At 34.8% G+C, this 72089-nt stretch overlaps 6 protein-coding genes across 10 annotated transcripts in view; 3 read left to right on the top strand and 3 right to left on the bottom strand.

Annotated features, from left to right (window-relative positions):
• Window positions 1-7156, bottom strand: part of LOC120088360 (E3 ubiquitin-protein ligase KEG-like) — a 12351-nt gene extending 5195 nt beyond the window's left edge. The window contains exons 1-8 of one of the 2 annotated variants that reach the window (XM_039045587.1): window positions 6322-7156; window positions 4133-4501; window positions 3790-4014; window positions 2862-2987; window positions 2427-2763; window positions 2175-2332; window positions 1051-1208; window positions 82-203 (exon numbers count right to left, since the gene is read on the bottom strand). In XM_039045587.1, the coding sequence (XP_038901515.1) occupies window positions 82-203; window positions 1051-1208; window positions 2175-2332; window positions 2427-2763; window positions 2862-2987; window positions 3790-4014; window positions 4133-4501; window positions 6322-7037 (2211 nt within the window). In that variant the 5' untranslated portion in view covers window positions 7038-7156. Of the gene's footprint in view, window positions 1-81; window positions 204-1050; window positions 1209-2174; window positions 2333-2426; window positions 2764-2861; window positions 2988-3789; window positions 4015-4132; window positions 4502-4792; window positions 6291-6321 lie in introns of those variants that run through there. The other variant, XM_039045588.1, reaches the window with a different exon arrangement.
• A 22862-nt stretch (window positions 7157-30018) lies between these two features.
• Window positions 30019-44732, top strand: LOC120089362 (rhodanese-like/PpiC domain-containing protein 12, chloroplastic). Its single transcript, XM_039046802.1, has 8 exons — window positions 30019-30389; window positions 32318-32434; window positions 32738-32829; window positions 41304-41404; window positions 41506-41616; window positions 42099-42207; window positions 43443-43493; window positions 44467-44732. Exons 1-8 carry the CDS (start codon window positions 30173-30175, stop codon window positions 44545-44547), a joined length of 879 nt encoding a protein of 292 aa, XP_038902730.1. The 5' UTR covers window positions 30019-30172; the 3' UTR covers window positions 44548-44732.
• A 6524-nt stretch (window positions 44733-51256) lies between these two features.
• LOC120088682 (calcium-dependent protein kinase 2-like) lies at window positions 51257-54240 on the top strand. The gene is made up of 8 exons (XM_039046101.1): window positions 51257-52258; window positions 52368-52511; window positions 52586-52738; window positions 52899-53014; window positions 53128-53295; window positions 53375-53502; window positions 53608-53707; window positions 53800-54240. The coding sequence occupies exons 1-8, from the start codon at window positions 51556-51558 to the stop codon at window positions 53890-53892; spliced, it is 1605 nt and encodes a 534-aa protein (XP_038902029.1). The 5' UTR covers window positions 51257-51555; the 3' UTR covers window positions 53893-54240.
• A 2636-nt stretch (window positions 54241-56876) lies between these two features.
• LOC120089468 (splicing factor 3B subunit 6-like protein) lies at window positions 56877-58983 on the bottom strand. 2 transcript variants are annotated; one of them, XM_039046948.1, is made up of 2 exons: window positions 58513-58981; window positions 56877-57168 (listed from the first exon to the last, which is right to left on the bottom strand). In XM_039046948.1, the coding sequence occupies exon 1, from the start codon at window positions 58891-58893 to the stop codon at window positions 58516-58518; it is 378 nt and encodes a 125-aa protein (XP_038902876.1). In that variant the 5' UTR covers window positions 58894-58981; the 3' UTR covers window positions 56877-57168; window positions 58513-58515. The 2 variants fall into 2 exon arrangements, with proteins under 2 accessions (XP_038902876.1, XP_038902877.1); XM_039046949.1 differs by lacking the exon at window positions 56877-57168 and adding an exon at window positions 58188-58421 and having other exon boundaries at window positions 58513-58983.
• Window positions 58984-59725: 742 nt separating this feature from the next.
• Window positions 59726-62327, top strand: LOC120088135 (lateral signaling target protein 2 homolog). Of its 2 annotated transcripts, none has more exons than XM_039045224.1 (3): window positions 59726-59862; window positions 60720-61034; window positions 62188-62327. In XM_039045224.1, the coding sequence occupies exons 1-3, from the start codon at window positions 59845-59847 to the stop codon at window positions 62233-62235; spliced, it is 381 nt and encodes a 126-aa protein (XP_038901152.1). In that variant the 5' UTR covers window positions 59726-59844; the 3' UTR covers window positions 62236-62327. The 2 variants fall into 2 exon arrangements, with proteins under 2 accessions (XP_038901152.1, XP_038901151.1); XM_039045223.1 differs by having other exon boundaries at window positions 62185-62319.
• Window positions 62289-68027, bottom strand: LOC120088134 (dihydropyrimidinase). Of its 2 annotated transcripts, none has more exons than XM_039045221.1 (13): window positions 67813-68026; window positions 67486-67647; window positions 67284-67335; window positions 66394-66663; window positions 66066-66277; window positions 65679-65799; window positions 65025-65112; window positions 64845-64923; window positions 64472-64559; window positions 64240-64280; window positions 64094-64146; window positions 63565-63721; window positions 62289-62804 (listed from the first exon to the last, which is right to left on the bottom strand). In XM_039045221.1, exons 1-13 carry the CDS (start codon window positions 67915-67917, stop codon window positions 62613-62615), a joined length of 1620 nt encoding a protein of 539 aa, XP_038901149.1. In that variant the 5' UTR covers window positions 67918-68026; the 3' UTR covers window positions 62289-62612. The 2 variants fall into 2 exon arrangements, 1 of the variants encoding a protein (XP_038901149.1); XR_005484833.1 differs by having other exon boundaries at window positions 62667-62804; window positions 64094-64163; window positions 67813-68027.
• Window positions 68028-72089: the final 4062 nt, after the last annotated feature.

Here is a 72089-nt window from a genome sequence, read left to right as displayed (position 1 = left end):
TTTTGAGCTACCAAGTTTTGCCAGTCTCCTGCAATCATGCAATAAATTATGACAAGCAAACGAATAAAATTGTAATATCACCTTCACCAATTCTATATCGTTAGCCATGGCAGCTGTATGCAGAACTGTTCGACATTGTTGGGGATCTTGGGCTGCTGGGTCAGCTTTAGCCTTGAGCAGAACTCTAACAAGTTCTCTTCCCTCTACAGTGAATAGCAAACAAGGAAGTCAGATAGCAACAAAAGTAGGGGGGGGGGGGGGGGGGGGGGGGGGGGGGGGGGGGGGGGGGGGGGGGGAAATTGATTTGATACTAAATCTTCGTACCATAATCAAGCATTTTCAATTAGGAAATTAGCATTGGAAATGTGTCATCGCGCTTACACCATATAAAAAGCGTAAATAGAGGAAAAGGTTTACTTTTAATGAAGATTAAGCAATACTGCATGTGACTAAAACAGATTCCACTCTAACATGTGGTACAACTAGGGAATGCGCATGGTAGTCATCAGTCCAAAAGCAAACCAAGCACTCATTCGCTTACTCCAATGCCCTCCTTGTGTACTCCAGTGTCAATGGGATCATCAGTTTTTAAATCTTTTCATGAGTATCATCCTCCGTGGAACCATTCTTAGAAGGTACATCAGGGTCAAGCATCGGAATTGTGAGATAATGGAGTCATTTGTGAGTTATTATAGGGAGAAAAAAAAATTGTTTTTAAACAAGAATAAGAATAGATGTCATATGAATAGGTTGAAGATATTTGTTTATGACATTTCCGTAAACTAATAATCACATTGCATCACCACCAAACTTACAATGGTGCATGAAATTTATGTTTCTCGTGAAAAATATGATCATCAAAGAAACCCAAGGGTGTATCCAGCAGTTTTAGTAGTAAAGTTTCCGTGGTAATTTTATTTCTAGGTTAGATGAAACATAGGTGTCAGAACCACTTCTACTGTTATGCCTTGCCTCCTACGCATTGCAGAAGGAATCAGATAAGGAAAAGGCTGAAGAACATGGTTAGAGAAATCCCTGTAACCAGTTTACCTATCTCACGGTCTTTCTTAAGAGCAGCTGCCATGCATAGAGCTGTTCCTGTGGAACTTGGTATATCAATAGCTTCAGAAATCTCCTCGGGCGATGCAAGTTCAGCCCACCTCTTAACAACATCTACATTTAAAGATGTGATGCACATATGCAGAGGCCTGTTGATGATAACAATAGAAAATGTTTGGTAAACAACACACTTATATTATTATCATGGAGAATACTACAGCTTATGGGACAAGACCACTGCATATTGACCACATATCCCGAGAAGAATTCAGTAGCACAAGAAAGAATGTTAGAATTAGAATCTTTGCATTGTTCATTATTTTCAGAGGACACGGTAAGGAAGTAGCAACTAAATAATAAATATTTCATGAGATGCATCCTTACAAAAAGAGGAGTAATGCTGAAACATATATGCTTCTGGATGCTGTTTTGGTGAAAAGCACACAATTAAAGCTCCAAAACATGAATGCTAAAGTAATCCTTCAAAGCCACTTCAGTTTTCTCAATTTAAAAGGAAAATTGAGTTGATTGGAAAAGTATTTCTTTCAAGAGCTGAGCTAAGAAGGAAGGAAGGAGGGGTTGTCCCCTTGGTTTGTTGTGGACTAAAAATATATATATAATAGCTATGATTTAAAAGTTTTCCTCCGAATTTATGCAACTCAAATTTTTAGAGTTGAAAAGTTACCCAAATAATAAGTTGGAAACATTTTGCCCCTTGAGAAAATTTTGGGGCTCACCCCTGATTTTTTTTAAATACAAAACCAAACATGTCGATGAAAATAAGAAATTTATATAAGGGACAGACTTGCCAAAAAGGAAGGGGGAAGAAGAAGACAATTAAAAAAATAAAGCTTTCATTTGAGAAGAAAAAAGAAATGTTTAAAGCATCACACACATCAACTAATCTCAAGGCAGGGGGAAACTCCAGTAAAGCAACCAACCTAACCAGAGGATAGCTCAACTAGTTAATGGATATACCTCGATCAAGAGGTCAAAAGTTCAAATCCCCTCATCCCACATTTCATTGAACTCGAAGGAAGAAGAAGAAGAAGAAGAAGAAAGAGTAAAGCAAAGCAATTATAAATATTTAACAACAAAAACAGTTTCAATCTTACGTTAAGTTTTTTGAATTGAGAAACCCCATTGATTTGCAACCTCCATGCTCCATAATTACAATTGCACAATGAGTAAATTTCTTTGCAATAGCCACATGCAGTACAGATTCACCATTATCATCAACTGCATTGGGATCTGCCCCAGCTCGAAGTAGTTCCTGTAATCACCACAATAGCCTTACTGTCCGAGAGTATATATCAAAAAAGAAAACAAACAATACTTGCCTAAAAGGTGGATGTGTAACAACTTACACGCATACAATCAGGTTGCCCATAATATGCACAAACATGAGCAACAGACCGACTAAAGCCTTCCATCAACCTAAACATACCATTAGCAGATTTCCTGATAAGAGCACGCACACATTCAGCGGATCCAACAGCTAAAGCAAACACTATTGGTGGATTCCCATTTTCATCAGGGGAATCTATATCTGCATCACTATAATCCAAGATTGCATCAACCAGTTCCGGAGAACCCCTTCTGCATGCCAAATGCAAAGCAGTTTGTCCTTCAGAATTATGAGCTTCCAGCAGAGAGATGACAGAGCTGCTATTATTCCCTGACGCAGATTTGGAAAGAAGATCTCTGCAGATGTGGGTTAATGAGTTGAAGATTTCAACAGCCAGAAAAGAACCTAAAAGACTTAAGAGAATGGGAGAACCCATATGACAAAAGAGCCTAACCTGACACCGTTAACATCCCCTTCAGATACAAGTTGATGAAGATGGTTGCTTTTAACCTGAAGGATGTCCAAGACAGAGGTAGGGGATTGTTCCAGCCTATCAATATGAGGAGAACTTGCCACCTCGCTGAATTCCACCAAAGCAAATGCATCAAAATGTATCAACTTTTTTTTTGCTAGATAAGAAACTACTACACTGAAAACATGATAATAAAACATACAAAAGTGAGGACTAGGAAAGCCTTGGCCCTAGCTAAGCAAGATACAGAAGACTTTCCAATCAGCCTAAATCAAAACTATGCTCTAAGCTGTAGCTAAACCAACTATATATATATAAGTTCATACAAAGTAACAGCTACAAAAAACTATCTGATAAAACCAAAAAGAGAAGGATGTCTCCTCATCCCAAAGAACTCTTTTGTTTCTTTCCTTCCAAATTCATAGAAATGTGCCTTATGAGTACCATTATCATCAAGACCACCATAAATTTGACACAGAACAGGGGACTCTGAAGATAAATGCAGTAAAAGCCTTCATATGAAATATTTGGATTAAAAACCCACCTGAATATTTAATGTCAAGATGATGAAAAATTGTTAGAATGTGGCTAACCTTGTGAAATTTCAGACTTTTTCATGGTGTTCTCATACTAATTCTTTTTTTAATCACTATTATTGGGATGAACTCTAAGTTGGGTTTTTTTTTCCCTTTTTTGGGGTGGGAGGTGGTGAAGCTCCAGTATAATTTCCAGAAAAAAGATACAGATGTTGAGAGTGATTCAACACAGGAGAGGGTAAAGGACTAAAATAGAATTTTCAACTAGTCAAAAACAATAGGAAGGGTAATAAAATCCGCTGTGATTACATGATCAAATAATTCTGTACTACAAAAGAAGGAGAAAAGTGCTGTGACAAATCGAGGAAACTCACACGGGTCTAGTAGGAGATCGGTGAATCCCTTGTAGATGTCTAAGAAATATGGCAAGCATTGCATGGAAAGTCGGTCTTTTCAGCGGCTTGTACTGTAGGCATTCACCAATCATCTTCCATAATTCTCTGGGAATCCCAACACCTACAATACTTGCATATTGTGGAGGTAGCTTACCTTCTTTGACGACAGAACGATAAATTTCTTCTGCACTCAAACCAGCCCACCTGAAGAACCCATCTTTTATTAGCAAAGAATGCAAGTGACCATAAAATGTGGAAGAAGTAAAAAAGAATACAAATGACCATAAAATGTGAAAGAAGTAAGAACTAAAAAGCAACATACGGAGTGGAACCAGTGCACATTTCAACAAGGGCACAGCCAAAGCTCCACACATCAGATTGAGTGGATATGCCAATTCCATCATCCCTAAACAAATGCAATGGTCTTTTCAAAGGCTCCCACGCCTCTGGAGATCTATAATGCGGACTCAAAAACAGGCACTCCAAACACCAATGCTGTCTTGATGACTCGTGTTCTGGTGGAAAAATGCCCGCTCTATGACAAGGTTTTTTCAAAATCAATGGAAGCCCATAATCGGAAACCACAGCATGTCCATTTGCATCCAGGAGAAAATTGGATGGTTTCAAATTCATACACAAAACATCAGCTGCATGAAGTTCAACTACTGCACGTGCAATGTCTGCTCCAAATCTGAATTCATAAATACATATTACAAGCAAGCAGAATAGCAACAAGAAGCAAAGAGTTTTTAGAATAATCACACCTGCAAAAGTTGATATCAGAAGATCAGATATTTTCGTGAAGTAATTATTAGTCCAATTGGATTCCATCCTTTAACTTAATCCCAGAAGGAAGAAACTAAAACTCTTTAAACCAACCATAGTATCAATGTCGGGTGCTAGGGGGCTGAGGGATGACAGAAACTACATGTAAAGCACCAAAGAATGTGCAGAATAATTGTTATGTATTTAAAACCACTACCTTCTCGTTCTAACTGTGGGCCTCGGCGAGAAGATGGCTTTGGAGATTCAATTGTGAAGAATTTATGCTCTGAAAGCAAGTTACTGTGCCTAAATTATAGAGTCCCTTGGGGCCATTGGTGGTCTAACCTTACAAACCTAAGGCACTCTAAACGCTGCTTGAAAGACATCGACAGAATGCGAGACCTTATGATCCCTTGAGTGACTTGAAAAACATTATACTCTTCAAGGACATGTGGTGGGGCAATGAATCTCTCTCTTTCAAATTCCCTAGAATCTATATGATTTCCAAAAGAAAAGATCCTCGTGACGATGAAATTTAAAATATGACCTCCCTTTTTAGAATGTACGATACAAAATAAACCTCGCTGATGTGGAAACTTTGACTTGATATCCCATAAGACAAGTGGGTCTAAGCAATTCTATTAGGAACTTTAGTTACAAATCAACAGCAAAAGAGCTATCGAGTGACCTAAATTTAATCCCCTTGACTGTGATCATTTCAAGTGAATTGGGAAGGAATCTTGTCCCAAATTTTCGTGAGAAGTTTTCATTTGGAAACTTTTTGCAGTAACTATGAACAGCAGTAATAAGGTTCAAGGAAGGAATTCTAAAAGTTGTCCGTTTCTAAGTTTCCTGCTCAAAAAAGTTGTCCTTTTCTCAACCGATGTATCATGTGTAAAGACGACAGTGGAACCAAATAGTCAAGGACATTCACTCATCACCACCTGACGGCCTCCTGCTTTGGAAATACTCCAACACCACCAGTAGTCTGCATCCTTGTAAGACTAAGGCTAAAACATCGTGGTTAGTTTCATCCTAGTGTTTTTATGAACCTTGTGGCTAGAAAGAAAGAACAAAGTCTTCTTCAGAAAGAAAGAGAGAGAGATTCTTCTCTACTTTGGGGGATTGTGCGTTGATTTCATAGCTATGTCTTTGTCCCTGTTGTCTAAACCTTCTAATCATAATGACGGACTTCTCTACTTGCTGATTGGAAATTTTCTCGTGTAACTTCCTTAGCATTGGTTGAGACTTTTTCCATTTCTTGTATTTCATTTGATCAGCGAAGTTGTTTCTTATCCAAAAAAGTAATAATTGCGATTCGAACAGAGGAAAGCAATAACAATTCCATCTAATGGGACGTGTCAAGGTAACCTATCCTTGTAGCCAAATATATTCCCAGGAAAATAAAAATCCAGAACGAACACGATAGTTTTCAAATTGCGTATTGATGGCGATCTGGCAAGTGATCAAGTCTGAGCAGCTTTGTAAACAGAACACAGCAGATTTGTGCTTCTAAGGAATACAGAACTTCCCGATCCTTCACAAGCCAGAACAACGAGATGAGCACCAAATTCGCGAGTTCGGAGGGATAGAAGTTGCGGCAGCACAATACTTTTGGTGAATCTGGATATTAAACCCAAGCTTTCCCCAAGCTAAAAGAAATTATAAAGTAGAGGTCCACAAGTAAAAAAGTCCAACAAAATAAAACCAAACTCAAACACGATATAAGACGAGGAGAAGGATCACCTGAGAATTTGCTCGAGAGTGAGGCGGCCGCCACTCCGCTGCATCTCCGACTGAACCGACCCAGGGAACCAGTCCATAACAATGCAAAGATAATCCTCCACCTTCAGCACTCCAAGAAAGGAACATACATTCCTGCACCACATCGACGCACGCCTCAGCTTCTCCAGCTGCTTCTCCACCCAATCCAAATCCCCAACATTCCCCATCCTCACCCGTCTCACCACCACTCTATGCCGACATCCACCGACTCTAGACCTCAACCAAGCAAACCAAAGCTCCATTTCCTCCCTCTTCCCTCCATCGATCTTCCTCACCAACTTCAATTCATGGTCCCCAAACCCCTCTCCACACCCGTGGCAGCCGGAACTCCTCCGCCCCCGGTCAGACTCATCAACCCCATCCTCATCGGCTCCAGCATCGTCGTCATCGCTATCGCTAACCTCAGCAGAGTGAGAAACGGAGGCAGAAGAGATCATGGGTAGTATAGCGAAATTCTTGGGAAGAGAGAGCACAGAATTGCCGATGGTAGACACATGGCGGCATTTGGGACATGTGAGAGATGGTTTAGGTGGGGTTGGAGCAATAATTTGAGAGAGACAGTGTTTGCAGAAAGTATGGCCGCATTGAAGAAGAAGAGGGGCTCGAGAATCTTCGTCGTAGTGAATTCGGCAGATTGAGCAGCTAGGGATTCCGACTCGCTTCCATTTCTTCGGCATGCTGCTGCTGCTCTGGCTGGGTTTTGCTTTTGGTGAGAGAGAGATGAGAATCTAAGAGGAAAGTTTGAAGGGGGCGGAGGAAAATGAGAGGAAAAGCCGTAGCAGAAGATGGACTATGACATTATATAAGATTATTATTATTATATATAATGTATATTTTTTTTTCTTTTTTAGTTTCTTTATTATAGCCTTCCTCTTCCTACGTTTCAAACTGACCGTTTGACTTTGGCCTACCCTCCGCGGTACGTGTATGCCACGTAATCATGACCCTTTATCAAATTATTCACCCCCGTCTGATTTTCATGGGATAAGGTTTAAAATGTAGGTATTAATGAAAATTGTCTTAATTTTATAGAAGTTTTGATGAAAATATTGATAAAATAAAAATGTCGATTTCAATAGATATTTTTAGAAAAAGTATAAAAATAAAATAAATTTAATTAGTAAATAATATTTTATGATTTTCAAACAAATTAACATGTCTATTATATACATTATATTTATAGTAATGACATCTTGATGCTAATTTTTTTTGTTTTTCATAGTTTTTTTTTGTTCAATATAATGAAAATAATGATTCACTCTTCATGTCGATGTTGAATCCATGGAAACGTAGAAATATCGACGTGTAAACATAAATTTAATACCATGGATACTCTTAATTTTTTTGTCTCCTTCCCTTGTATAAATACTTTCTATCACTCTAAAATCTTTATGCTTAAATTACGAAAATAATGATGAGGAGGAGGAAATAAAAATTAATAATTATTATAATATTTTTATTGGGATTGGATTTCATTTTCTATCATATAGTCTTTGAAAGTTAAATCCATGTACTCGGAAAAATTAAAAGGATATTGTACTTTTAGAAACTATTTAGGAAAATATTGTTGTTTTCAAACTATTTGTAAAAACATTGTTGTTTTAAATAAGTCAAGGGTCGAATTTTCAACCCTAGACCTTCCTTTTTTTTAGAAAAATATTGTTGTTTTCAAACGGATTTTGTCATCTTTGACTAAATAACGAGCTAATGAATCTCTTTCTTTTTGCCGCTAACGAGCTAATCAAATTCGAGAGCGAGATTATGAGAGACAGCGAGAGTTTGAGAGAGCGAGAGTATGAGCGTGATCGAGAGCGATAGCGAGATTTTGATAGAGAGCGAGAATACCGTACAAATTTCCCTTTTTTTTCCTTTTTAATTATTACACATTCCACATTCTTCTTTCTAATCCTTTATTCTTTTCTTTAAAAAAAATCCATTTTATAAAAAAAAATTAAAAATATTTATTATTTTATTTAAACTCTAAAAAGAATAAATTAAAAATAATAATAACTTATAAAAATAAAAAATGTAAATTAAATATCTCATTTATATAAAAATAATTATAAAAATCAATGTGTCCCACAAGACGGACGTCGTCGATTTCGAGCTGGTTGTCGTCGTCAACTTCGAACTTGAGGTTGCTCGGGTTCTTCTTGATGTTGCTCTGGTACCTCTGCAGGCGCTTCATAATATAAATATTCATTATGCTCTCCACGACCCCGACCATGTCCATGCACGTATGAAGACGAAGGACCAGCCTCTGAGTTATAATGTCCTGAACCAAATGTTGGCATCATCATCATCGGACTAACATGATCAGTTTGACTCTGCGTCTGCGTCATAGGGGGCAACTCTTCCACATTATGTGCAACCTCATCAAACTCATCCTCTTCCCGAACAGGTCCTCTACGTCTAGGAGTTGGTGGAGGAACAATAGGTATATCGTACATATAATTAATTTCCTCCATATAGCTTTGGTTATACTAACATATAGCAAGAACCTGGTTCGGATCATTCGCAGCCTCACGGAGTCTACTATTGTTCGATCTCTGTGAATTTAAAACAATTAGAAAATATTTAAAATAAATTAAATTAAAAAATAGATAATATTCATTTATTTACCAGATGACCACAGCTGCTCTCAGACGAGTGACGTAACGCCTTGTGATATTATCATACCAATGAATATATTATAGAGTGACATCTGTGTCAAACTGTTCAAGAGAACCCCACTGCAATAAAACCTTGCACGATAGTGCCGTCGCACTACCAAATGTCCAACTTTTTTCGGACCAATCTCCAGTCCTTAGGTCAATATCATGCAGTACGGGTTCAGTATTACAAGGCGATGGATATCCTACTGAAAACCGAATTGTCTCATCACCTGTTCATGAAGATGCCAGTCACCAATGTGAAAACATATGAGATGACTCGTCGTCCGCCATATGTTTTGACTATTCGTACAAAAAATAGGCAAAGTATACACAATAATTTTGTACGGCTCCCAAATAACCTGAAAACACAAAATATTATATTAGAGAATATTAAAGACAAATACAATAAAAATGTGAATAAAATAATCAATTAGGTTTAGTGTAATGTACCTGTTCAGGTTGAAGCAGATCAAACATGTATCTATACTAGTTGACTACATGTGTGGTTGTCCTAGTCATACAAAATTTGTCTCTCCACCTAAATTTTTAAATTGATAATTTAGAATTTAAATTAGCTAGATCAGTGATATAAAAATTAAATTGAATTAAAACAACATACCAAGAACCTAGGCTCGTCTAACTAACTGAGCGTCATTAACATGATGTAGCTGTGGAGCCATTGTTGGAAATCGCTCCTAAGCCATAGTTGTAAAAGTATGAGAAGCCAGCTATCTCTCGAACCTCAGGTCTTGTTGCTTTACATAGTTGTCTATACAACCATGCCAAGCATGCTCCACCCCATGAATACCGCCCCGCATCATGGAGGTTAGCTAACAGTGGCAGGAACATCAAGTGAACAAAATGACTTGATTTATCTTAAAACAGAATTCCACCCATCAATTTATAGTATATATGCTCGCACATATCTTATGACGGTTTCCTCGTTTGCATCATCTGTGAGCTCACGAAATTGTGTCTAACCATATTAAAACTTAACCTTGATCCTTTAATCTTTGTCGGCAGGTGGGGTCGCACCGAGGTACAGTTGACAAAACTGCTAACCAGTCATCGTACATCACTCCGGTGACCGACTTACTATCAACAAGTAACCCCAACAACACTTATATGTCTTGTAGAGTGACAGTGCACTCTCCACAGACATATGGAATGTATGTGTCTCGGGCCTCCATCTTTCGACCAAGGTTGGATCAGATGCCAGTCCAACTGAATAATCCTAATCTGACAACTCCATAGAATCCAGATGTGCGCAGTAGCGGTAGTATTTGAGGGTGGAGCAGGATTGTGCGCTGGAGAAACTGCCTCTCGACGTCTGCCAAGATATTTCTCCAGTAGTACGATCTCGCCATACAACATATGATCGATGAATGGACTGGTCATACAAAACATCGGATCAACAGGTCCTGGGTTTAAAGACATGATCTGAAATAATATATATATATATAATAATATATAATAATATATATTATATTAAAATTGACTATAATTGAATAGTAGAAAAAAGTGTGAGGGTAAAGAATAATGTGAAACTTTATTGATTACAATAAAAAAAATTGAATATACAATAGATTATTATAAAAAAAAAAATGAATATACAATAAATTATAATTAAAAAATTAAATATACACTAAAATGAATATATAATAACAAAATTATTTATTTTTCAATCCCTAACTATCTGGAGCCCGTCTTAGTAACGAAGGACACTTCTTTCGATTATGTCCTAACTGGTTACAAAATCCACATCGTTGTCGAGTGGCTGGTTCTATTCAATCCATCCTGTTGTGATAACGTGAACTTTTCGGTCTACCAGGTTTTCTCAACAACGATGGATCAGGATGTAATACGGGCATATTAGGGTGCGTGATCCAGTAATCTTCATGCGGTACAGGTTGAAATTGAGGAGAGTAACATTCAGCATACGTTGACAGTTTGTAGTAATCCTCAATAAAATCTGTGTAGTTCATGTTAAAATGTGAACAAACGGCCATAAAATGCAAGCATGGAATGCCGAATGCTTGCCACTTGTTACATGAACAGTACCGCTCGGACCTGTTTAGCCTCAATATTTGAACGTTTCCTCCTTTGGCATTGAGACTATAATGTCCGGTCTTCACATGAAACACACCTTCATACCTACTTCATGTTTACTAGATCGTGCAACAATTTATTTATTTTGTCGTGTGCATACCTGGATTTTTACTCCACTTAATATTATAAAATATGTTTGAAATAAATTATTAATAAAAAATATATATATATAAATAATATTGCCGGGTGTATTTATCTTGACTTTCCAATGCATCCCTTATTTATTCTCTTCTTTTCTCTAAATAGTTCACGCATTTGAAGAATGTTATTTGAGCAAGAGCATTTATAGGCAACATTCGAGCTCCTTTGAGGACTCCATTTATGCACTATGATAGATTTGTCTTCATCCACCCATATCTGAATCCTCCATCATGTGCTTGAGTCCATTGCTCTAAACTAATGTTGTAAAAAAAAAAAACTCAGACAGCTTTGATTTATTCCTTTGATATCTTCAATTGCTTTGTTGAACTTTCGAATTTGAAACTGACACCCGACATGATAAACATAATTTTTCAATGAATTAAATTTATACTTTTTATTAAAGTTGCTGACGATATGTCGTAAGCAGAAACGATGGTGACATTTCGGTCTCGTCCAACCATTTGTTGGGTTGTTCACTGCTACAATTATACTAGCATGTCGATCTGAAATTAAACACACCTCTTCGTGTGTTACAATTTCTCTCAGGGTTTCAAGAACCATCCCCATGAGTCTGCGGACTCTTCATCAACAATGGCAAATGCAAGTGGAAGTAGATGGTCGTTCGAGTCAACTGATGTAGCAATCAACAGTTTTCCTCTATATTTGTCGTACAAGTGTGTACCATCTATCTGAATGATCGGCCGACATTTATTAAAAGCTTATATACAAGGACCAAATGCCCAAAATACAGAAGTTAGGATAACATGGCCTTCAGTAAGCATTTCTTTAACTCTTCACTCTACTCATGTTCCGAGATTGGTCTGTTTAACCATATATAACCACCTAGGCAACAATTTGTAAGACTCATCCCAATCACCGAATACTTTAGCCAACGCTTTTCTTTTTCCCTCCCATACCCTATGGTAAAGAACACGATATCCAAACTTTGATTTAATGTCGGACTGCAGTTGTGCCATGCTGATAGATGGTTTTTCTCTTACAGTGTCACAGAACTTCAGTGCAATCATTGATGAATCCTATTGCACGTGACTTTGACTTAATTATGAATAAAAACATGTATGTTGCTCATCATACTTAGTGATCTCGAACAAGCCATGCGATTTTTTTTTATTGCACGAAGTCTCCACTTGCAACCTTCCTCCCACTTCTTACACCGAACTGTCCAAATCATCGATGTAGATTCAACAACCTCGTATGGTGCGTGACACTTTATAGCAAAACATTTGACCACGTGTTGTAGCATTTTCTTGTCTTGACAAATCATTCCTTTATACAATTGCATATTTTCAGCGAGCAAATCAAGGGGAGAAGAGTGAGCAAAATCAAGGGCAGTGAGTCTTCAAAAATTATCGAGGGAGTGATTGAGGAAAAATGAAGAGGATGGTGGTTTAAAAGGATGTAGATCGAGTGTTGAACACTCGACCCAGGGGTTTAGGGTGGTTGAAAAGGCATTAAGTCTATGGCAGAGGGGCATGAATGCGTCAATGAATGCATGGAATCAAAGCAAGGGCAACTTAGTGATATATATGCATTTTTTCAGACTTATGGAAAGTAAATAAAGTGAAGACGATTTCCATGTGGCAGACCACGTCAGCTGATTGGTTGGCCGTTTAATCTATGTGGCAGACTCAATTTCGCTCTCGCTCACAATCTCGCTCTCTCTTACAGTCTCGCTTTCAATCTATCTCTCTCTCAATCTCGCTCTCTCCTACAATCTCGCTTTCAATCTCGCTCTCTCCTACAATCTCTCTCTCTCTTATAATCTGCTTCACCCACTTATCTTCCTTGTCGAGGGTTGAAGTTTCAACTTATGTATGCCAGAACTTCAACCTTCGACAACCTAATATACAAAATTAGCGAGATTCCCTTCTAGAGCAAGATCCTCATTACAAAATTAGCAAGATTTCCTTTTCCTTATCGAGGGTTGAAGTTTCGACTTATGTATGTCGAAACTTCAATCCTCGACAACCCTAATTTACGTATTGTTTCCATATTTTTCTCTGTTTGTCGAGTTCTCAACGTTCGACCTCTACATTAGTCGAATCCTCAACCCTCGACTTCTAGCCTCGAAATCCCAAAACAACAATATTTCTCTAATAAGTTTCAAAACAAAATATTTCTCTAATAAGTTTTGAAAACAACAATATTAATATTAAAGGTCCCATATACTCTCCACCATGATCTAATCAAAATGTTATAATCATTTTACCTAACAAATTTTCAACTTCAGTCTTATTATCCTTTAACTTTTCAAGGATTTCATACTTATGTTCCATTAGGTATAAGTAACCATGCATCGAATAATCATCTATGAAGGAGATAAAGTATTCTTACCCTCCTGTAGTTTTTACATTCATTGGACCACAAAGATATGAATGTATGAGCTCTAAGGGCTCTTTGACCTTTTCCACTAAAATGTATTTTAATCATCTTTTCTTCAAGAAAAAATTCACATGAAGGTAATGAATTACCTTCTAACTCGCCTAGAAGTTCATTTCCCAATCCTATCGAGATTTATGTGACATAATCTCAAATACCAAATATATATATTATTGTTACTTAGAGAAATTATTTGCTCTTTTGTTTGCGTATTTGCAGTTTTAAACATCTCATGATTTAAAAGTGATTCTAATTTAGTTGGTCTTAACACATATAAGTTGTTTTATAGTTTAGCTGAACAAATAGTCACACAATTTTTCATAATAAACGCTTCATTGAATGAAAAATAAATATAATAAGATTAACAATAAATAGATATAAGGTTCCTCTTAATTTTGGGAACTATATACAGATTGTCTAAAATCAAATATCTATTCATTAAAAACAATTTAGTAGCTCCAACTGCACAAGCTGAAATGGCATCTCTCGTTTCAACCCCGAGCGTCATTTCACCCTCCTCGAGCTACTGGAAGGAAGTAATTCCCTGTAAAGAAGAACAAATGTGATTAGTGTCTCCCGAATCAAGTATTCAGACATTATGGTTATTTTCCACTAAATAAGTTTATAGAACTAGTAAATCATATTACCTTTCTTCTCTTTCTTCTTCTCGGCGAGATACTTGGAGTAATTGTATTTCTAGTGACCATCCACATTGTAGTGGAAGCACTTGTCATTGTCAGTCACCTTGGCCTTGGCCTTACCTTTCTGAATAGCAAAAGTTTTCCCCTTCCCTCATTTATTTTTCTAGTTTTTTTTAGAACCAGAAGATTAGGGAATAAACTTGGTTCTAGAGGATGGACCCTCGTGGAACTTTTTGGAATGGGCAACATTTGCCTCTCATTTATCAATCCCTACATTTCATAAGAGATTGATGAGTTCGTAATGAAGGAACTCTTATCAAAGAGACCCTATGAGCGGAAGCAAGATCATTCCAAATTCATTGTGAAAAAATTACAAGAATTCACAGACATACAAACAAGGTATGCATTTTAGAATAAATTACGACATTCTTTCATAAATAAATATAAAAGGAATGAGAGACAGACCATTGAAGAACTTTTCTTCTGTTTTTCTCTCACTTTCATGAAGAACGGAACAACACCTCTCGTTGTCGCTACAATCGTCTACCCAAATCTCTTGTTGTCGCTTAGCACACGAACAAGCAGCAATTGGAACACCACCACTTATTGACCTTTGTATTCTTGGAGTGATAATCCAGAAGGTGTGGACTCTGTTGGATTTAGTAGAGGGAATGAGGAAATAGTGACTACACTCAATGACCAAGCAAGTGGGAGAGTAATGTGTCTATCGTATAAACGGGTACTTGATCGTTTAGAAAAGGTGCACGATCATTTAGTCAAACAAGTCTAATCGTTTACACGATCGTTTAGAGAAAATCGCTAGCCACGTGATCGTTTAGTAAAATACTATGTGATCCTTTAAATGATGGCACGTGTACACGATCGTTTAGACAAACACTTGAAGCTGTCGTGTAGGCTCTCATGAGCTAAACGATAGGCAGTGTACTTGATATGAAGCAATGCAGCGATTATTTTCTAAAATGAAAACATTTTTCATTCTATCCTTCAATTATGAAAACTGAATACAACCTCCCACTTTCACGCACGGTTGTGGAGAAACCACCAACAGTTATCTCATAAGTGTTTTAATTATAAATAAATATAATAACTAACTTATCATATTATATTTATAACATATAGTTTTATTACCACATCATATGCAATATTTAAACCATAGTTTTTTTCTCCTTTACTTGGTATAAATCATATTTATATCATTTTCCTCCCATTAATGTATTTCATACACCATGTCAACTATATCATATATAATTGAACTAGTTTTATCATATCATATATAATCAAACCCCCTCATATCAATTTGAACACTTCAAACTAACCCAAAAACTGATTTTCAACTTGAATCCATTGAGCTACCAAAGGGACCTTATGGACCTGTAGGTTGAAGCTCAAACGGTACGTGAATAATTAACCAAACTCTTTAACCACAAGATCCACCATCTGTTAACTATCAGACACTCCACTAAAGATCGAAGGTTGCACTATTCTCACCACAAATATATTTATGTGTCCATCGGATATAACCAGTCAACAATATGATAACCCTTCACAGATGCTCGTAAGTACAACTGGGCCAATTTACCATTTTGTCCCTGTAGTTACATCTAACTCCTTAAATACCACTGATCCCTCTAATGAACAATACATCATATTCTTACTATGAGTTGACACTTCTCGGCCATGAGAAGGTGGGTGGCGTTACATTGTTCAAGCTCCAAAATCAGCCCTCAAGGGAGAAATCTATCTACTGTCTCTTATACACATCTAGATGTGTATAAGAGACAGCATATGTAGTGTCACCAGGATAAGGTTTCCCTCCTATATCCATATACTACAAACCATTTAGGTTATCACTTAAGGCATAATCCTCATGTTGTCTCCACATACATGCTTAAGTCTGTCTCTTATACACATCTAGATGTGTATAAGAGACAGACTCAAGATTGAGGTCATGTTACATATGGTCATCCTAGTGAAGTGAAGTCTATGTCATGAACGACGTTATATAACGAGACCATACACTTCATGGTCCGGTCTTAGACAAACACCTTTGTATAGGACGCCTCTGCTCGCATGTCTCCATATGAATGATCGAGAGCAGATCATCTGTAGCACATCACAACACTTGTAACAATCTACAAAGAGGGTCGCATATGTAGTGTCACCAGGACAAGGTTTCCCTCCTATATCCATATACTACAAACCATTTAGGTTATCACTTAAGGCATAATCCTCATGTTGTCTCCACATACATGCTTAAGTTACAACGACGACCAGGGATCTTAGTTTATTGGTTTGTGATAAAGCAAATAAAAATTCTCATATTTCATAGACAAAAGTGAAGAAAATATCTCATATTATTACATCACAAGTGTTTGTTCAATACAGGTGTTTACAAACTACAGGACCCAACGAGAGTTTAAGGCGTCAATCCAACACATAACTTATTTAGAAGGGTAGCCATGGTGTGTTATATTTTATTCATAACCACATTGTTGCGGAATTAGAGGAAACTCTTCCAAAGAGATTCCAAAATAAAATACACCTGACTCTACTCGTCCATAACCATGTCATTCATCTCGACGACATTGAAATGGACCATCGGGTCGAAAACATGTTCTCTCATCGATTAGCCTTCCTTCATGAGCGCGTTATAAACCTACTTGAGGGCCTTGTGTCAAATCTGAGAGGACGTTTGTCCAAACATCTCCTAGAGGGACTCTATGATCTAACGTACAATGATTATGGCCTTGTGTTTCTTGGTAAGAACGTCAGACAGATTTGCCAAGATATAAACTTGGGCCTTGTCATTGACCTTCGTCCAGTGGTCATAAGCATCCTTTATAACTTAGAATGCATTATGAGCGGAGATTGGAGAACATTCCTCTATTAAGACGAACTATATACCATCTATGACTAGAATCATATTTGAGTTAGATTTCCACATCGCATAATTTTCATCAGTTAGTTTTTTGTTCTTAAGCAAGAAAATTATTATGGAAGACATGTTGGAACGAATAATAAACAATTGACTGTAATTAGATATATTTGTCTTACCCCATTACACAACAACAACAATAATAATAACCATCCAATCAATTCAGCAAAAACAAGCAATCACAAAACCCCGATTAAACTATTGATTTAGTTTTTGCAACGATACTTCAGAGGTTTAGAGCAACGGCCACCAAAAGGTGATCAGTTACCCCTTCCCTAAATTGAGAAAATCTCGACCAATAACTAATACCAAAATAACTCTTATTCCTATAGTTACTAACTACCGATTTCCTGTCAATGATTCATTAATTAGCTTAATTCATCTTATAAGTGTGATCCTCTCATTTTTGGATCCTAGATGTACGCTTCGATAGGCTACCATAAGAAAAGACAATTGTTGAAGATTAACCTAAGAAACCCTATCCATTACTGGAGTTTTGCATTGTTTTGAATCATATGATAGGAATCTTACTGTGCAACTTAATGGAGGAGTGCATAAGATATACTGACACGTGTACTTCTCCCACTTATTAAAACACTTTCCCTGTTCACCTTGGTATTGACCCATGCAAACATTTTTTGAAGAGAGGCTGCACCCAAGACGACACGAAGTCGAACATAGATCTCACGGTGTGAATTATAGGGACATGAGAGTTAAAATTTGATATATCACATATACCATTTTTCTCTTACTAAAGTATTCTACTATTTTAAAGTTTTATTATACTTGGTTAAATTTCAGCTAATGAATTTATCTAAATCTATGTCTAACATAACTCTTATAAAAAGGTCGTTACTCTAATTTTATAGATGAATTAAACCATTTAATTAACCTAGTGACATTTCATGCTAATAGAATTAATGTTAATTCAACCCAAGTTCCGGATCAGTTCCCAGGTAAGAGGTGTTCCGTAAACCATCATCTTAATAACCCAACCTAGACAGAACTTCACCGGTAGAGTTCCCTTATATCTCAAAGTCTTGCTTGTCCTATTAATCATATTTAAAATCTATTAAAACCAATAGAATGAAATTCTAATATTATTTGAACTGATGTGATCAAAGGTCTAGCTTAATTTTAAACATTTTAAAATTAAATCCAATTCCCTGAGATTTTAACTTTGCATGCTTCTTTATTATGGGTTGATGGTTACTAAATATTAATTTTTATAACTATTACAAAATTAGTTATTAGCCCTATAAACTATAATCATGCTTTATATGGTTTACTTGAGTAACAATCAAATTCTAATTAACAATAAAACCATGTTACATGCATCTTATGACTTTAATATAACAATTATATTAAACTATAGATGTGTCATGCTCGATGCAAATTGATTTTCAATTTTATTAATATAACACTTATATTAAACAACTCATGAAAATATACTGAGCATATACAATACATTAATAAATATAACTTTTCATATTTACTTAAGTAATGTCATGCATCTGTTTTTCCATATATCTAACATAATATATTAAATAACTCAAGGAACCATATCCACATCACATTAAAACCATACATTATAGCACTTATAACATATTAAAAATGCATTATAATGCTTAACCTATAGTGAGCTTTATCCAAATGTCATTCATAAAACATTTAAATAGTAAATGAATCGGTATTTTGACCCACATAATAAAATAAGGCAATAAATTACAATAATTATGCTAATTTTATCCTAAAATAAGATCCTGCCACTCTAAAACCGGACCAGACCAACTCGAACCGCTTCAAACCAAGCCCTAAAACCACGAACCGAGCCAACCCAATGTTAAAACCAAACCAACACAACTTTGAATCGATTGAACCATCCTAGACCGTCGTCAAACCGCATGCAATTGCAACACTGTGACACCAAATTGCGTTTTAGCCAAAATGGGTCTCGATCTTCATCCCTGCCCTAATTTTAGACACATAATTGTTGGGGTTGATGTCCTAAATCTCGTAGGGTTTTATAGTTTGTAAACCTTGTATGAACAAATTATGTATGTACTTAATAATATATGATATTTTATTCACTTTGTCTATACAATATGTGATATTTTAGTTGCATTGACCACAAACCAATAAACTAATATCCAAGGTTATCGTTGTAACTTAAACATGTATGTGGAGACATACAAGTGGATCAATGTTTAAGTGATACTAAATGGTCTGTAGTATATGGATAAGGTTGAGTACCTTATCCTGGTAACACTACGAGTATGACCCGCTTTGTATATATTACAAATGTTGTAAAGTGCTACGAATGTTCTAATCATGATCATTCATGTATTAGACATACGAGCATGGATATTCTATACAAAGGAGTTTGTATAAGACCGGACCATGAAATTTTTAGTCTCATTATATAACACCGTTCATATTAGAGAATTTCATTTCATCAAGATGACCATATGTAACTGAAGGAACTCTTACACAAGAGAACCATTGAGCAGATGCAGATCGTTCCAAATTCCATTATGAAAGAACATGAACATTTACAATCAGACAACAAAATAGTTGTCCATCAAGTAAAATACAACATGTTTCAAAGACTCAGAACGAATGGATTGAGTGAATCATACATTTGAAGAACTCTTATTCTCGTATTCCCTCGATCAGCACCACCAAAGTGCCCAACAACACGAACTCAAAGCCTCTGGAATATCCTTGAACACAATCGAGTAAAACTCGATCCTCGACCCTTGAACAAGAAACTCAACACCACCACTCGGTTACCTTGGTATTCCCGGTGTGAGAATCCAGGAGGTGTGAACTCTGTATGGATTTGTAGAGGGAATGAGGAACTATACAATCGAGTAAGTGGGAGAATGAGATGATCTATCATATAGATTGGGTACTCGATCGTTGAGTAGGGATAAGCTATTATCTAGCGAACTTGATCCTTGATCGTTTTTCTCTCAAAGCTATCATATAACCTTTTCTCTTTACATGATTGGAATGTGTTGCCTTGAAAAAAATGAAAACCATTTTTATTTTATCAATCAATTATCAAAACTGAACAAAACCTCCCACTACTTCGGTTATTATGAGATAAAACTGTAAATCAAATATCTTATAATTGATTTAAGTATAAATAAATATAATAACTAATTTATCATATTATATTTATAACCTATAGTTTTAATATCACATCATATACAACATACAAACTATAGTTCTTTTTCTCCTTTATTGCATTTAATATAAATCATATTTATATTAATTCTTTCAATTAATGTATCTAATACATCAAATTAATTATATTACATATAATTGAATTAACTTAATTATATCATATATAATCAAATTTCTTCTTGTTAATTTGAATACTTCAAACTAACCAACATCAATCCTTTGAGCTACCAAGGGGACCTTATGGACCTATAGCTTGAAGCTCCAACGGTACATGAATAACTGGTTAAACTCTTTAATCACAATATCCACCAGTTGTTAACTGCCGGTCATTCCACTCAAGATCGATAGTTGCACTCAACAGTACGATAACCCTTCACAAATCGCTCGCAAGTACAACTGAACCAATTTACCATTTTGCTCCTGGAGTTACATCTAACTTTTTAAGTACCACTGAATCCTCTAATGAACAATACATCATAGTCCTACTAAGAGTAATCACTTCTCGGACCAAGAGAAGGTGTGGTGTCACATTGTTAAAACCTTAAAATTAGCCCTTATGAGAGCAGTTTATCTACTTACCCCTGCTTCGGGGAAAGAGTGAATTGTGTCTTGTGTAGTTGAGTTCCCAGCTCCCCAATCAGAAGAATCCTCATAGTGGTAGGTTTAAGTCGGCGATCTGGCCACTTGCACCCATGCAAATCAAAGGACATGCCTCATAGGCAAGAGTTCCCAACTCAATCAGGATTAAAGTCATGTTACCTATGGTCATCCTAGTGAAATGAAAGTCTCTGTCATAAACGGTGTTATATAACAAGACTAAACATTTCGTGGTCCAGTCTTATACAAACTCCTTTGTATAGAGCATCCTCGCTCGCATGTCTAATACATGAATGATCAGGATCAGACCATTTGTAGCACTTTACAACACTTGTAACACTTACAAGCGGGCCACACTCGTAGCGTTACCAGGATAAGGTTTCCCTCCTCTATCCATATACTACAAACCATTTAGGTTATAATTTAAAGCACAATCCATTTGTATGTCTCCACATACATGCTTAAGTTGCAACGATAACCAGGGATATTAGTTTATTGGTTTGTGGTTAATGCAACTAAAATATCTCATATTTCATAGACTGTGGTAAATAAAATATCTCATATTATTACATCACAAATATTTGTTTATACACGTGTTTACAAACTACAAGACCCTGTGAGATTTAGGGCATCAACCACAACAGTATCATGATCTTAATCTCGAGTAAGTTGTACTTCTGCATATGAAGGCGATCATTTGATTTGTATGGGTGATAGTGGCCAGATTGTCGACTCAACAAACCTATCATTTTGGGGATTTGTCTGACCGGGGAGCTGGGAATACAACTACACAATAAGGAATTCAATCATTTCCTGGAGCAGGGATAAGTAGATAAATTGCTCTCTTAAGGACTGATTCCGGGTCTTGAACAACATAGCTCTACACCCTCTCCTAGCCCCAAAGAGGTTTAGTCATAGTAGAACTATGATCTATTGTTCATTAGAGGGATCAATGGTACTTAATGTTGGGATTGGTGTCCTAATTCTCCCGGAGTCTTATTGTTTTATAAAGATACACATTGTTCAATGAATAAAATAAGTGTTATTTAATTATGACATTTACTTGTATCCAATAAACAAAGCTCTTTGGTTATCTTATGTGAACTTAAGCATGCATATGTGATATACAAGTGGATCATGCCTTAAGTGATAACCTAAATAGGTCTTTAGTATAAGGATTAAGGTGGGATACCCGACCCTGGTGACACTACGGATATGATCCGCTTTGTAGAGGTTTACAAGTGTTGTAAACTACTACAGATGGTAGATCCCGACTATTCACATGGAGACATGCGAGCGATAGTGTCCTATACAAAGAATTTGTATAAAACCTGGACCACGAGATGACTAGACTATGTAAATAACATCGTTGACACTAGAGACTTACATCTCACCTAAACGATCATAGGTATCACGACCTCAATCCTGAGTGTTTTGGGAACTCCTGCCTTTGAAGGAGGTCCTTTGATTAGTATGGGTGAGAGTGGCCAGATTGCCAACTCAACATGCCTACCTTTTTGGGGACTTGTCTGATTTGGGAGCTGGGAACTCAATCCACAAGATGGAATTCACTCATTTCCCGAAGCAGGATAAATAGAGAGATTGCTTTCTTGATTTCGAGGCTTCAACATAGTGGCTACAACTTCTTTTTGAAAGAAAAAAACTCAATCATAGTAGGACTATGACTTATGTTCATTAGAGAGAATAGTGGTACTTAAGGAGACAAATGTAACTACAGGGGTATAACGGTTATTGGCCCAGCAATACTTACGAGCAATCTGTGAAGAGTTGTCGCACTGTTCATTGGTTAAGATGGACACAATAATATATCTGTGGTAAGGAGAGTTCGGTAGTCGGTCTTTAGTAGAGTGTCTGGCAGTTAACGAATGGTAGATCCCGTGACTAAAGAGTTTAGTTAGTTATTCACGAATCGTTGGAGCTTCGAGCTACAGGTCCATAAGATCCCCTTGGTTAACTCAATGGATTCAGTTGAGGATCAGTTCTTGGTGTTGATTTGAAATGTTCAAATTGACAATAGGTATTTTGATTATATTTGATATAATCGGTATGATGTATGAGATACATCTAGTGGATGATTGATGTAAATGAGATTTACATTAAGTACCATGGAATAGAAAAAATAACTATGGTTTGTATGTTTCATGAGATGAAATATTTTAAAACCATAGGTTATAAATATAGTATGATAAGTTGGTTATCATTTATATTTATAATAATATTAATTATTGGATAATTAATACTTTTTCTTTAATAACCAATTGAGTGGGTGGTTATTGAAATCATGGTAACCATGAGTTTAAAAGAAAAATGGTTTTCCTATTTTCAAGATGATGATTTATAAACGTTGAAGTTTTCGTAAATTTTTTTTTGAGTTTTCTCTTTCACGCAAAAAAACTCACGGAGTCGTCAAGTAAATACAGATTTACTAAACAACGGCTGGACAATCTAAACGATCGTGCAGTGACAAGCTAAATGATCGCACAGTATTTACCAAACGATCGCATAGTTTTGTTAGACGATCGTGTGCCCTAAGTTAACGATCATGTAGAATCTGTAGGCGACAGACCGAGCTAAACGATCGTATAACTTTTGCTAGACGATTGGGCATCGACCTATACGATAGGTCTCCGCCATCTCCCACTTGCCCAGTCGAGTACACGATCGATGTTTCCTTCTTCGTCTGCCTCATATCGAGTTTGAACAGAGCCCACCCTTTGGATTCTCACACCAAGAATACCAAGGTCGCCTTGTTGGTGGTGTCTTACTCAATTCGACATTGTCGAGGTTCTGTGAAGGTCGTTTGTATTACTGAGGAGTTCGTGACCGAGCTGATCGTTAAGGACGAGCGCGAGGTGTTCATGCTACGGTGTTGCGATCGTGTAGATTGAGCGTTCGAGGCTGTTGTTATTCGAGCGGTCATGCGCAACGGTGCGTGGAAACGCATCTACAAATGTTCGTAGGTTTTTCCCTTTGTGCATTTGTAGTTATTCATGCTATAATTTATGTATGAATTGTATAACCGCTTGTTTGAAGTCCACTGTAAATGTTATGCTCATCCGTGATTGTGATTTGGAATAATCTTGTTTCCGCTGCTCATGGAAATCGCGAATCAAATTTCCTTCACTTAAGAAGTTAAAAGTAACTATAGATACAAAACAATAATTTGGCTCAGTTGTACTTACGAGCAATTTGTGAATAGTCATCTTGTTGATTGGTTATATCCAATGGACACAAAAATATATTTATAGTGCGAATAGTGCATCTGTTGGTCTTTAGTGAAGTGCCCAATAGTTAACGGATGGTGGATAATGTAATTAAAGAGTTTAATTAATTATTCACACACCATTGAAGCTTCAAGCTACAGGTCCATAAAGTCCCCTTGGTAGCTCAAAAGGATTTAATTGAGAATTAGTTTTTTTTAGTTAATTTGAATTATTCAAATTAATAAGAGGAAATTTAATTATATATGATATAATTGTTGTAATGTATTTAATACATTATCATTTAATTGAAGGAAATAAATATTTCAAGAGATTCAAGTAGTTATTAAAATTTAATATAAATATGATTTATATTAAATGCCATAAAATAGAGAAAAACAAACTATAGTTTATATTATATATGATACAATATTAAAACTGTAGATTATGCGTTATATTTGATATAACATATAGTTTAATATAAATAAGATATGATAAGTTAGTTATCATATTTATTTATATTAATTTTATTATTTTGGATAATTAATCATCTTATCTCTCCAATCACCTTAGTGGGTGGTTAAGTAGTTTTATGGCAAATGAAATAAAATAATTTTTTTATTTTCTTCCGAACAGACTCGCTTTGAGAAACTACACGATTGAATTTTACTATATGATAGAAAGCAGAAACGTTATGTTTCTTCTTCATTCTTCTTCCTCCTCAAAACTTAAACTCCCTCATTACCAAAATAGTTAAAGCCCACAACTCTTGGACTTTCGCCCTGAGTATATCGAAGGTTCCTGGTGGTTGTGTCTATTGTTGGTACTAGATTTCTTGAAGAGGGTCTTCAAGCTTGTTGCTGTTTTTTAGTTCGTGACTGTTCGAGGAGTTCACACGAAGAAACGTTCTTCAAATGCATGATTTCTTGAACTTCATTTCTTAATAAAAAGCATGTTGTAATTTATTTAAGAATGCATATCTTGTACGTTTACTGTAAATTTGTTTTTTCAATAAAATGAAATTTTGACGATTTGTTTTCGCTCAATGATCTCTTTAAAACGAGTTCCTTCAATAATTACAAAATACATCGAATTTCATGATAAATGCTAAAAAACGAAGGGGCCTTTACAATTGTGATCTAATCAAGGCATGAAAATCTATGGGCATAAATTACCGTGAATATTCATTCACGGTGCAATTTAAGCCCACCAAAAACCCAGTCAAATTTCATAAATATAAATTAATATAACGAGATGGATTTGATACCAATTGTAAGGTTGAAAGCCCTAACGCAGCGAAAATCATAAAATAAGCCCTATGTGGGAGTTATCTGATTAATTGATTAATTTAATAATTAATTAAATATAATTTAATTAATGATTTCATTTAAATCGTATTAAATGAAACATCGCATGATTTATAGTTTTAATTAAATTAATTAAATTAAATAGTTATTTAATTATCTAATTAAATAACTACCAAATTAAATATCAAATATTTAATTTAGCCTACATTTGAATCATATTCAATTGTATTTCTCTCATAACCTATAGTTTTAATGTGCATCAAATACATATTAATTTTAACCCTATAGTTTTAATATGAATCCAATTCACATTAAATTAATATTTGAACTCCTTCAAATATTTAATTATCTCATGGATTAATTTTGAATCATATACAAAATCAACTTTATATTATAAAGTTTAATTAAAATATAATCTGTATATTATAATGTAACATTATACATTATATTACTTCCCTAAATGAATTTGTACATTTCAAACTCAATTTAAGACATAGTTACCTCGATTATCTGTACTAGTTATGAAGGGACCTCATAGACCTATAGATCATAAGCTCAAACAATATGAGATTAATTGACTAAACTCATTAACTACATTAATCAATATTCATTAACTGTGGGCACAGTTCACTAAAAACTCACAGTTGCATTATTTTTCACCGCAGATATATTCATGTGTCACGGATATAGATCAACGATGGCAAGTTAGTTCTTCACGAGTGTTCGTAATACCAATTTGATCAAATTATTATTTTACCCTTGAGTTACCTTTGTATCTTTAAGTACCAGTACTCCTCTTAATGAACAACTTGTTTATGGTCCAACCATTAAACAAAAACATTATTCGGGCTAGTGAGAGGGTAGGACCCTTTGTTCAAGTCTTGGAGACACCACTTAGGGGAACACTCGTCTACTTACCCTAAAGTCGGGAATGAGTGAAATTCATCTCGTATTATTATGTTTATAGCTCCCCACCCGATATTATCCCCAAAATAGTAGGAATATCGGATCGACGAACTTGTCACTCTCACCCACACAAATCAAATGATAATTTCTCGTGAATAGAAGTTCATAATATACTCAGAATTAAGAATAAGTTGTCTAAGTCATCCTATTGAAATAGAAACTCATCTAGTCAATGATGTTACATCTAGTGATTACTATTTCACGATCCGATTTTATGCAAACTTATAGAATGAGACACCCCTACTCGCTTTTACATGAACATACTAAATTAGTATATTTGTATCAAATAGAAAGTGGATAGTATCCATAACGTTATCAAGATAAAGTACCCAACCTTATCCCTATACTATAGACCATTTGGGCTGTATCTTGAACATTGTTTCCTGTACGTCTCCACATACAGTTTCAAACTCATAAGACAACCTAAAATGTTAGTTTATTGGATTTAAGGTTACTAAAATGAAATCAAATACAACACAATCAATAACACTCATAGAAATAACATCAATAATTTTTTATTGATGACGACCAATTATTTACATTTACCATCCATGAGTTTTAGGGCATAAAACCCAACAGAGGACTAGTTATTCTACTTTTCCTCCACTACAATTTGCCCTAAAAATCAAGGGTTCTTTTTTTCTTTCTTTTTTTTAAAAGTTGGTCGAGTGTAGCTACGCTGGCTTTTGCCAACTGTAGTGTAACGCAGGGTGTTGCTACGCCCTACCCTCCAAAACATGTGTGCACACCTGCGGTCCTATTTGTCAAAGTTCGAAAGTTAGCTACACTCCAAAATAGCATAAGAAACATAGCTACATTCCATGAAATATCAACTACTGCTTTCAAGCGTAAGGCATAACATACAACGTGGTGTTATTACGCTGTACCTGGGGGCATTTTGATATTTTCACTATTCAGTTGATGTTAAGTGCTATGTTTCGATCCAAATTGCACATAGAACGTCTTGATGGTCTCCTTTACTCATTTTCTTGTCAGAAGACTCAATAAAACATCAAATTCCTAAAAACTAACACAATTTAGGTGGAAATGGATAACACTTATGGAGATCCATCATTATTAAAAACTATTTTTTTTAAAACTTTGTTTGGTTTTTTTAAAACACTGGTAAAAGATAGATAACAAAGCAATGAATTTTGGAGGTGGAATGTATGCTTATACGGTCAATTTTAAAAAACGAAAAACTAAGACCCTGTTTGATAATCATTCTATTTTTATTATTTTTTTAAATCAGTCCATAGACACTATTCCTACCTCCAAATTTCTTACTTTGTTATCTACTTTTTAACAATTATTTAAAAACCCAAGTCAAATTTTTAAAACTAAAAAAGTAGCTATTCAAAAGTTGTGTTTGTTTTTTTGTTTTTTTTTTTTTTTTTAATTTGACTAAGAATTCAATCATTATACTTAAAAAAAAAATATAAATCAATGTAAGAATCGATGAGGAAATAGACTTAATTTTAAAAAACTAAAAATAAAAAATGAAATTACCAAATGAGACCTTAATTATTTATTAGTTAAAAGTCACTTTCAGTTCTTAAACTTTCATAGAAGTAACAACTTAGCCCGAACTTTGATTTGTAATGATTTAGCCCTTGTATTTTTACTTTTGTAACAATATAATCTCTCAACTTTAGTAACAATTTAGTCCTTGTAATTTCAAAATTGTAATAATTTAATTCCCATTGTAGAAATTAGTGGAAAAATTTAGTGAGTTTTCTTATATAAATAAACCGACAAACTAATTAAAGATTCAATATTTTTATTAAATACAAAGTCTACATCATAAAATAATAAAAATTGATATCAAATTTTGATGACTTTTTACATAATGGACTAAATTGTTACAAATTTGAAAGTGTAAAGACTAAATTAGTACATATTAAAGTTTAGAGATTATATTATTACAAAATTGAAAATACAAGGATTAAATCATTATAAACCAAAGTTTATAGTCTAAATTGTTACTTTCACAAAAGTTCAGGGACCAAAAGTATTTTTCAACCTTATTTATTTTATACAATAAGTGAAGTGTGAAACTTAGGGATGGCAACGAGGCCAGGGCGGGGCAGGGATGCATTCCTCATCCCTGTCCTCGCCTCATTCCCCGTTTTGGGGTCGGGGATTCGGGTCCGTGGGAAAAAATCTCTGTTTTTTATTTTTTTATTTTTATTATTTAAAATTAACTAAAATTAGTATTTATATTGAAATTGTGAATTTTATGTAATAAATTAATATCATTGTTAGATACATTTGTTTAAATCAACAATTAAAAAAGTATTTTAATGTTTTTTATTATATTAAAAATAAAAAAACTAATTGAAACAGTAGCTTAAGTTTAGAGTTTATATAATAATAATAATAATAATATTATTATTATTAATAATGATAACAGTAATTAAAATTAGAAAAAAAAATATAATTGATAGTAGTATATCTGTCTCTTATACACATCTAGATGTGTATAAGAGACAGGCCTCATACTCTGTCATACCGTAGATTTTCCGACCTGATCTCGACAATTTTGCCATTCCCAGTAAAACTTTGAACTAACTATTTTTCAATTTGAACCATGCACACTTTAATTTGACTCATTAATTTAATTTAGAGTAGGCAACAAACTTATTTTGATTAAAATTATCAATACCCATTAATGCTGTATTAAATAAAGCATTAAAATTCGTTTCAAATAAATAAAAATTAAAAGAGAAAATATTTGTTGGTCGATAGTCTTTTGATCCTTAGATTTTTAAAATGTTTCGTCTTTGTTTTAAAAAATCAAAGTATATTTCATAACATTTGTTACAATGACTGGATTATTAGCTAAATTTAAAAATTAAAAACAACTTTTTGAAAGCTATTTCCTCTTCAAATTTTGACTTGGTTTTTTAAACAATTTGTAAAAAGTAGATATCAAAAAAAGAAATTTGGTGGGGAAGTAATGTTCATAGACTTAATTTTTAAAAATAAAATGGTTATTGAACGAGACCTACACCTTTAATTAGTTTTGAGTTTGGTTTCAATTTAGTCGTTTCAAAATGTCACAATTTTATTTTGAGAATTCAATTTTGTTTCAATTTGACTAATTAATTTTAAAAAAGTATAATTAATTAAGTTTCACTATATTTATGACCGTTAAAATTAAATTTGAAATTTTATTTTATAATTATTTCAAATTAATTAATAGACATTGATACTATAATTGAGAATGAACATTTAATAAAAATTAGAAGTGTAAATTTTGAAGTATTAAATTGATTCAAAATTCAAATCTCAAAAATAAAATTTATAACCTTTCGAAATTTTGACTAAATTAAAATCAAATTCGAAATTTTTAGATTAAATATGTAATATTTTAAAATTTAGAGAGTAAATAAAAACTGATTCGGACTAAACAAAATAAAATTTCTAAAGTAAAAAATATTTAAATTATCAATATTATAGTTAAAAAAAAAGTATGCGATAGATATACACGCGAAGATTAATTCGCGAGTGAAGAGCTGCCAAACCGGAGCGAAATTGCATCCGCGGGAGCCAGCTACGGCGGCGATTGGCATTTTTGAACCGAGACTCGCCGGAAATTAGAGGTGTCAGTGCAGTGAAACATTCAATGTTGAGGTGCAGTCGTCTGCCTCCGTTAGCATCTCCGGTTTTCAACGCCGTCAGGCAGTGTTGGATGCCCGCTCTTTGCGTTTCTCATCACTCGAATCTTTATTCTGCATCCATTTATGCTTCATTTTGCTCATATGTTAGCAAAAGCTTCAAACACGTCCAACCTCTCTGGATTCGTCCGATGCCTCTTCATCATCCAAGCTATAAAGTAACAGGTCAGTTATTTCTTCAAAGAGTTCATCCATCCTTCGTCGATTTAAAGTTTCGTTTGTCGCTGTCTTTTTCTCTCTTCAATGATTTCTGGATGTGAAAAGAGAGTGGCGTTGGCCCTGGGAATGCGCCTGGAATTTTAATTTATTTCATCTTTGACTAATAGGAGACGTGTGTGGAACAGTTTTATTTGCTTCACACTTGGTTTGAGGTGTTAGTTGTCTTAGCTAACTAAAGGATCCATTTCTTGAATTCAAACATATATTTGTTTTTGTGTTGACCTCTTCATGTCCTAAGAATATCTGTGACCAAAGGACCTCATGAACGGATGGAAGTGTTGAATATTGCATACTTATATCTGCTGGCCCGAGAGCTGCTGAAGCTGCTGAATTTACTAGATGAGATATCATAGGAAAATATCAATAGAATAAATAACATCTGTGCACTTTGATTACTACAATTGTTTAGTGGGAAACAATCAGAAGAAGTACAATGAAGAACTTCATTAGCATAAGATCTCAAGCAAAGTTTTGTACATTCAATTTGTTGGATTCTTTAAAAAATATTGATTTCTATGAGACCTGAAAAGGGTTTGGAATTCGTCCACATTCATGGTCCATGTGGAAATTCAAGCAACCTTCGATTTACAGTCTTTTTTCCAGTGATTTTTTAAAACGTCATAAATTAAAGAAAAAGAGGCAAAACTTCTTCTCGCAAGTTTGACTAGAGAACTGCAGGAAAAATATATGACCCGATCTTAAATTTTGTATTGGGTATTTTGAATTGCTTTATTTTATCAAGTCTAAAATTAAATGACGGTAAACAAAGAAAATAGAACAACCTTTTCTGGAAATTTCCTAGAGAAGTGCAGATAAAATAAATTGATTACTAAATTGAAAAGTTATTTTATTGATCCCATCTCTTTAAAAGATTACAAAGGTTAATGGCTTTGAGGAAATGGGAAGGAATTGTTTGGACTATAGACTTGTTATGATACTCTTCATCTTAAAAGTTCTAAATTTATTTTAATTTTTCATGCATTTTATGTGATGGAATGAAAGAATTATGGTAAAAGGGAAGTTTTCAAGCATTTGAGTATTTGCTGGTAAAGGAAAATGGACAGTACTTGACTATGAATATAATATAGCGGTAGGTTGATGAGGGCGTTTTTCTTTAGGCAAAAATTTGTAGTGTGAAGCTATTTTTATTTATGTTCACATTCTTTTGACTTGATTCTACTTCTGAAGTAATTGGTTTCTTTTCAAATTTAGTTAGAATGAAGAGGTCAGAAAAGAAGAAATTTAATTAGATTATAAATGCCAAATGGCAACACAACAATGATGTTATTCTCATATTTTGATCATAATGGTGCCATCTACCAGTTTAAGGTTCCAGTAAAATTGCATTTCTCCATTACTTTTATTATGATTGAGGAAATTCAACTAGATTTTGTTGAACAAAAGGAATGGCAAGAAATAAAATTTCTATTCATGTTTTTGATAATTAACAATGTTTACTACCCATTAAGTCAGCTGTAAGATGGTCAAATTTAATCACTATTGTTGTTATTCTTTTAGCAGATATGTGTATGCTAGATGTCTGTTTCTAGTCTAATAGCATGTACCCTAAGAAGATCTCAGCATGACTATACAAAGTGCGAGGCTCTCACATCATAGTAGTCATCCTTCAATCCATTTGTCTCAGTATTGTTGGATGTTCTTATGCCATGGATATCTTTTATCTATGAAATTGATCTCCTATAACAAATTCCAAATATATGAGTGAAGTGGGTTAAATAACTAGAATTCAAGAATGTTGCAGACATGCATAGTTATTCACTCTGAGAAATAGATGCAGCTACACATGGATGCAAGCACCATTAGATTGTATGACCTACTTCGATGTTCATTTGCTTTATATCCATCATTTTCAGCTTCTATTAGTTCTGCTGGAGGCAGTGGAGATAGTAGGGAATTATTGGTGCAGCACTTGCTTGTTAAAGAAGATGACATTAAGCTCTTGTTGGATCTTCAGCAGAGAATTGCCGGAGGTTAGTATTAATATACATTAACATGGTCTGACGCACTTCATCTTACCCCCTCCCAGTGAGAGTACAGTCTGAAGTTGTATAATTTAAGTGCCGTTGATTTTTTGTTTTCCTTCTGGCGAGATACACGCTTTCATTAAATATTAAGGTGACATGGAAATATTAGATGAGAGAAGCTCAAGAGTATAAATATTACAAATATTACATCATATGAACATGGATTTTTTGTCTTTTACATATATTTGTGGTAGTTCTGACTAAACGTTCAATGATGTCTCATGTTCTATTTTCCTTTGCTGCATTCAGGTGAGGATCTAAGCGATCTTGCTGTGGAGTACTCAGTCTGTCCATCCAAAGAAGAAGGGGGAATGCTTGGATGGGTGAGGAAGGGGCAAATGGTACGCATTATGATGTCAAGTGATGATTTAATTTTCGCCTACATTCTTAAGTATTAAAGAACTTAAAACTTTATTATCTATACAAATTACGTGTGGTTATGATTAGTTCTTCGAATTTCTAAGCTATAGTGGAAGAACACACCTAAGATTGTGGTTGGTATTTCCTATCTCTTAGTGGTTCATTTCATATTCTAATGTGATTTTGATAGACCCTCGGTGTTGAAGGTCTATGGCCGGAGGAATAGGAAAGGATAAGGTTCGTTATGTAGTGGGCCCCATAGGAGTCTTGTTAGTTAAGAGGGACATGAATCTATTATGGTTGTTTTGTTTACTCTCTTTTTATATCATGTATCTGTGAGAGGGAGGGATATCTTTGAACAATCGTCTTGTATCAGGTCTCTTAGAGAATTGTGGAGAGATTGGGAGGCTCTCGAAATCCTTCCCCGTTGTTGATAAATAAAGTTGAGGCTTAGGCCTATCAACTTTGGTAGCAAAGCGGTTGGTTTTGGAATGGTGGGGAAAATGGAAGCTAGAGTGATTGATTTGGAGGAGAAGATGACTAGCCTATCGGCCAAAGTAGCAAAGATTGAACGGTTGGTGGAAGCTCGATTCACTGAAGCTTCTGGCCGCCACAGGGTGTTGGAAGAGGAGATGGAAACCAGATCTGTAGAAGCTAAAGCACGATGAGCGAATGTGGAACATAGATCGGAAACAACATTTTCCTTAATGAGATAGAGATAGGATATGAAGAAGTAGATGCAAGTAATAGGAGTGTTGGGGGGAGGATCGGTGAAGGAGGTGTCATCATCGGAAAAAACAATTACGGATAAGGGGAAGAAACCCATGGATGAAAATGCAGCTCAGGAAGGGAAGGGGGATCAGAACCCAAACCTCATGAGTGACGGGGAGACCAGTGCTCTGACGATTAGCGCTCCCTGCAATCCGAACAATTGAGAAGTCCCTCTGTTTGATATGCGGCTACGAAAATTAGAGGTTCCCATTTTCAAAGGGGAAGAGGAGGAAAATGTTGATGGATGGCTACACCGTGTGAAGAGATACTTCGTGGTGAATGGGCCGACGAAGAGGGATAAGTTGGATGCTGTTGTCCTTTGTCTGGAAGGAAAAGCTCTGGATTCGTCGGTGGAAGGAAGATAGGGAGCCCATTGGAAGCTGGAGTGTGTTTTGCAACTTGCTGTGGAAGCGCTTCCGGCCGTCAGATCATGGTGACAAACATGCTCAATTGTTGAATATGGAAAATCTCCTCCTACCTTGTACATATGATTTTATTCCCTGTAATTAGGTTTTATTTTTATTCTTACCATATGTACATTTTTTGACTGTTATAGGTTTTTCCATACTTAGCGCTATCATAGAGTTGTATATATAAGGGGTGCTCCCTCTTGTAAAATTATCACAAGAAATAAAAAGAAAGAGTTATGTATTACAACATGGTATCAGAGCCATCTCTTTGAATCTTTTCTATTGGTTTCACGTCTGAAACCTTAGAAAAGAAAAAAAACAGAACATTGAAATCTCAAACATACCGTTTTCCTTGAAGCAGTACATCAGATTCTTTGGAGCTTCACGTCTGAAGCAAATTCGTACTCTAACTCTGACGAACGGCCGGTACTAATTGAAGCATTCCCGGTCGAAAACACATTCTTCGGTCGACGACCACGGAGCTCGTTCATCAATCGAAATTCGTCAACTGTGGCTCAAAGTCATCGACCGTGGGTGCCGATTCTCGTAAGCATTGTCTTTGATCGTGGGTGGCCACTGATTGTGGATGCAGAGTGGCGATCGGCTGCTGAACTGGGTCGGATCGTGTTAAGGAAGATCGTGACGAGTCGAGCAATCTTTAAACCTAATCGGGTCGGTAAGTTTTTGTGAACCTGATCAGGTCGGGTCTGGAGCAGCATTTTTCGGATTTTTTGTTAACCTAATCGGGTCGATAAACCAGGTCTGGAGTAGCTCCTTGAAATCGGGTCTGGAGCAACGTTTTTCGGTTTTTTGTTAACCTAATTGGGTTGATAAACCGGGTCTGGAGAGTTTTTTTTTTTTTTTTATAAGTTTTCCTTTTTTATCTTCCCCTATTTCGTCCTTAATTTCTTGTTTTGCCAATCATCTATTTTTCTATGGCATCTATAAATTCTAACAATATTGAAGGGACCATTCTTCCAATCACTAATCATAAATTAAATGGAAAAAATTATCTACATTGGTCACAATCAGTCATGATGTTCATATGTGGAAAAGGAAAGGAAGACTACCTGTCAAGCAAAAATCCTATCCCAGACCAAACTGATCAAAGATACAAGACATAGAAAGCAGAAAATAATATGGTTATGTCATGGCTAATCAACTCCATGACGACAAAAATTGATGAAGGATTTTTACTCTTCTCAATTGCAAGCAAAATTTGGGAAGCAGCCCGTTAAACTTATTTTGACCAAGGAAATACTGCAGAATCATTTGAAATTGAAGGAAAAATCCATGAGCTACAACAAGGGGATATGTAAGTCACTCACTATTTCACTCAACTATCTCGCCTTTGGCAGCAGCTAGATGTTTTTGAAAGCCATAAGTGGGAGTGCACTACAGATGAAGTTATGTTAAAAAAGATAGTTGAAAAGAAACGAGTGTTCAAATTCCTACTTGGCCTTAATAAAGAACTCAATGAGGTACGTGGTAGAATCTTAGCTATTAAACCATTACCTAACATCAGAGAAGTGTTTGCAGAAGTACGAAGAGAAGAAAGTAGGAAGAAACTAATGTTAGGAGTGATTGCAAGTTCTGAATCTGAAGGATCAGCCTTACTTGCTCGAAACCTTGGTAATGAGGTACGTACAAATACTCATGATAACCGTTACAATCGAAACCAGAACTACACAGGAACTGAAAATCGGCCACGAAAACCAAGACCATAGTGTAAACACTGTAAAAAACCAGGACACACTAAAGAAGCGTGTTGGGATATTCATGAAAAACCTCCAGATTGGAAGCCCAACAAAGGTGCAGGAGACAGACGTGGAAAGGCATATCAAGCAAGTACATCATCAAAAGGTAACGTCAACCCTGAATATAATGTGTTTACTAAGGAGCAGTTGGACCTTCTCCAAAAATTATTCGGCCAACCGAAACCTACTCAAAAGACATCAAAAACCATATACACTTATTTATTGTTTGAGTAGATTCTACACCGGCTGGTATATCCATATACACTTCTTCTAAGTCTCCATTAAGGAAGGCATTCTTTATGTCTAATTGGTGAAGAACCCAATCATTATTCACATCTAGGGAAAACAGGACACGAATAGTATTTAATTTTGCCACCGGGGCAAATGTTTCTTGATAGTCAATGCCATAGGACTGGGTGAATCATTTGGCGATGAGTCTGGCTTTGAACCTATCTATTTCTCCATTAGCCTTGTACTTGATGGTGAAGACCCATTTGCATCCTACTGTTTTCTTTCTTGGAGGTAGGTCTATTATTTCCCATGTGTTGTTCTTTTCCAAGGACTTTATTTCATCTAATACAGCTTGCTTCCAATTAATGTCCTTGAGGGCTTCATAGACATTGTTTGGAATGTAAACTTGGGATAGTATAGTTGTGAATGCTTTAAACTTGGGAGAGAGCTTTTTATAGGATAGGTAGTTTTGGATTGGATGCATCGTACAGGTTCTTACCCCTTTCCTTTTGCAATGGGAAGATCAATGTCTTCAGTAGGTGTTTCAACTGTGGAGTTAGAGACATGATTTTCCTGTATTTCGGTTGGATTTTGATTGAGTACTGGTGCACGTTCAAGGGTGTTCTTCCTTCTAGTATAGTCTATAGGATCTTTCCTACTTTCTGGTGGGCCTTGATTGGGAATATCTATTTCATGTATACAAGGAACATATGGAGCACTCTCTTCAATGAGATCTAGTTTTTGGTTTCCTTCGTTTTCCTTCGTTTTTCGTTTTCTATGAGGGTGGAAGGTTCAGTGGTGTCTTGCTTTTTGAAGTAAGATTGGGTTTCAAAGAAGGTTACATCCATAGATGTATAGAACCTTTTTGTAGTTGGTGAATAGCATTTGTATCCCTTTTGGCTTGGAACATAGTCGAGAAAGATGCATTTTATTGCGTTAGGATCTAACTTACTCCCATTGGGTCTATGATCTTGGACAAAAACTGTGCAACCAAATATTTTTAAACGGACTTGAGAAAATAATCTATCATGAGGAAATACTTCCTTAAGTTTTTGTAAGGGGGTTTTGAAGCCTAATATTCGAGAGGGCATTCTATTAATAAGGTATGTGGCTGTTAGAACCGCTTCTCCCCAAAAACAATGGGGGGTGTTGGCGTGACACATTAAAGTTCTAGAAACTTTTAGGAGATGTCTGTTTTTTCTCTCCGCAATTCCATTTTGCTGGGGAGTGTTAGGACATATACTCAGGTGGGCAATACCCTTTTCGTTTAAATTTTTTTTAAGGAAGTGTTAAAATAATCCTTAGCATTGTCAGTGTGAAGGATTTGGATTTTGGTGTTAAAGAGATTGAGAATCATGGCAAACAGATTTTGGAATATGGAAGTAACTTCAGATTTTTCTTTCATTAAAAATACCCAAGTAAGTCTAGTGTGATCATCGATAAATGAAACAAACCATTTAGCTCCTGTTACATTCTGAACTCTACTAGGTCCCCAAACATCACTATGCATCATAGAAAAGGGATAAGAGGGTTTATATGCGCTTACTGGATATGAGGATCGAGCCAACTTTGCCATTTCACAAGACTCACATTGAAACACCTGAGAACTTTTATTGAAAATATCTGGAAACATTCGTTTCAAATATAGAAAATTGGGATGTCCTAAACGATTATGCCATAACATTATTGTACTATCATAATTGTCTTTAGAAGCAACAAAAGTAGATGTACTAACATAATTATCTTTAGAGACAACAAAATTAGATGTACTAGATGCACTATCATAATAGTCTTTAGAAATAAAACGAGATTTACTAAGACCCAACTCCTTGACTTGTGGCTTAAGAGCATTTAGTATGTAGAGACTGGAGGTTTCTGTTAAACCTCCAGTCTTCCCTGCTCTTTTCCAACTTACGATTGATTAACAAGAAGAGTAAGAGAATAAGAATAAGAGAGATTTAACAAATCACTCCAGCTTTTTATTTATAAACCTTGACAGAAGTCAAATTCCAGCAGTGGAATACAGAGGAAAAAGAAAATACTGAACAGACAAATAAACGGCAAACTCAGGAAAAATTAGAAAGAAAACTAAACCATCCCAGCCTGGAATTCGAGAGATGCTGGTATCCTCTCCTCAAGGTCGAATCCCCTTTCAGCCAAATTCTCCCTTCTCCTTTCCTTCTTCTCTTCCTATTTGTTTACCTCTTTGTGGTCCCACCTCCAACGGCTTCCTCAACAAATTTGCCCTTTGCCAGCTATCTTCACCTTCCACTATCTTTCTAACTAACTCTTGATGTAATTTTTCCTTTTTGTCCCTCATTTTATAGGTGAATATAATGGGGGGTTTTACAGTTTCCTTAGCATTGTCAATCATCTTCCCCGAATTCAAATCCTAAAATATGCAATTATGTGAGTAGAAAGTTGCACTGCAGTTTTTCATAGACGTTAGTTTGCTTATGGAAAGAAGATTGCATTTAAGATTTGGGACATGCAACACATTCTCTAATACTAGATCTTTAGATACAAACACATTATCAATTCCCATTACTTTAGAATAGGTACCATCGACAATCTTTACAGTAATTTGATTGTTACAGTGTGTGTAGTTAGTTAAAAGTGAGATGTCACCTGTCTTGTGATCTGATGCACCAGAGTCAATAATCCAAGTACTACAATTTTCTTTGGTTGTATTAAGGGCCCAAAGAAAGTTATCTGATTGTGCCATTGTTGCTACGCTGGTTTCTCATGTCTTTTGAGTAGGTTTCAGTTGGCCGAATAATTTTTGGAGAAGGTCCAACTGCTCCTTAGTAAACACATTATATTCAGGGTTGACGTTACCTTCTGATGATGTACTTGCTTGATATGCCTTTCCACTTCTGTCTTCTGCACCTTTGTTGGGCTTCCAATCTGGAGGTTTTCCATGAATATCTCAACACACTTCTTTAGTGTGTCTTGGTTTTTTATAGTGTTCACACTATGGTCTTGGTTTTCGTTGCCGATTTTCAGTTCTTGTGTAGTTCTGATTTTGATGGTAACAGTTATCATGAGTATTTGTACGTACCTCATTACCAAGGTTTCGAGCAAGTAAGGTTGATCCTTCAGATTTAGAGCTTGCAGTCACTCCTAATATTAGTTTCTTCCTACTTTCTTTTCTTCGTACTTCTGCAAACACTTCTTTGATGTTAGGTAATAGTTTAATAGCTAAGATTCTACCACGTACCTCATCTAGTTCTTTATTAAGCCCAAATAGGAATTTGAACACTCGTTTCTTTTCAACTATCTTTTTGAATGTAGCTTTATCTGCAGTGCACTCCCACTTGGCTTTCAAAAACATCCAGTTGCTGCTAAAGGTGAGATAGTTGAGTGAAATAGTGAGTGACTTGCATATCCCCTTGTCGTAGCTCATGGATTTTTCCTTCAATTTCAAATGACTCTACAGTATTTTCTTGGTCAGAATAAGTTTCACGGGCTGCTTCCCAAATTTCGCTTGCAGTTGAGAAGAGTAAAAATCCTTCATCAATCTTTGTCGTCATGGAGTTGATTAGCCATGACATAATCATATTATTTTCCGCTTTCCATGTCTTGTATCTTTGATCAGTTTAGTCTGGGATAGGAATTTTGCTTGACAGGTAGTCTTCCTTTCCTTTTCCACATATGAACATCATGACTGATTGTGACCAATGTAGATAATTCCTTCTATTTAATTTGTGATTAGTGATTGGAAGAATAGTCCCTTCAGTATTGTTAGAATTTATGGATGCCATAGAAAAATAGATGATTGGCAAAAACAAGAAATTAAGGATGAAATAGGGGAAAGTAAAAATGAAAACTTATAAAAACCTCTTCAGACCCGTTTTTTGTCAAATATTGCTCCATACTCGGTTAGGTTAAAAAAAAAAGAAAATGTTGCTCCAGACTCGGTTTATTAACCCGATTAGGTTAACAAAAAACCCGAAAAACGTTGTCCCAGATCTGGTTCCAAAGAGCTGCTCCAGACCCGACCCGATCAGGCTGACAAAACTTACCGACCTGATTAGGTTTAAAGCCTGCTTGACTTCGTCACGATCTTCCTTAACACGATCCGACCCGGTTCAGCAGTCGATCGCCACTCTGCATCCACGATCAGCGGCCACCCACGAATGGAGACGACGCTTACGAGAATTGGCACCCACGTTCAACGACTTTGAGCCACAGTTGACGACTTTCGATTGATGAACGAGCTTCGGTTGACGACTTTGAGCCACGATTAGTACCAGCCGTTCGTGAGAGTTGGAGTACGAATTTGCTTCGGACGTGAAGCTCCAAAGAATCTGATGTACTGCTTCAAAGAAAACGGTATGTTTGAGATTTCAACTTTTTGTTTTTTCTTTTCTAGGGTTTCGGATGTGAAACCAATAGAAAAGATTCAAAGAGATGGCTCTGATACCATGTTGTAATACATAACTCTTTCCTTTTTATTTCTTGTGATGATTTTACAAGAGGGAGCACCCCTTATATATACAACTATGATAGCTAAGTATGGAAAGACCTATAATAGTAAAAAATTGTACATAAGGTAAGAATAAAAATAAAACCTAATTACAGGGAATAAAATCATATGTACAAGGTAGGAGGAGATTTTCCATAATCAACAATAATTTACCCATCATTCCCCTTCCACACAAGATTGCTTCTTGATCTCTTGGTACAAATAACCCCCGTTGCCTTGTTGGGGCTGCGAAAATCCTCAGCCACTGAGGCGGATTTGCAAGTCTTAATTCAGTGGGATAATAGTTCACTAGAAGATGCAGCTTGGGAGCAGGCTGATGTAATTCAACCCCTTTTTCCTGATTTCTACCTCGAGGACAAGGTGGCTCTTTGGGGGGTGGGTAATGATAGACCCTGGTGTTGAAGGTCTATGACACAGACGAATAGGAAAGGATAAGGTTTGTTATGCAGTGGGCCCCATAGGAATGTTGTTAGTTAAGAGGGGCATGAGTCTGTTATGGTGTTTTGTTTACTCCATGTATCTGCGAGGGGGAGGGATATCTTTGAACAATCGTCTTGTATTGGGTCGCTTAGAGAATTGTGGAGAGATTGGGAGGCTCTCGAAATCCTTCTCCGTTGTTGATAAATAAAGTTGAGACTTAGGCCTATCAGATTCTTCAAACAGAGAGAATGATGTAATGTTAAGAGTATGCAATGCAGTCAAGAAATGAGTTTGGTTATACTAGCTTCATAATGAGCTGCTTTTTCGTTTTTCTTTATCCACAGCATGATCAATCTTTTGTGGTGACATATGTCCAGGTACCAGAGTTTGAGGAGGCTGCCTTTAATGCACCCTTAAACAAAGTGGTAAAATGTAAAACAAAGTTTGGATGGCATTTATTGCAGGTTCTGTCTGAGAGGTATGACCACAAGACAAATTTCTTCCAAGTTACTTGAATGCCTAGACTGTGATACTGCATCATTGTATAATATTTTGCACATTTGCAAATCTTCCTCTTAGAGAACAATCGGTACTTCTGGAGATTCAACCTGAGGAGCTTCATTTGAAAATGCAAGATCCGAACTTCTTGAACGAGGCACAGTTGATTGATGTCCGAGAACCAGAAGAAGTGTATGCACTTATTCCTCTACTCTTTTCTGTGGGTTCACTGATGTTTTGAAGAATCCCTTTTGGCTTCCTTATTTTGTCAAAGATAGTGAAAAGGGGTTCATCCAAATCCAAACATTTGATTGACATTAGTTGCAACTAGTGGACTTCACTCCATATCATATTATATTGATCAAGTAACTGTGAACTTGCCCATTATCAAGTCCCTTAAATTGTCGGATTTGTCATTGGGAACTTATTTCAGTCACTCCAATCATGTATAGAAATTTGTTTAGGTATTTGAATGAACCAAAGTACATATAGAGCTCATTTGTGTGGTGGATCTTGCTAATTGTGCCAGATATTTCAAATTTGAATTGTTCTACCTTGTCTAACTGTACGGAAAATTTTGTTTTCCTCCCATATATTGTATCTCGTAAAAGGAAAAAAAAATTATTCCATATTATATTATGTATGAAGCTATCCTGAACTCTTTTTTTTAACAGGGACCAGGCTTCTTTGCCAGCTTTTCAGGTACTACCTCTCCGCCAATTTGGAAGCTGGGGTCCAGAAGTAACTACGAAGTTTGATCCTCAAAAGGATACTTACGTAATGGTAAATGATTTATATTTTCTTTAAACATGAACTACGGTTTATTGAAAAGATGAAATATACAAACGTGCCCAGGGGATTAAAAGGAAACTTTCCAATTGGAAGCAATTAAATGAGTATAGTTAGAGACGAGAGAACTTCTTTGGATTTTCATTCCAAATAGAAGCAAAAAGAAGTAACTGGACGCCTAACCTCCACAAATTCTTGGTCTCTTGGAAACTTCTCATGTTTCTCTTCAATCACTAAAAATAGCCCACACAATATTAGACCAGAAAAATATCCTTTTGCTTTTGGAAGGTGCCCCACACAACTGGGAAACGAACCCCTCATCTCCAGTCTAGGAAATTTGACTACGTTTCCATGGGAAAACCACAATAGACAAATAAGTGATCACCACTTTATTGTTGTTCATACAGCCCTCATCAATTCGGTTGAGGAGCAAGTAAAGAATTTCTGGCTTAGATTTTATCAATTGTATTCATCCCTTCTCCGAACAAAATCCATAGAGAAACTTTTTATTTTATCCTTTTAGAGATCTATTTTTTCAAATAGCTTTAGCATTGTTGCTTAGCTCTTTTTAAAATTTAATCCTGATTTGCTTCACGTTTGTTTTTATGTTTGAAAAGAAATAGTATACCCTTCGTTACCACAAAAAGATACCACGAAAATCCTCTTTGATGGCTTCGTTATAAACAAAAAGAATAATTAAGAAAGAGATTTCCATTATATTCTAATTGGTTTCTTTCATTTCATGAGGGACAACTAAACAAGTGGACACGATATCCTGGATTCCTTTTAAGTTGATGTTTGCATGTTTTATGTGTGTATATATATATGTTATTATTATTATTATTATTTTTCAATGTTGTGAAAAAATGAAAGAATATAAGGACATATAAAAAACAAGCCCAAAAAACAACCCCGTAAAATATTGGATGTATTGGATGTATTTTGAGGGTTAGGCTAACCCATCTTGGATACATTTGAAACCTGTAAAATTGCTGGCGAAGTTTAATCTTATTGGGTTTCAACAGTAGTATATAATTTATAAATTTATATCATTACAAAATCTTAGAATTCAATATAGATAATTAATTTATTTGTATTTGGTATGAAATTTAGAATTAAGATAAAATCCCACCCATATTGCGGCCTACCATTTTCGAAATATGCCTGTTTTTTCATGAAAAGCCGGTTTTGCTTGAGTTTTTTTAAACTTTGTTTGCCAATGAATGCAGTGTCACCATGGAGTGAGGTCGTTGCAGGTCGCAAGATACTTACAGACGCAGGTAATATCACCGTGAAATTTCCCCTCAATGCATTATAGAGATGTCAATGTCATTTATACACTTCATTGGTGATTTTTTTTTTTATCTCCTTCAAGCCCTGGAAGAAGCAGTCGTCTCAAGTTTGAATATCTGAGGCTATTTATGTCAATAGCTAAACATTCATAGTGTTGTTAATCATATTTACACTAGAATCAAGGGAGATTTTTCAAAAATAGAAAAATAAGGAAAATTATTTACATAAAATAGCAAAATTTAATCTTCTTTGATAGAGGTTGATAGAAGTCTATCGGTGTCTTATCAATAATAGAAACTGATAATATCATTGATACTATGTGATAGATGCCGATAGAAATCTATTAATATTTCTTTTTTCTATTTCTGTAAATAGTTTGACATTTTTTCTATATGTAAAAATTTCCTTAGAATTTCCAGTAAGCTATAATAAAAAGGCTAGGAGGAAATAAGGTGAATCTATGGTGATCACCTACTTAGTATTTGATATCCTTCGAGTTTCCAAATATTGAGAATCATCGATTAAAAAAAGCAAAAAAGCAATTGAGTTTATCAGCTTCTTACTGCATCTCACTCATTTAAGCCTAGGGCCAGAGGATATTGATAGGAATAGTATCGGGGTGTTATTAGGATATCAAGGATATGTTAGAAATTAGTTAGTGAGGTTGTTATGATATTTGGTTATAAATAGAGCGGGAGAGGGAGGGAGTAAGAGGTGGTTCAAGGCTCGAGTGATCTTAAAAAAGGGAGGATCCAAGTTTCTCAAATTATTTAGTTTGTCTTGTAAGTCCTTTACATTTTATATTATAATGTATTGTGGTCTTGTTTTGGTTCTTATCGGATACTTTTCCTTTTCACTTTCGCGGTTAACATTTATCAATATCTATCCTTAATATATTGTATATTTTTTTCCTTTTGGAAGGGTAGAGTGGCTTTATTTATTCTTACTTATAATATTCAGGGTTTTAAGAATGTCTACAATGTGTCTGGAGGAATTCATGCATACTCTCTCAAAGTTGATCCATCTATCCCTACCTACTGACATATTGCCCTTTCCCTTTTCTCCATTTTTTTTTTTCAGTTTAATAATTGTATGGTCGAAAAATTGAATCATCGATTTTTGAAATTGTAATAGGTATTTTATTCACTAAACTATATTTAGATTGACCCATCTTTCTTCCAACTCTTGTCTCAATCATGATTTTGTGTTTCCACGTTTGTTTTGAATTGTATTATGAGTTTTTTTTTTCCTTCCTTCCTTATGCCTCTTTTATTTATTTATTTTTTAAATTTCCTTGGGTTAAGATATACTACTAATTCTCTTAAACATTTTGGTCATCAAACTTTTATTTACAACAATTTGTTCATTAGATGTTAGTGGTCTTAGTTTTCACTACCTTGCAGACATAACTGTGATTTTAATTCTTTGCTCACCTAAATTGATTATGTTTCAGAAATGAGAATGAATATTAGTTGAAAACAAATTCACAAACTGATTTGCAATGAAGCGTTGGAGTTGGTGATTGAATCTCTGATTTCGAAATTGATGATACAAATTTACTCTTGTTTGACAACTAAATTATTATATTATTGTTCAATAATGTGGGGTGGGAATAGTACTTTTTTTTACTTTTATTTTTTGAATGAGTAGTTTTAAATTAATATACACCTTCCACAAAAGATATGTTAAATTATTTGAGTTATTTTGACTAAATAAATAAAGCATTTTTTTTAATGAAATACAGCAGACTGTATGCTAGACATGTTGTATAATGTAATTAACATTATTTGTGGCTTTTCGGAAGTGTTTGGGGTAAGGCGTGGAATAGTGAACTTGAAGGAGTTTCTAAGGACTTGTGAACTCTAGAAGCCCATAATGTAAGGAGTCGATATTGTATAAAATTGATGTTTTTAGTAATGGATCAACAAACTTCTTGAGTCAAATAAGGAGTGGAGTTTATAACTCTTATTTCTCAACATTTGGGACCAAATCTACCTTTTGGAAGTATATATATATATTTGACATAGGGCAAAAAAGTAATGGCCCTTTTAAAAATAACCAAAAAACTTTAAAAAAAAAGTGTCATGTCTGAAATGTAAAATGTAAATAGTACAAAATTTTAGTAACAAATCAAGGAGCAAAATTATAAAATATATATTAAGTTATTAACATCATTTACAGCATCATCCATCTAAATTGATGTGGCATGTGTAAAAATTGATGTGAATGATACTGAAAAATTAAAAATATCTTTTCAAATCGATGTGAATGATGATAATATAATTTAATCATCTATATAGTTGAAATTTGGTCCGGAATTTATCATCTTTTAGTACAATGGGAATGAAACATTAAAAAGGAACCAAAGGGGTAAATCAATGATGACAGACACAGTGGGAGTGATGGAGGATACTCCTCAATGAAAACTTCATTCAACAGAAATGTTACACGTGGAAAGCAAGATCATGAATTGCCATATTATCAACTTGTAGTGTGAACGTCAAACCACTAACACTACCTCGTTACTTACAAATGGTCTCATCAACTTAAGGGCTATTTGGGGTCTAACATAATATGAATTGGTATATCATCTCAGTGTTTAGGAGTCCATTATCCTATCTTACCGATTTTAATTATTTGTAGGTCCATTTTCCTTCTCTGTTTCGTATCTCACTGTTTCATTTTCCTCCGCGTATGGTATGTCACGTTTCATTTTCCTTCCACTTCACACTTGAACATATTCGATCATACTCGATCATACTCAATCATGATTGAACATACTCGATCATGCTTGAACATACTTGATCGTCCATACTCAATCATACTTGATCATACTCGATCATATTTGTTCATACTCGATCATGCTTGAACATACTCGATCATACTCGATCATATTTGTTCATACTCGATCATACCAGAATTGAACTGGATGCTTTTTATTCCTCGATGAAGATATATTTGTAAATCATATAATGATGTAAAAATACCATAAAGGGCATAACAGAAACTTCAATAACAGAATGGTATGACTAATATCTAACTAATTAGTTTTATGTATAATACCAGCCATGTTTAATTTTTCTAAACAATCTATGATGAGACTATTTTGTTTCTTGTTTCATTTTTAATATTGTGTCTTGTTCTGTGTCTTTCTCCTCAAATTTTCAATTTCATTTTTAATCCTGCCATTTTTTATTTTCTAACTATGTTTGATTTTCTAGCCATGTTTAATTTCAAATTTTCGTTTTCAATTTCATGTCTCATTTTGATTTTCCAACCATGTTTAATTTTAAATTTTTCTATACATACAACCTATTGTTTCGTTTTTAATATTGTTCTATGTTGTTATAATCATGATGCCCATGTGAATCTTGAATTGTGTTAGTCCTATTTATTAATTTTTTGCATGTTTCAATATTATGCATTATTAGTTACTTCATTTATTAAATTGTCCACTAACTTTAGTAATGACTGTTCTGATTGTTTGCTAATTTTATTAATAACTATTTTGATTATTTGTTGATTTTATTCCACTTGCGTATTTCCACTGTCCATTCAACCACTTCATTAATGACTCAACCAATTTATTAATTGGATTTGAGTTCATTTACCCATGATGGATGCAAACTTTTCTAAGCAAGTTGTAAAATGGTCATGTATACATCAAATTATGTAAATTTTTTTGAGGGAAATGATTTTAATCAATTTCATATCCAGTCTCAATTTTTTTTAATCAGTGGAATGAATTTAATGAATTTCATATCCGGTCTAAATTAATACTATTTTGTAAAATCATTAATGAATTTCATATCCGGTCTAAATTAACACTATTTTGTAAAACCATTTGGCTTTCTAATGAGAAGTTTGGAATGAATAATATCAAATTGAATTGTATATCATATCTTGAGATTGGAAAAAAAAAAAGAAATATATAGTGTTCATACAGACAAATTATTATAGAGAACAAAAACTGAACCAAATAGCACTAACATATGAACTCTGCACACCCAAACACAAACATATGAACTCAGACATAACAACTTTGCACACTTAAACAGAGACATCATAACTCCTCATATATTAGAACTCCAGACATCCTATATCATCCCAGCGCCCCAAACAACCCCTTGGTCTTTTTCTAACATTAACTTTCATATAATCTTTGAATCAATGATAAAATTGATTTCTTCATGTAATGTTGTTGCTTTGCCTCAACTAATCTAAGAACACTTCAAAATTTTCGTTGCAAGCAGTGACTCCTAAAAAAGAATGTATAAATTTAAACTCTATTTGGTAACGATTTGATTTTTGTTTTTTAGTTTTTGAAAATTAAGCCTATAAATGCTCCATTCCATCATTAGATTTTATGCTTTGTTATATACTTCTTACTAATGCTTTCAAATGTCAAGCCAAATTTTGAAAATTAAGAAACAACATAGTTTTTAAAACTTATTTTTGCTTTTAAAATTTTGCTAAGAATTCAACTATTGTACTTAAGAAATATGTCAACTATTGTAAGAAAATGAGAGGAAATATGCTTAATTTTTTTTAAAAAAATTCATTTTTGCTTTTAGATTTTTGCTAATAATTCAACTATTATGATTAAGAAATATGCAAACTATTGTAAAAAAATGAAAGGAAATAGTCTTAATTGTTTTAAACTCTTAGAGGTTGTTTGGGGTAAGGAATTATTATTAGAACTGGTTGCACAAATAATAATCAGATCTAAAATAATAAAGATGTAGAACGAGGATAAACATATTAGGGATATAGTACAAAATTAGCGTCAAATATAATTGATACCAACTATCAGTGATAACTATATAGGTAAAATACCAAAAAGCCCATACGCAACACATCATTCACGCTTCTTCTTCCGATTTTCTCAAATTAAAAACTATCGGTGATAGCTACTGATAACTATTATTAGTTGCTATCATTAATAGTTTCTATCAATGATAACTTTCAATTTGAGAAATATTAATACAACCTCAAAATAGTAACACTTGAGATATCACCTTTTAATTTGGTATCAGTTTTCAATGGCTATCATTGATACACTTGATCAATTGGAATCAAACTTGAAATATTAACACCGAAGGCTATAAGTGGATATCGATGATAAACTTTTATAAGTAGTTATCAACTTTTAAAAGGAAATTATCATCTTTCAAAGATTAACATTTAAAATTATAAGTGATAGAAGTCTATCAATAAGAGATCTATAAGTGACTATCTCTAATATTTACCCAAGTCATATCACCTATATCATTAATATCATTCTTTTTATTGATATATACTCAAGTCATGTCACTAATATACATATATCATTGATAGTTATGGCAATCATTGATAACTTCAATCAATGGCTATCACCGATAGCTTTTAGTAGTGGCTATCAATGATAGAATCTCATCGAATGAAATTGACTTTTATACCATTGACATCATCGATAGATTGATATCACCTAAGTTATATTACCGATATCACTGATATCACTTATACCGTAGTTATTGGTGATGGCTTCTATCATTGATAACATGCTATTAGAGATAACTTCTGTCATTCTTTTTTACCATCAAATAGCATGTCATCATCAATAACTTCTATCACCGGTAAACATGTTATTAGTGATAACTTCTAGGCATTCCACTTACACTTTAGTTCGAGATTCAACTTTATTAATTAAATTCACTAAGTTGGCTATCAATGATAGACTTTTATAAGTGACTATTAACTGTGAAAAAAGCATCAAAGATTAAGCTATCAATGATAGAAAATATTAGTAGCTATTACCGATAAACTTTCATTTGCTATTTATATTTAGTAGTTCATCATAATAATCAAACTTGATGATTGACTTGTTGGTGTTAAGTCACTTATGAATTGGATACTTTCAAATTTTGGGTACAAAACCTAGTCTCATAAAATTAAAAAAAAAAAAAGAAATGAAAGAAGCAAAAATCGGATAAAGAAAAGAAAAGAAAAGAAATAAAGAAAGAAAGAAAATAAGGAAAAACTGGAGAAAGAAAAGAAAATAAAAAAAGATAAAAAAAAAAATAAAAGAAATGAAGAAGTAAAAATCGAAGAAAGGAAAAAAAAAAGTGTGCAACAAGACAAGACAAGACAAGGGAGAATACAATTTTTATATTTGCAAATATTTTAAAGATGTGATATATTTTTAGATTTTTTTTAAAAAAAATTATTTTACTATCTATTACAAATATCCTTGTTATTATAATTATAGATTGTTATAGTTTGGTTATAATCGTTTGTATTTGCAGTATAAATTATTTTAGTTTGAGTTATAATAATATGTGTTTGAGGTATAAACTACTTTAATTTGAGAAGAAAATAGTAAACACGTAGTAAAGAATAAAAAAATGATGAAGGTAAAATAGTAAAAACTGTAACAAATGAAAATTTTGAAATAATATTAACTGTAGCTAATTGAATATTAGAAAATAGTATGTACGCTAACAAGAGATGGTTATTATAGTCTTAGCATAATTTCGGTTAAATACAGTCATTTTTATAATAATTTTAAATTCAAATAGAAAAAAAAAAAAAAAAAAAAGGTCCAAAAGGGATGGAGTAAGAGTCGAAAACGATCGTATTTTTATTTTGTATATTTTCTAAAAGAGTAACCTATTTTATAACGGTCAAATCTACATTTGTTACCATTTGTTTTATTTTGATCTGAAAAAGAGGAAATATAGTTAAATATTCATAGGCTGTTAAGTGATTGATATTTTGATAGTTGCAAACACGTATTTTGCCCTTAGTTTAGTTTTAAAAACATGTTAAAACTTTTAGAGCAAATCACAATTTAGTTTATTCGATAAATCTCTCGTAAATAGTTATTGCGATAGTGATAATGTATAGGAATTTATCTAATCTTAAAAACTATTTATGAGATTTTATATAAATCGACTACAATTTAACAAAGAAAAAAAAAATAATAATCAAAATAATCAAAACACTATTTTAGTCCTTATATTTTGATTTCTTTTCAATATTAGTCTATACTTTTAATAAACCCTAAATTTGTTATTATATTTTATTATATGAAATTAATTATATTATTTGTTCCTTAAATTAATTGCTCTATGTTTATTTTAGTTGGTTGAATTGATCTTTCCATATCTCATACCAATATTTTTTTTATTAAAATCAAATTGAGTGCTTAAAAGTATTAGTTTTAATTACTTGACTATTTTGGGTTGAATTTATTTGCATGAATTTATTGTTTAAATCACTTGTTAACGAAAAGTTTGTTGATTTGTTTAATTGGACCCACATTAGTAGAAAATTATAAATGAGTTTGATTAAACCTATTCACCGTTCTAGGATTGTCATACCAATCATATAATATATATATGATAAAATTGTTAAAAATATTTTCAAGTATAACAAATTTAGATCACGTTTATAGAAAGTTCATTAGTGTTTACTAATGATAGAAAGAAGTGTATCATTGATAGAGATTGGTAGAAGTATATCATTAATATTATTAGTGATAGAAATTTGTATAAATTTATCATTGATAGAACGTCTATAGATATTTGTTTTTTTGCTATTTCTGCTAATAGTCTGACATTTTTGGTGTATGTAAAAGGTTTCTCTAAAATTGATTGATTTTACTTAGCTAATTTGGATAATAAAAGAATAGGTTTAAGAGACAAACTTAAAAGATTTATAATTGAAAAAAAAAAAAAAGAAAAGAAAGAAAGAAAGAAACATCAACAGACAAGAATGTATTTTTAAGAAAAAAAAGGAAAAAAACAGTTGAAAATAAGCGGGAAAGGCTCAGAACCTTAGAAATGGAAGCGGAAGGTATTGGGAAGACAGTGTCAATGGGTTGCTTCCTGAAATTGCTCTCAATCGATCCCGAGTCATCCAAGCTGTCTTCTCCTCAATTTCCACCATTTTTCTTCTTCTTTTTCTCTTTCTTTCTCATTCTCTATACATGGATTTTTCTCTCTCGTTCACCTTTGGTTCTCCCCCAATTCCCTATTCACTCTTGTCTTCTAACCCACCACCTCCGCCATGGGCAACTGTTGCTCTCGTGAAAACCCCGACGAGGCTCCCACCAGCGTGAAGGGAGAAGAATCCAACCCCGATAATTCCAAGGGTGATGGCGGAAATACCAACCAGAACAACTCCGTCAATAATCCATCCAATAAACCTGCTCCTTCTGCCTCGCCGGCGGCTTCCACCAAACCTTCCAAGTCCTCCCAGATCGGTACTGTTTTAGGGCGGCCGATGGAAGACGTTCGATCTACTTACTCCATTGGCAAGGAGCTGGGAAGGGGTCAATTCGGGGTAACCCATTTATGTACTCATAAGGCCTCTGGCGAACAGTTGGCCTGCAAAACCATTGCCAAGAGGAAACTTGTAAATAAGGAAGATATTGAAGATGTTAGAAGGGAAGTCCAGATTATGCATCATTTAACTGGTCAGCCTAACATTGTTGAACTTAAGGGAGCTTACGAAGATAAGCATTCTGTTCATTTAGTCATGGAGTTGTGCGCTGGAGGAGAGTTGTTTGATCGTATCATAGCCAAAGGCCATTACACCGAGCGAGCCGCCGCGTCCTTGCTCCGAACTATTGTCCAGATTGTTCATACTTGCCATTCCATGGGGGTTATTCATAGAGATCTTAAGCCTGAAAACTTCCTGTTGCTCAGTAAAGACGAGGATTCTCCCCTCAAGGCTACCGATTTCGGTTTATCAGTCTTCTATAAGCAAGGTTTGTTCAATATAACCTGACTGTTTCTGTTATACTTGTACATTATCTTGAAATCCCCGATTTATCTTGTTCTTATTCTGGTATGAATGTTGTTGTTGTTGTTCTATAGGAGAGGTATTTAAGGATATTGTTGGTAGTGCATATTATATTGCCCCAGAAGTCTTGAAGAGGAGATATGGACCTGAAGTTGATATTTGGAGCGTTGGAGTTATGCTATACATTTTATTGTGTGGTGTTCCACCTTTCTGGGCAGGTAGTTTTATTGATCTCTTTGTTGGGTTGTTATTACCAAAAGCAATCATTTGATTAGAGAAAATTGGATGACAGAATCCGAACACGGAATATTCAATGCCATCTTGCGTGGTCACATTGATTTCACTAGCGATCCATGGCCTACAATATCACCTGCAGCAAAGGATCTTGTAAGGAAGATGTTGAATTCAGACCCCAAGCAGAGATTGACAGCCTTCCAAGTTCTAAGTAAGTTCCTTCCTACACAAAGCTGAATAAGATAAAATAACTATGGATGGTTGAATGAAACTATGAAGGAAAATTAGGAAGAGAGAAGGCATCTTTATGAATTATGACCATCAAACAATGCCTCTCACTACATGAATATCATTTCCTTTTTCTCTATCAGATCATCCATGGATTAAGGAGGATGGAGAAGCACCTGATACACCACTTGACAATGCGGTGCTCAATAGGCTCAAACAGTTCCGTGCGATGAACAAATTCAAAAAAGTTGCCCTTAGGGTAAGCGATAACGAACCCTTTGTTTCAAGCTACCCCCTCACTAGAGAAAGAATAAAAGAAGAGACAACAACAAAGGATTTTAAAAATTCTAAATAATGTGTCAAATGGGGCAGGTGATTGCGGGATGTCTTTCAGAGGAAGAAATCATGGGGCTCAAGCAAATGTTCAAGAGCATGGATACTGATAACAGTGGGACAATAACGCTTGAAGAGCTAAAACAAGGACTAGCAAAGCAAGGCACAAAACTCTCTGAATATGAAGTTAAACAATTAATGGAAGCCGTAAGTCTTTTCCCTATCCGTCTCAATTCAAAATTAGTGTTCTTGCTTGAATCTGAATTTTACTTGCTGGTTTCTACAGGCTGATGCCGATGGCAATGGAACTATAGACTATGATGAGTTTATAACAGCAACAATGCACCTGAACCGAATGGATAGAGAAGAACATCTTTACACTGCCTTCCAGTATTTCGACAAAGATAACAGCGGGTAACGGAATCACATTCAAGTCAACTAATTGCTTAAGTTTTCAGTTTGAAATGGATAAGGGAGTGGTCATTGATGATTGAACTTCTAACTTTGTTCTGTATTCAGATATATCACTACGGAAGAGTTAGAGCAAGCTCTTAGAGAATACGGCATGCACGATGGAAGGGACATTAAGGAGATCCTTTCTGAAGTGGATGCAGACAATGTAAGTTGCTAAAAATCGTTATTCTCACACTGCTGTGGATGTCAAGACCAGAAACTGACCAAACATATCATGTTTATGAATAATTTGTACAGGATGGTCGCATCAACTATGATGAATTTGTGGCGATGATGCGAAAAGGAAATCCAGAAGCGAATCCCAAAAAGCGTCGTGATGTTTTCGTTTGATATTGGTTTGTTGGGAGTGAACTGGAGGAGATGATAAGAACTACCACCTGAATGTTTTGTTCTTCAGTGGAGAAATTAATATGAAGGTGAAGTTTTACAGATGTTCATTGTACATTATTTTATGTAAAGTGAATGGGAAGGGTTGAAGCAAAAAAGAGTGTTTTTTATCTCGAGCATGCATATATTTACAGTGTGAATGGTGGTTGCTTTCAGAGATAGAAAATCGTCTTTATAAAAAAAAGAAAATGAAAAGGAAAGGAAAGGAAAGGAAAGGAAAGGAAAGGGAAGGGAAGGCCAATCTTACCTCTAATTCTTAGGATTTAATGGTGATTTTCTGATGTTATTAGCTGTTCTTGTCCACTATTAGACAGAATAATTATTGATCTTGTGGTTGACTGACGGACTAGAAACATGAATTCATTTGAAAATGTCTCTAATTGTATTCATAAAACAAAGAAAGCTAATAGTTTCTGAACCCAGTTTCTGTACAATTTAAATATATGGTATCTTTGAGATTGTTCAGTTGAAATCCTTTCAAGAATGGGATGTATATGGAAAATATGGAAGTATTGGATAATTGTATTATGTTTTATATCAAATTTATATACATGGTAATATCTAATGGTTGTGTGATGATTATTAATTCATTAGTATGAAGTGTCTTACTATAATAAATGTACATTTTTTTCTTTACAAATTAACGGAAAAAAGCTGGTGATCAAATATTAATAGATTAAATTTCTTCGAACTTTATATAGTACCTATTTGCATAATTCAATAAGTCAGTAAATAATAAATTAATTTATTTGATGTAACCCACATTATTACAAAATGTTACTATTATAACAAACAATAAATAGAATATCACACTACTAAAAATTGCGAACTTTAGGTGGGCATCAGAGATTATTACTAACCTGATAAATAGTATAGTATAAAATCGAAAAGGACAATCCTATGGGTTACCCACTGGTAAACAATAAGCCGACTCAAATCAACTAAATAAGTAAAACAACTTCACGTAGTGGAAGATGAGAGAGAAGGAAAACAAGTATTTTTATTTTTAATTTACATTAAAGAAGTTTTTATACAAATGTGAAAGTTATATATTATCTTTTAAAAAAAAAAAAAGTATACATTTATATAAAACCTTTGAGGTGTGTTTGGGACAAGGGCTATCCTAAAACTATAATAACTACTATTTGCTATAGTAAATACTATTTTATAGTTCTCAATTAGCTACGGTCAATACTATTTCAAAACTCCAATTTACTACCATATTTACTATTTTCTATAGTTTTTATTGTTTTACATTCACCATTTTTTTATTATTTGCGATAGTATTTACTATTTTATTCCCAAACTAAAATAATTTATACCTCAAACATATACTATTATAAGTCAAACTAAAATAATCGAGATCTCAAACACCTAAGACTATAATGGCCAGCTCCTTGTCCCAAAAGTCCCCTAAGGATGTGTTTGGGCAAAAACTATCCTAAGACTATAATAGTCACCACTTGCTACATAGTATTCCACAATTAGCCACAATCAACGCTATTACAAAATCCACATTTGCTACAGTATTTACTATCTTACATTCATCATTTTTCATTATTTGCTACAATGTTTACTATTTCATTGTCAAACTAAAAGAGGGAGAGGAGGGAGTGGGTTGGGCAAGAAGTTGATTATTATAGTCCTAGGTTATTATAGTTGGATTATCATAGTTATATTTGAGATGTAGATTATTTTAGTTTGAGTTCTAATAGTATGTGCTTGGGGTGTATATTATTTGGATTTGAGAAGAAAATAGTAAATACTATAGCAAAGAAAAAAAAATGATGAATGTAAAATAGTAAAACATGTAGCAAATAGTAAATACTCTAGCAAATGAGAATTTTGAAATAGTGTTGACTTTAGCTAACTGATGAATTCAAAATATTTATTGTAGCAAGAGGTAATTATTAAAGTCTTAAGATAGTTTTTGCCTCATACACACCTAAATAGTTTACAACTCAAACACATACTATTACAACCCAAACTAAAATAATCTACACCCTAAGCACAAACTATTATAACCCAAAATAATCTACACCCTAAGCACAAACTATTATAACCCAAAATAATCTACACCCTAAGCACAAACTATTATAACCCAACTATAATAACCAACTCCATAGGAGAATTTGTACGGATGACTCAAAAATTGGGTCAAAAATATCAAATGACCTCAATTTTCCCAAAAAAAAAAAAAAAAACAAAACAAAACAAAAGCCAAATGATCATTTATTAACGTCAAATTCGAGTAAAATTATCAAAACGATACCCTTGTGCATGCGAAATGACCTCTTGCTCACTCAGCTTCTCACTCTCTCGCACTCTAATCCCATGCCTCTCTCACTCCATCTTTCCTCTTTCACATCGCTCTCCTCCCTCACAGATCTGTTGTCTCGTCCAATCTCGCTCTCACTTTCACTTTAACTCTCGATCGGACTATTCAATCTCGCTCTCGTTTGGTCTCGCTCTAGTTCACCCTCCATGATCTTGCTCTAGCTGAGGTTTGTTGCATCAAGATTGTCCATGCCGTGCAAAAAGTCATTTTGACACCTTTTTTTGAAAAGTTGGACCATTTTACATTTTGGACCCAATTTTTAGGCCATCACTATAATTATTCAAACTCCTTGTCTCTCACATCCCCTAACTTTTAAAATTGAGAGTCTAAATTAATTAATTATGTAAAGTTTAGAATTTAAATTTATACAATTACTAGTTTTAGATTCTAATTGATACAACTCTCAAAACCAAAGGGTAGAAATTGAAAATTGCACTAAATAATATTTTAAAAAGAAAATGCTTTCATTTGTAATTTATGAATTTGCACCCAAGTGAACTTTGCTAATAGTAATTGACATGATATTCTTGCTTGAAGGTTTGATCCTATCGAGCCGTTGTACTTCTAAATTTTGTGAGTTCACAAATCAAACACAATAATGAGCACACGTCATATACAAAAGGATCTGTATGAGGAAATTCCATCAGAGCAAGATACGTTAATATATATAACTAAACTATGCTCAAGAATCTTCTTTCATGCTCGCAATGAATGTAAAAGATACAACCCAATCAATATAAAAAGTAAAACCCACGGAATTGTAATATAACAACAAACATGGAAGGGAAAGCTTTAGGTCAGGGCGAACAAGATGCCTCCTTTCTGAACCATCCTCCTCAAAGATACTTTTCCTTTTCTTCTCAAATGCTCCACAGGAATTCCTAACAGCAGCGCAAATAAAAAGGCCTTTAGCACTTAGTATCCTTAAAACTTTGATAGTTTTCCACAAGAATATGCTTGAATCTGAAGAGGTGTAACTTAGATTGATATATTAGAAAATGTCAATATAAGTGATAGATAGATATCCTCACTTTCACTCGTATTTCCATACATGGTGTGTACCTGTTCGGGATGACTTTCTCTCACACCATGGGCCTTCAATATAAAATATTGGTCATGGAACATAAATTTATGACATTCAATGTTTTGCAAGGGCTATTCATTAGAACTCATGGGCACAGATGTCCAACTTACCGAACAAATCTCGTTCAAGTAAGGTTGTAAGGTCATCTGTGCAAGGGCTATTCAGATAGCACAGCACAGAAGGTCTAAGCCTAAGAGAGCCGAAGCACTCACAAAATACAAATAGAGGGAAAGGGTATAAGAAAATCAGCCAACATAGGCAATAATACATCTTATAAGCATATGAACATTGCAAATTAAGAAGTCTCCATCAGTAGAAAGTTACTATAGATACAACAAAAGAAGGTAAATAGAGCTATAACAAATTCGTACTATCTAACTAACTCATAGGTTGGTCTCTAATTTGCCACAACTTCCTCCATATTACTCTCCCAACAAAAACCTTTTGAGCAACCCAAATAGATCCTAGTCGTGCAAAGCGCAAACAGATTTCCACAAATATGTTATCATAACATTAGAACTAAAGGAGACAATTATACAACCTATAAAACAGATCCTGTTCAAGTAAGGTCGTCAAAGACGTTATCGTAACAGTTGTGCGGACTTTCAATTTCTAATGCAAACTCATATTCACTTCTTCCTTGCACAATGGAGGACAAACACTGATCTACCATTTTATCAACTTCAGAAAGAAGATGATAATCCCAAACGATAAATTATATTCAATGCTTTAAAGTGCCAAACCTGATTAGTAAGATGTCTGATGGCTACACAGATCATCGAGATGGCAGAAATCTAATATGCACAATTACTTCAATTAGATAAAAGCCACCATACCAAGCTTACTACATATTCACAAAGTCATAACTTGGACATTTATATAGAAGTTAACTACCCAAGAACTGCAACCATATAAGAGAAATGAAAAAGGCCGGACAAGCGTTAAGAACGAGTGCTTACAATTTAATTGTAATTAACAGAAACAGATCATGGCATGATCAGAGCAATGATAGCAACCATCAATTAAGAACATTAGTACACCTATGAAACCCTAGAAAGAGATAACTTCAAGTTACAAACAATTTGACTCAATTCCAGGATTGCTAAAGAAAATCTTAAGAAAATTAAGCTTCATATTACACCTTTTACTTATCTTTCGTGGAAACACCGTACTTCTCCTGCATCCTAGCGAGTTCATCCTCTTTCTTCTTCTGGTCGAACTTTTTGCTCATCTTAGCTTGCTGGTAGTACAACACGATCAGATACCGATTGGCAACGTTGAAACCGGAGAGATGATCCACCGCCGTCTTAGCATCATAGATATCTTCGTAAACAACAAAGGCGGTACCTCTAGTATCCTTGTTCGTCCCAATCCGAATCTGCCGTATCGCCCCGTACTTGCCGAAAATATCGTACATCTCTTCGCTGGTAATGTTGAAGGGCAAATTTCGTACGAACAAGACTCTGTTGACCTCCGGCGGCAGCCTCGTATTACCCTTGCGGGGAAGGCTGAATGTGGCCATGGACGAAAGTCTCTAAAGAGCCTGTTTGGGAGAGAAAAGAAACTGCGAGAAAATTCGAAATGCGGGAAATATCGGAGGGGAGGTGATTTGTGTCGTTTTAATTTGGTATTTATCTATTATGGGCCTCAGCGAGCAGGCCCATCAATTTTTATGGGCTTGGATATCGAAGAGAAGTGGGCTGGATCCGACTTAGGCCCATTAGGCAACCAGCCAGTTACCATCGTCGTTGAAACTTATCAAAATAATAATAATAATACTTGGATGGAGAACCCAGCTGCTCTCTTCTTTGTACAATTGGAGAAAATATTTGACAACCATGAGAAAAAATATTAACACTTGGACAATTCTAAACTATACCAAATATTTAAGTCCATATCGCATGATTATAACTTTTATAAAGAGCCCTTTTAAATATAAAATAATATTTAAAAATATTTACACTTTATAAAGCAACAAGTATTATAAGTACAAAACACTTTTAGAATTTTTTTACACTTTTAAAAATTTTTGCTATGAAATGTAAATATTTTTTAGATTTTTTTATTTATATTGGTTAGATATATGAGAAAGAGAAATTAGGGAGAGGAAAAAAAAAACATCAAAATCATATACAAAATGTGATTAGAGTAACAAAAAAGTACTCATTTTTTTTGCCCTCATAGCTCTCTCATGCTAAATAAAGGAGAGATCTGTTTTAACAAGGAAGTAAAATGAAGGTGGAAGAACACAATTGATTGTTAAATTTTATTTTCTTCCTTTCTTTTTTAGATAAAGAATTTGGTTTTTTTTTTTATGGTGTTTGTCTAATTTGGATGTACCTATTTTGAAGTTGTTTGTATTTAGAACAAACATATATAGAGAAATGGCAGTTTTTTTATTTGAAGGTTTCTCACATTCATTTTCCCTCTCTCTTTTTTGGTCTCCTACCTCCTCCTCTCCTCTTGAGACCCTATGGCCGCTCGGACGGAGGTTTGTTTTTTTTTTTTTTATTTGTTATCTAATGATTATGCCCTTTTTTTTATTTCGATTCCAATTCCTTTTATTTAACTTTTGATTGTTTTGATTATGTTTTGAAATCCAAATCAATTGGAGTTCAATCTGGGCTTTAATTCTTTCTAACTTTTCAATTTGGCTCTAAATGCTATATTAATTAAAAGTGGGTCCCTATGAAAATTCTCTTATTTTTCCATCTTATACAGTATATTTGTAGTAATGTCGTATTATTAAGATCTCCAAAGAAAGAAAAAGCAGCTTTCGGAAGATAATTGTGGCTCATGGTTTAATTATTTATGTTTTAGCAGGTAATTATTAGATTTATGTATGATGGTTTGGCATTAAACTTTGGGAATCTTTTAAATTCAGATTAGGTAAAAGAATGAACTATAGAAACTAATTGTTAAAAAGTCTGATCAAGAGATGTTAATCTTCCAAAATTTCCGGCAAAAAATTATAAAATTTTCACCCAGAACGTCCATAGTTCTTTTCTGAAATAGAAAGTAATGAAAAATTTTGGGTGCAACCATACGCAATAAAAATCTCCCATATCTTCCATGTGGCAGTTTTTTTAAATAATCTTTTTATTTCTTTTTTATCATGTATAAAAAAGTACTGCATGGAAATTAATTGTACCTAATCATTACTCTTCTCTTATTATCTTCCTATTTGATTCTCTTGCATCTGGATCAATCCCAAAGCAAAAACAACGATAATGAATAAAAATCAATCAGAATCACAAAAATTGGTGAGGTGAGGAAGAGAGATATGATGAGTTCCTTTTGAAAATGTAATTGAAAGTTTGGTTGGTGTGTGTGTGTGTGTTTATGCAGAAAAATAGGTGGAGATCAGTTCCAGAATTTGGGGGGTGGGATCACAATGCGCCTGGAGCAAGCAATTATTCTGTTGTATTTACTCAAGCTCGTGCCGACAGGAAACAGCGAAAAACTGACTTAACTGAGTTCAAAAGAACAAGCCTAGGGAATGAAAGAGAGTTAATGGCAGCCACGGGTAAATGTCATCGCCACCAAAAACATCACCATCATCGACATCATCACCACCATGAACAACAACACCAACACCAACACCAACACCGCCACCATCACCACCACCGTCATCAACCACCAGCAGATGACTCTGTTGTCCCAGTAAGCACTTCCATTTTTTTTTTTTTCTTTTTAGTACAAACAATTTGAAAAATGATGGATTTGGGCCTCCGACCTCGAGGAAATGAGTACTTATAAAAAAAACTCACAAAATACATAAATCATGTATACTCATAAAAAAAACTAACAAAATATCAAATCATGGGTAGTCGTGGCCACAGATTGAATCTGTTCTCTCAAAGTCTTTTAACAAACCTATGATCATCTCAACGAGCTAATCCAAACTCTGAACTTAATGAAGCAAACCTAAATTAAACAAGAATCGAATGTAATATTTGAAACCAGAAGCTGAAGAAAATATGTATAAAACATAGTACCTGTTGGATACTGAGGCTGAGGAACAATTGCTGTATGCTTGTATCTATCCCCTTAATGGAAGGTTGTTTTTATATCATCCATGATGGTGGCAACTTCATTTATAGCCTTCTGTGAAGTTACCCTCTTCCAGTAATCAGAGCTTTTTCCCAAATTTAACCATAGCTATTACTTTAAAGTAATGCACAATTATCTAAAAGTTAAGACTACAGTTCTTCCTAAAGTAGTGTCTTGTTCAAGCATACAATGAACACAAGGATATTTGTGATATTATTTATAACAGCAGGCTATCTAAGATCATTATAAGGATACTCCTTATGATATACAATATACGATTGATAGGATAACTTTCTACGATCACTATTTAGAGTTCCTTGTTATCCAACAGCACAAAGTAAGGAAATAAGCAAGAACAGATAGTTTCCCAGCACATTCAAGAGGGCTGGTTTCTCTCCCCTGAGAACATATACGTTCCTACATAAAATTCAAGATAACGGCCTCTACCCTAAAGCAAAATATATAAAGACAATCCCTTCCCTCTTACAGCAGTGCGCGTTCCCTTCAGCCTTTGTCTAGGGCAAAAGTCCCTTCTTGTCCTGCCTGGAATAGACCTTATGGATTGGGGGCCTACAATCATTTCAAGATGGATCTGATATTGACCTAAAAATTAATAATAAATAAATAGATAACCAAAATCTTTTAGTAACGACTAATGTGTAAGGAACATGAGTAATTACATCATAACATTTTTAAAAAAAAATTGAATTAATATAAATATTCGTGATTTAATCCTTGCTCTTTCATTTCTCTTATCCAGCAGAAGAAAAAGAAGATTCTGACCTACATCAATTGTTGTATCAGGCCTTGATACGAGACAGAAGCCAAACCACTCCTCTATGTTTTAGTCATATTATGCTGTTCTGAATCTTTTTTTTTTTTTACTGGCATGTAAGTGTAGATGAGACACGTTCATCATATGGATAATTGCATCAATTTCCCCCCTCCCTGCATCTTATTTAGGTTCTTTAGCTTATAAAAATGGAACCTTGAAATTTATTTCTTACTTCATGGAGCAAAACAAGATAAATAAACTATGCTATAACATAATATCCTGTCAAGTATCTTAAAAAGAAGTTGCTATAGATCTACATGGTGGATACAGGCCATGCAATCTCGGTTATTCCATCTATATCAACTATCCATCATCTATTCTACCCGTTTTCACAAACTACGATGATTGGAGGTTTAAGTTGAGGAATGAAAACGTTTCACCGGAGCACGGGTCGAGGACAGGTACTGAGCATCTGCCTTGTGAATTCCATCAAACAAGTAATTAAAAGCTGGCATCTCTATGTACTTCCCAGCACCTGGAACGACTTTTAGCTCATTGTTTTCCCAAACAATTCTTCCTCCAGCAATTGTCACTTCAACCTTCCCCTGTGAAAAATATGTGCGCTCTTAAACATAAGCAGATTACTGTGTCCAGAAAGTTGTGTTAATATTGCATGTGATGATGACTAGAACAGATTAAACAGTTCAATATGGGCATGCATACATTGACAAAGTTCACGACAAGTAGTGTGCACCAAAAAGGATCTATTGGACAAGATTTGATATGTATGCGATTATCTACAGTTTGAATTCGTATTCTGAGCAAATTTGAATTTTAAAATACGTGCAAGTATAATGATGAAAATAGGGCCAATGTACATGGTTCTGGAGAGAAAAAAAAAATCCAGGATCAAGTGGTCTTTATACAAAGGAAAATTTACGAAGGAATAAAATAACAGGAATTCACACAGAATCGAGTACAAGTATACTTTATTGGTAATTGACTACAAGGCTCACATATAATTCAATTGATTCGCTTTCCCATTCTTTTCTTAGAGTTCCCTCCCGTTTCTCCACTACAACTCTATTTTTCTTTTGTCACTCCTAATTAACAAAGTATCTGCCCCAAGGTTGTTACTAAATTAGAACTAACTCCCTTCTAACGGTTGTTCAAAGGAATTCACACAAAATTATGATTTATGAATAAGCTGTTCTTAAAGATGTCGAGTCTTGTCTCTTAAAGCCTAACATTAACTTAATTACCACATTATCCATTCGTACCTCTTAAAATTATAGCACAAAGCAAGCAAAAATCACATAATTCTATTGTCATAAGAGAACTGCAGTATGGTTTTCAAGCTTCTACCTTCCCTTTCTTTCCGTCATAGACATTTGTGTCAGTTCTAGAGTGATGAGCCTTTGCAGATATTTCAAAACTTGCATTTGGATTGAGTATAATTATGTCTGCATCAGATCCAGGAAGAATTGCTCCTTTCTTTGGATAGATATTGAAAATCCTAGCACTGAGTAAATAATAGTAAACATTAAAACACCTTGTGTAATGTAGGCAACAAAAGTTGTTTGACACTTTATCTAAGTAAAATAAGTGCCAAAACATGAGAGGTGGGGAAATTCAAACTTCTAATCTCTTAGTCGAAGGCACATGCCTTAACTAGTTAAGCTATGGTAACAAATAAAAAGTTATACAAAACCACTTTAAAAATAAGAATGGACAAGGAGTTCCTCTAGAGGTCATTAAATAGAGACGAGACCACATACCATTCGTAATTCTCTCTCTCTCGCGAACAAGAAACAATTTCTTTTTTTTACAAGTTGCAAACTTTTTGTTTGATTTATGAAAAGAAAAAAGAAGTGTTTCAAACAAGACCACATACCATTCAGTGCTTGTAATCCGAACATAATCACGAGCAGATATTTGACCAGACTCCTGAATGTTAGAGATTTCTGGATGAGAATCATAAGAAAATGCAAACTTAATTGTATATTCTGAAAGAATAAAATAAATGCACGTACAACTTACCACCATTGTATTCCATACCAAATGCATTCTTTCCTCGATACCTGAAGATTCCAAGTTGTCAAACATCGAAGCAAAGAAAGTATCATAATTGAATTGGATATGCATTAAATCCAGGTCCTCAAGATCTCACGTTGATTGCTAATACAGACCACCTAATCTGTCATATCACTAGAAAAAGAAGAGGAAGAAAGAGAGACAGAGGGAGAGAGAAGGTAATATCTATAGCAATTACCATTGACGCCATTAGGAATTTTTCGAAAGTCATCGATCCCTATGGCTTTCTGTGTAGAATTAAAGACACAGTGATCGGTTCCCACAAGCTGCAAATTATAAGCACGTTGAGAAATAATCATCATCTAAACATGGAGATTTTAAAATGTTGCAATAATGTACCCAACTGTTAGGATTACAATACTAACATAGTTTCTGGAGATCTTAATTTTTCATAAATACGCTCACATAGGACACACATTCACAATGAGAAACCAGAACTCAAGCTGTAAATAGTAGCCTTCTGAAATTTGCATGATAGCATAACTAAATTAATTTGTCAGGCATTTTCAACGACAGTATAGCAAATGTTTCATTTCCGTAGTTATAATAACCTGCAGAACTCCAGTTGAAAGTGCTGCTTGAAGGGCCTTATCATGTCCCGATGGTCTAATAGGAGGACTCATGACATACCTGACGATGATACGGTCGTGATGCATTAGACTTTTTACTTGAAAAAAACAATATAGCGATAAGGATAAGGTTGTACAAGAAATACTAGAACAGCTAGTTACTTGGCTGCGTTGACAAAGTCAGGGTCCCAAAGCCCAGATTCATCTAGAACTAACCCAGAAACAACTGGCTCTCCAATTACCTTCTGCCCTGCAGCACAAAATAAAAGTTATCTGCCAGCCCAAGAAAATAGACTGTCATATAGCAGAGAAATAATTCCAACGGAGAAGGATCATAACAATTCGTGAGGAGGAAAAATAGAGGAGCCAGTAACAGATGGCAGCAAAAAATAGAGGAGCCAGTAACCATGTGAGAAGGCGAGTCGAACATTTCAGTCACATGAATTGCATTTGATTCAGAGAACCAGGGGTAAAAAGACATTTTTAAAATAAAGACATCAAGGCCAACCACACAAAGGTTTCAAAAGGAAGGATCTTTGATTTTTTCTCCTACTTTAAAAGCCACCTTTTCACGCACACAGCCAAAGTTCTTCAGTGCAATACTACTTGTGCACCCTTTTGGACAATTTGGGTTGGACAAAATGAAAAAGCCTTTGAAGATGTTCATAGACCTATTGGTTTGCAGCACGCCTAAACCAATAGACACAAGTAATAAATTCATTGAACTACAGGGTACACTATGATGATTCTGATTCATTAAGAACTGTCAGTTAAATATACCATAGAAATTTTAAAACATAGAATAGAATCTGGCACCTGCTTTTCGAGCTTTGGCTATTTCTTCCATTGCATCAATGCTCATAACATGAACCACATATAGAGGAGTGTTCACAAAACTAGCCAGACGGATTGCTCGGGAAGTTGCCTCTCCTTCTAACTGCGTTAATTTCAAGCACACACAAAGAAAGAAATACCCATGAACGGAGAATGGCAAGTGAATTAACAAAAATAAACCGTCCATTACCCATGAGTTCAACCAGACAAATAATCAGTAAAATAATGTGCATAAAAGAGTAACTTCATCCAAAAGTTCCATAAATTCAAATAATAGTCTCATCCAATAATAAAGCAAGCAGATAACAGTGACAAGCAAGTGGCACAAATGCATTCAATAGATTTTTTTCTTCTTCTTCTTTTAATTACCACAGCAGGCCGTGAAAGAGCATGTCCCTCTGGACCAGTTATACCAAGTTCAATCATTCTCTCCTGTCCTTCAAATACAGCATCACCATTTTCAGCATGCACCATGGCCAAGGCACCAAGAGATTTGCACTTCTTCAATCCTTGTAACAAGAGCTCGTCACTGATCATTAACACCCCCTTGTATGCTAAGAAGAACTTGAAAGAATTTATCCCTGAAAGTCAGAAAATGTGAAGAATGAATATTGATGAGAAAACTTTTAATGATATTTCGAGATGAAGGCAATTTGATCCATAGTCTATTGGCTTAAGGTGAAAAATGATAAGTAACCCTTCTCTTTCACCATGATTTCCATTTCCTGTGAGACAACTTCATCCCATTTTGTGATTGCCATATGAAAACCATAATCCATGCACGATTTCTTTGCTTTTTTCTTGTATGATTCAAACCCTGCTGATAGGCTTCCGTTCACTGGAATAACAAAGTCAATGTGCATGGTCGTTCCACCAGCTAATGCTGCAGCCTGCCCAGTGAAGAAGTCATCAACTGTTTCAGTACCCATAAACTCGAAAGCAAGATGTGTGTGAGGATCGATTCCTCCTGCCAAAATTCCAGGGGAAGAAAGTTTCAAATTTCAATCAACCACATCAAAATGTACCGTGTATTTTGCTGATTCTAAGATTAGAAATGAACTAGAAAATTGAAAGCGAACTGGTTCAAATAGTCCTGATGGAATAAGACATCCATTGTATGCATGTATTGAAAGAATTTGCTCATATTCAGAGGAAAATTTTGAGAAGTAGGTATCGAGGACAAGATTCGAGAGTTCCTCTCTCTTCCCATAATCCAATAGACTAAGCCCAAAAAAATGCCTATGTGCGTGCAAAACTACATCATATACAACATCAGCTGCTCATTCTTTTCCCGCGCTTCATTTATAATGATACTGAAGGCGTTTAATTTTTCAAAGAAACATGTGAAGCTATGGGTATCGCAGTCAATAGAATTTTAATGATGGTATAAAATAACCTGACGCACTCTTATGAGACAATATTTTTTGAAAATTTTACAAGAAAGGGAGCATCGAGGATGCAATTGAGTAGGGTAGCCAATGGAGATTGAAGTGTCTATACATATCCTTCATTAAAATTGATGCCAATACACTTAAGGCATGCTTTACTAACTTAAAAGCAGGAAACAAGCAACAATTGTAATTTAACCTGGCATGACATATTTTCCAGTGGCATCTAGGACCGCAACATCATCCCCAACCTATTATTGGCAATTAAGCGAGTTAACATAATATTCAACAGCACAGATCAAGAGTAACAGATCGCCATTCATAACCAAAGCTTTTGAAGTCACAAACTCGCATCAGTCATCACAGTGAATTGCTTCACCGTGTTATGAATAAAAACATACCTTGATATTAGACTTCACAGCAATAATAATCCCGTCTTCCACATAAACATCAGCAACCTCCTGATGATGAGCATTCACAACAGTTCCACCCCTTATCAGTAGCTTCGACGATGATGCTATACCACATGTTGACTTATCGATTCCAATACCAGCGTCACAAAACTGAAATATGATTGAGAAAAGATGGCGTGAGAAATAGATTCATGTTTCAAGAAATTAAAATCGCAAATCCAATTGAGTAAAATTTTGGCATCGAAACACGAATAAGATCGTATTTCTTCGTTTTTTTCAACCGTAAAATGGATGTCAGTCAACGGTTCAGAGTACCTGATCAGATTGTGCGACAAAACAGAATGAAGAAAGAAGGAGAATAAGAACGAAGAGCTGACGTCGCTCCATGAATCTCAGTGCACCGCTGAATGGAAGCTTCATCAACGCTCAAAGAACTACTTGAAGTGAGAAAGAACGGATCAAAGCCGAACTCTTTCCCGGTAATATCCCATTTCTAAAATTTGGATCGAATGAAGTCCACGTCTGTTTCCTAAACTCTTAATGGATTTATTTTTCCTTTTTTTTTTTTCTTCCTTTTCTTAAATAACTTTTTTCATGTAACAAAAGTTTGGTTGGAAAAAGTTCGAGATTAATTTGTATTTTGATTTTTTTTAGTGTATTTATGAAAATTTTGTTTGAGACAACATTTTAATTATAAATTATAATGATTATTTTTAGAGAAATTATTTTAAATGTCAAACTCTCGAACCTATTTTTAAATTTAGCAAAATGTCATAGTCTATCTGTGATTTATCAATATCTATTAGTGATAGATGATACTAATCTATCAAGGATAGACATTTTATTGTATTTATAAATATTTTGATTTATTTTTCTGTATTTAAAAACTACCCTTATTTTTTTATTTTTTTTTTAAATTGTCATTATTCTAAAATGGTCATATTGAAATGAAACTATATAAATATATTTTTAATCTTGTAACTTTTTTTTTTCCTTTGGAACAAAAAAAATTAGTATTTTACCTATGTGTTTGAAATAACTTGGAAACAGAGTAAAAAAAATTGATTCTTTATAAGTACTTATAGGAAAGTTAATAATTTAAAATGTATTTAGACTCGTTTGGATTAAGATTTTTTTTTTAAATAATGTTATTTTAATATATTAGCAAAAATAGGGTAGGGTTGAAAAGATTGACAAAAATAGGTTTTTTAATCATGTACCCAGTATACGATTAGCTTTAAATTGTGTACCCGATACACGAGTGCCTGTTGATCTAGAACGCGCAGATTGCCATTGTAGCAGTCATGCAGCATTGACTGCGGGTACACGATTACCTTAAGTCGTGTACCGGGTACATGACTTCCTTCTCCATTAAACGGCCCGACCCTTCTTCTTCCTCCATCCAAAACCTTCTTCCTTCAAAAACGTCGATCTTCCTCCATCTTCCTCTGTCTAAACTGTTGGGGTTGATGCCTTAAAGTCTCGTGTCCTGTAGTTTGTAAACAGTTTGTACGAACGTATGTGTTGTTAATATATGATATTTACTTCACATCTTATATTATTGCACATTTGCTTGTTTTATTTGTTGTACCACAAACCAATAAACATAAAATCTCTGGTTATCTGTATGTGACTCAAGCATGTATATGGTAACATACAAGTGGATCATGTCTTGAGTGATAACCAAAATGGTCTGTAGTATATGAATATAGGAGGAAAACCTTATCCTGGTAACGCTACGGATGCGGCCCGCTTTGTAGAATAGTCACAAATGTTGTGACTTGTCACATATGGTCTACTTCTGATCATTCGTGTTGGGGACATGCGAGCAAGGGCGTCCTATACAAAGAGTTTGTATAAGACCTGACCACGAAGTGTTAACGTCTCGTCATATAACACTGTTCATAATAAAGACTTCACTTCACTAGGATGACCATGGGTAACATGACCTCAATCCTGAGTGAGTTGGGAACTCCTGCCATTAAAGGCAGTCATTTGATTTGTATGAATGCGAGTGGTCAGGTCGCCGATTCAAACCTACCATTTTGGGAATTCGTCTGATTTGGGAGTTGGGAACTCAGCTACACAAGATGGAATTCGCTCCTTCCCCGAGGCAGGGATAAGTAGATAGATAGCTCCTTTAAGGGCTGATTCCGGGGCTTGAACGATGTGGCGCCACACACCTTCTCTTGGCCCGAGAGGTGTTCACACATAGTTGGACTATGTTGTATTGTTCATTAGAGGAATCAGTGGTACTTAAGGAGTGAGATGTAACTACATGGGTAAAACAGTAAATTGGTCTAGTTGTACTTACGAGCATCTGTGAAGGGTCATCGTACTCATGATTGGTTATATTCGATGGACACATAAATATATCTGTGGTAAGAAGAGTTCAGCTGTTGGTTTTTAGTGGAATGTCTAACAGTTAACAGATGGTGGATTTCGTGACTAAAGAGTTTAGTCAGCTATTCACGGACCGTTGGAGCTTCGAGCCACAGGTCCATTAGGTCCCCTGGGTAGCTTGGATAAAGTCGAGAACCAGTGTTTGGGTTAATTTGAAATGTTCAAATTGACAAGAGGAAGTTCGATTATATATGATATAATTGGACTGGTTAATTATATATGATATAATTGGCTAAATGTATGAGATACATTATTTTGGAGGAAATTAGATATAAATATGATTTATATCAAGTAGAGGAGAAAATACTATAGTAGATATGTGATATCAAACTATAGGATAAAAATATAATATGATTATATCTATTAATTAATTAGTTGGTTAATTATATGACAATTAATCCAAAATTCACGTTCGGACGTGGGTTAGTGGGGCAACGTCGGTTATTGTAACCGATGAGTTAAAATGAAAATGGTTTTCATTTTGATCGATGATCCAAATAATTTGTAAGAGCACGTGCTGGAGAATAGAGAACGATCGCTTAAGAAAATCGATAGCCTATACAATAGTCGCTCTTCGTCTAGACGACCGTCTACCTCGCGCCTAAACGATTGCACATTGTTTCCTACACGATCGGATAGCTTATCTAAATGATTGTATAGTGTGCCGGTTTTACTAAACGATTGTATACCTTTTCCCAAACGATCGTTCAGTAAATCCTACACGATCATGTAGCTCCTTCAAAACGATAAGCATTTCTGCTATGCGATAGCGGTTCTTTCCCTCACACTTGCTTATCACCTACACGATTCGTCTTTCCTTCTTCCTCTACCAAATTCACCAAATACCACCCTTTGGGTTTTCACTCCCAGAATACCCGGGGCTCATCAGTGGTGGTGTCGTCCCCGCGACGTTCGTGCTGCTGTTGTTGATGCTGCTGCTGGGCGTTGGTAGATTGCGTGGAGGTTTTCCATTGCGTTGGAGTTCCAAAGTGTAAAGAACATCTTCATCTGGTATGGAACTCTTTCCCTTATGATCTTGTTGTTTATAGCATATCATTAATTAAGATTTGTTTGTATAACTGTATGTATTGAATGTATAATATTGTATTTCGGTCACTGTGAGATCAGAGCGATCCGAACGCACTCATGAAACTCTTAGATATGAGATCCTTCAATTGGTATCAGAGTCAGGTTCTGATACTCCGATTTCATCTGTTGCAACGAAATGAGATTTACATTCATGGTGGGTGCATTTCTATGCTGTTTAATGTTTAAACTTGTTATGGATGTGCAGATCAATGGATGTTTTCAGGATGATTAGCCTCAGGTTGATTTAAATCCTTTTACATTTGCGATTGTTTGTAAAGGCTCATGCGTTTTTGGGCAGTAATAATCGTTATCGAGTCTATATTCAAAGTTTGTTTGAAGTTTTGAGTTGTTCGTCGAAGAAGCAGATATGTGCAAGCATTGTATAAGAGTGGTACGCAATCTGGGCAAGCGTTGCAGTTCTTCGAGGAAGGAGGCAATCTAAGGTTGATCCCATCGTGCAGAAAATGTGTTACGCGATCGTTGTTGATCACATCGTAAAGATGAAGAAGTACGCGATCGTTGTTGAACGCATCAATTAAAATGATGGGGTATGCGATCAAGTGTTGATCGCATCGTTTTGATGATCGGGTACGCCATCGCTAAGTATCCCGTCGTGTAGACAATGAGATGCTCGTGGATCGCTTAATGCGCGGGCGCGCTAAACGATCATTTAGGTCAGCAAGCTTCATTGCTTAGTAACTGACTAAATGATCGCTTAATATCGCAAAGAAAATTGTTTACCTGGTTGCACGCATCGTGTAGACGATGAGATGCTCGTGTATTTTTAAAGCGCGCGCGCTAGACGGTCGTTTTGTTTAGCAAGCTTCATCGCCTAGTAAATGTGAGGTAAATTTTTTGCCCGTCGTTGTGCTACACGATCACATAGACGATCAGGCTTCGCAGCCTCGTCGTCGTCTACGCAATCGTTTACTTATACTTCTATCGTTTAGTGTGCGCTGAACGATCGTCTACCTACTGGAGTTTACTACACGATGAATACCTCCTGGCGGTTCAAGACCCGGTTCGCCTGTGAACCGATTAGCTCGATGAAAAATGTAATAGATAGGATTTTTTCATTCCGATTTTTTTGTAAAGGCTCA

Source organism: Benincasa hispida, chromosome 10 (genome assembly GCF_009727055.1).
Source record: "Benincasa hispida cultivar B227 chromosome 10, ASM972705v1, whole genome shotgun sequence".
Classification (NCBI taxonomy): Eukaryota; Viridiplantae; Streptophyta; class Magnoliopsida; order Cucurbitales; family Cucurbitaceae; genus Benincasa; species Benincasa hispida.
This window is presented reverse-complemented; position numbering and strand designations above follow the sequence as displayed.

Excerpts from the sequence above, each read along its gene's own strand:
- LOC120088682 (XM_039046101.1), top strand. The coding sequence starts at position 51,556 with ATGGGCAACTGTTGCTCTCGTGAAAACCCCGACGAGGCTCCCACCAGC. Across the intron at positions 52,259-52,367 it reads ATCAGTCTTCTATAAGCAAG|GAGAGGTATTTAAGGATATT; the intron begins GTTTGTTCAATA and ends GTTGTTCTATAG. Across the intron at positions 53,296-53,374 it reads TTAAACAATTAATGGAAGCC|GCTGATGCCGATGGCAATGG; the intron begins GTAAGTCTTTTC and ends TGGTTTCTACAG.
- LOC120088134 (XM_039045221.1), bottom strand. The coding sequence starts at position 67,917 with ATGAAGCTTCCATTCAGCGGTGCACTGAGATTCATGGAGCGACGTCAG. Across the intron at positions 65,800-66,065 it reads CTCTTTCACGGCCTGCTGTG|TTAGAAGGAGAGGCAACTTC; the intron begins GTAATTAAAAGA and ends AAATTAACGCAG. Across the intron at positions 64,924-65,024 it reads GACTTTGTCAACGCAGCCAA|GTATGTCATGAGTCCTCCTA; the intron begins GTAACTAGCTGT and ends TATCATCGTCAG.
- LOC120088135 (XM_039045223.1), top strand. Across the intron at positions 61,035-62,184 it reads CAGATGACTCTGTTGTCCCA|CAGAAGAAAAAGAAGATTCT; the intron begins GTAAGCACTTCC and ends TCTCTTATCCAG.
- LOC120089362 (XM_039046802.1), top strand. The coding sequence starts at position 30,173 with ATGTTGAGGTGCAGTCGTCTGCCTCCGTTAGCATCTCCGGTTTTCAAC. Across the intron at positions 32,435-32,737 it reads TCAGCAGAGAATTGCCGGAG|GTGAGGATCTAAGCGATCTT; the intron begins GTTAGTATTAAT and ends TGCTGCATTCAG. Across the intron at positions 42,208-43,442 it reads AAAAGGATACTTACGTAATG|TGTCACCATGGAGTGAGGTC; the intron begins GTAAATGATTTA and ends CAATGAATGCAG.
- LOC120089468 (XM_039046949.1), bottom strand. The coding sequence starts at position 58,893 with ATGGCCACATTCAGCCTTCCCCGCAAGGGTAATACGAGGCTGCCGCCG.